Genomic DNA, 72,089 nt, shown 5'->3' with positions numbered 1-72,089 from the left:
CAGGCCCAGATCGAAATGTTCTGAAGCGATCTTCGTGTGTGGCTGAATCATTCTGGCTCTCACAAAGAAAACTCGGAGAGGTAATTGGTACCGAAGGCAGCAGGAGGAAAGATGAACTTCGGAAGGCCGTGTACGTGGTCAGAGTTCAAATCATACATGGAATCAATAGCTGGACAATATTGTGGTAGAATTTAAGGCCTTAAAGAGAAATGTTTTAAAAAAATTGACTCCGGTTGATGAATTTCAAAGAGAAATAACAGAAGCTCAATCTCTGATCATATTTTCCCTGCAGCTCTAACATCCTGAGCTTTAACGAGTCTGTCTTTTTAGTATCATCACCGGGGTTCCATGAATGTGCAAGTAAAATGAGCTCAGGCCCCTCACAGCTCAAACACATTTCTCACAGCTCAGACAATGTGTATATTATTATTGATGGGCAGAAGCTTTATGGAGTATTTGTGCTAACCCCATCTGTGATGCTCCAGCAAACGTTCTGTAGGGAAGTTGATTCCTCTGCACTATTAGATTGACTCCCAAACGGGGAGAGAGTGGCTCCCAACAGGTCTATTGTAATGGGTGGAAACGGTCCACTCACTTGCTAAACGAATCACAAAAGGTCATCCAGCAGAACTGAAGAGGCAATCTGTATTATTCTATTTCTATTCTTCTATTAGATGCAAAATAGGTTGATGCGTAGTTGGTCAATAAGTAAGTTCTAAGACATGAAATGCTATCACTGAAATCATTGTGCAAGCAGAAATATTTAACTAGTTTCTCATCCTCAAAGTTCTGAAAATGAATATTCTGTTTTGCTTTAATCAAATTTACACACACGATCAGATCAGAGTGAAATTCTCGGAGGAGAAAAAGGCTGTTCACATCAATGTCAGCAAAATGAGACAGGCAGCATTCCTTGATTGATTTCTACTATAAATGGAATATAAACATGAAAAAGTAAAGCGGAGACGGAGAAGGCTCGACAATGCAGACGACGGCTACGTTTCAATTCAACGGCTGCATCCTTTAAGGGATGCTCTGAGTTCTAACTGCGGTAACACGTAACGTAAGCACTAGTAACACCCCACGCTTGCTAATTCTATTAAAAATACTACACTAATAATAATGATAACGCAGTCGCACAAGCTCAGTGCAGCTTATAACGCATCTTTTGACAGCCATTACATGAAATATGGACTTTCAGGGCAGCATTACAGAAATCCCTTGAATTCAGACACTTTTTAAACATTCAAACTATTAAAGATAGAAAAGCTACATTTATTCATATATTATCTCTTTAGACAAATTAAATAGCACATACTGATGGGGTTTCCTTTTTAAAACTGGGAATACTCATGCTTTCAAGTTATTAACAATGTTTCTAGTTCCATTCAGTCAACTTTATTAAACGAAGCCCACTGAGACAAACCATAAAACGGAAACTGTAACGTATTATGGGGAATGAAAAAAAACAAACTGGCAGCATTGCTTATTAAAGCCCCTGCACACATGGTTGATGCGACCAATTCTCAGGTGGAGATCTGCTGGGAATAAATCCTTTTTGTGTAACAGCAGCTAATGCACAAATGTAAAAAACGATAATGGTGGCTGGAACGCTGCTTTGCTCTCGACCCTCTTTTCAACCGTGGAGAAGAACCGACAAGTGACAAATAACATACATCCATCCATCCATTTTCTTCCACTTTGCGAGTCACGGCAGTGGAGCCTAATCCAGTTTGCTACCGATGAGAGGCAGAGTACACCGAAGTCACCAGGGCATCGCGGGCCACACAGAGACAACCATTCACGCACACACAAACACACACGCGCACACACTATGGACAGTTTGGAATAATAATTCTACCTAAGTTGCATGTTTTTGGAGTTGGGAGGAAACCAGACAACCTGGAGAAAACCCACATGGACACGAGGAGAACATACAAACTCCACACAGATAGGATTCAAACCCGGTACCTTCTTGCTGTGAGGAGACGGCGCTAACCACTACACCACCAGTTATTTTTAGTAATAGTAATCTGTGCTTTCCCAGGTCTGAGTCAAAAAGCTTTAGCCTACAGTATGGAGTGTACGGGGTGCACGGATGGAGACCGCTCCAGGGTCATCCAGCTTTGAATCGCAAAGTCCCACCTGGTTTAACTTTCAGTCTAAGAAAATGCAGCTTCATCTAACAGCACTTAAATATGTACGGTAGATGCACAACATCCTTTTTATCCAGAATGACTTCATTATGTATTGTTGTTTCCAACCAAGCTACTGTCAAAATTAAGCAACCAATATCTTGTAAAATCAGTCAAAGATGCTTTAAATTATAACTGAGTATCAGAAGTAAAAGGTGTATCCATCAATTTTGAATAGATTTGTAAAAAAAAGGAGACCATTTTCTGCTCGACCACTGAGGATGAAGGGGAGAGAGAGAAAATTGTCACAAAGTTAAAATCTCCAATGTATAAGTAAAGATTTAACAGGCAAAATGAAGATGAGCGAAGGTTCAGACAGGAAGCTCTTTAGAATATAAGCATGTCCTGAAATGTTCGGCTCAAGTACCTCATTATCCATTCATCCAACCACAGCCTGCCACAATCTCCTGTTAGCCAATCACTTGCAGGCTGTCAAAGAGTAAATATCATCTCCGTCTCTCTGCCATCATCAGCTGTTGTTGCTGTATGGAAAGATCTGCAACCCCCCTTCACCACTTCAACCCAGGACACCTGGCCCCGCCAACCAAATCCCAAATTCAATGGACGGCGTTCCTTAGTGGTGTACTTCCTGCTGGAGTCTAAGCACAAACGTCCGTGTCATGGAATTTATCCTTTATGCCACTACAATTTCTATCCTTACAAGTACTTAGTGAGGCTGAGCTGGGGACTGAAACCAGTATCCAATTTTAGCAAATAGTATCGACTGAGAGGAATAAGTTGACATCCATTCTCATCAATGAATAAATTGGATTGCTAGAAAAAGTATAACAAAAAAAGTAATTGAGCACAAACCTAAAACAAACAAACAAATGTTTTCAAAGATGATTTGAGCAGATGCAGATAATGGTGTGCTCAATTATCCGTATTAAGCGGAATGTAATGCAGTTTCCTATTTCACCCCAATGGGAGAGAAGTTGAATGGATTTTCTGAATGACTCTCTGGAGATGAACTTCCTCAGGACAGGAGACAGACGGTCTTTTTGCAGCCTAACCACCCTCCTGACCAAATATTCAGTTGGCATGTAGGCAAACCATCGTTCTGCATTCCTGCAATCCCCTGAGGTTTGCAGAAAGACGAGTTTCATTTAGATCACATGAGGACTGTGAAAGAAGACTTTCTGAAGGCGCGGGCTGATTTGCAAGAAAAAAAATCACAGCTAACCATCGCATGTTGAAAGACACTAACTATGAAAAAATGCATTAAGGAAAACTACACACATTTTTTTCCCTTTGTTTCATGTCACTCTCACTTTGCTGCAAAAAACCCCCCAAATCATCAGTTCCAAGATGCATCAGTTCAAAATTCACCTAGTGATTATCAGCTGGAAACAATAACTGACAACAGAATTGTTGCGTGGTTGAAGATATTCTGCTTGACTTGAGGTTGATGTGCATTTTCCTTCAAAGAGAGAAAACACATTCATTATGTGTTTGTTTTTTATGCACATTCTTCATCTGTACAGCGAGAACTACATCAGCTCCTCTTACCAGCACGACACTATCACCAATGGTTGCCATGAAACCTGGATTGAGGATAAGACTGTGGGCTTCTTGTGCCCATTCTGTTTGGTTGAGTCAGACCAGACAACATGCATACCTGTCCTTACCTTGCACAGACTGTTCATCATGGAGCTTAATGTTCATGTCGAGTGTGGAACTAACCATGACAATTTCAACTAAATCAAGAAAAACAACAATATTTTATTCACACACACACACAATTGTGAGTAATCGGTTCCTTTAAAGGGGCGATCTTGTGAAAAAAAAAAAAACTTTCCTGTGTTTCTACACTCATATTTTTATTACCATCCCCAAAACAGCTAAATTAAACCATCCAGTCAATAGTTCTGTAATCAAGTATTGAAAAATGGTAACGTGTATGGTATGCACGCTATGAATTTAGTTTCGGTTTAATTTTCAGAGGCGTCTCTGACAGAGCTGTTTGAGACAGAGAAGAGGGACGCTGTCCTGCAGCATCTGTTTGCTATTTTGACCAAAGACTGTCATGAAATATCTGTAAGTGTTTGGGAACTGTGTTAACTTGTAGAAAAAAAGGGTATAATTTATGACCTTTAATTGTTAGAAAGCAAATATCTATTTTGGAGGTATCTTTATAATTTGGTCTGAGGTAGTGTATCACATTGCCTCTTGAAGAGACAGGCTTAATACGGCCCCATTACACACAGCGTGTAACCCTAAAACAGTGTGTACCTGCATCAAAGAATGGCATTAGGTGGTGACAGTTCTGAAGTGAGGACCAAAGTGTTCTCCTTTTAAAGGTCTGAAATGAAACACCTGGAACGTGGGATGGATTAGTTACAGACCACAGATCGCAGGGTTAGGACCCACAAAGTGGTGAGCCAGTTTGTGCGTTTCCACACGAATCGGGTGGCAAGTCTTGCATCATTAACCACATCCTCTTTACTGTGCTATAAGAAGGATGATGCTGATGATGCTCTGCCACCCCTCATAGTGAGTGGCGCTCAGGAGGAACATCTGGATCTGTGTGGATTTGCATCAACACTAATGACTGTGAGGCTCTGTCTTATGTGATACAGTCTCTGAGCAACGGTTTATTAATTAAAACATTTATTAAAAATTATATGGCGGGAGAGTAGAATGGATCAGAGCTTGCAGAGTGGAGACAAAATCCAATAAAGGTGTGAGGTATATTGCTTTGTGTCGCTCACGTCATTTAGAACGACGCCCAGTGTCTTGGTTCCACCTCCGTATCTGCTCACTGATGGGAGGCGAGTTTTCTGTGTGAGTCACCCTTACTTTTGTTCATTCCTTGCTTGCTTTCGCCTTGAAAGTTGAAGCAGCAAGAGTTTAGATGTATATATTGGTGGTTGTGGTGAATACATGCTAAATAATGCTTGTAGTCATTGAGTTGCCCTTTAATTTGACAAATAGGTGTGTGTTAGGAAACTCCGAACATCCTCCACACAAGAACATTTATTTTGTTTGCCAGGCATATGTTTTTTTTACTGAACACGTGATTTTTGCCCTAATAATAATACATATTTAATCAAAGCAACAAATATTAGTAGTTTAATTAAATATCATAGACATCTGTTTTAAATCATTGGAAATAATTGACTGCTTGACCACTCATTTAATCAAGCGGCATTAACAGATATATATATACTGTATATTCAATCTACAATCTACACATCAAAGAACACAGACTCTCCACATCATACATCCTACAGCTGCCTCTATGTAGACGTGTCACACAGTAGCAGAGAAAACACACAGAACAGCAGCTTGAGGAAATGAGTAATGCTTGGTTGGCAGTCTTTTTAATGTTCCTTTTACAAGGCGACCAATAAACGATCAGACAAGGCAACGTGGCCTAGTTGTAACTCCATATGGGGGCCATACGTTCTCCTATTTCACAGTTTGGGCACAATTTATAGCTGTTGCTGCTTGGATTTGTCCCTTGGGGGGGCAGCCAACTCTCTCCTTATGCACCTTTGGTTTATACTGACATTAACTAACTAAAATAACAATACACTGCAGGTATTTTCTCACTAAGGTTAGAAAATTAAAACAAAATTGTGGTGGGAAAAACATAAACTGAGAAAAAAATGAACATAGAACAAACAGACTCAATCAATCTGTCCCAGATTTAATTTATTCCAACTCACCTCTAACGCGTTCAAGTGGTTCTTCTTGATGATTTTTTTATTTCTCCATTGTAAATGTGAAAGTCTAGTAAAGGATGTTAATGAGATGGATTTCAACCATGCGTGTTTGCCCTTGTTATATGAATGCATGTCATGAACATGTGCCTTCCAGTTAGGCTACACATAAAGACCGCAGTGCATAGCAAAGCACATATTTTGGTGGAATCAGAACATGATTCAGTCGTCATTATTTAATCATTAATCATTAATTTACATAACTAAAAGCCCAAGTGAAGAGACCGTATGTTATCCCAGTTGGGTAGGAGGCTCCAGCTGGAAGTGCTGGCTCAGTGGTTCCCAGCTGGAAACATCACACTGTGAGCTGGAGTCAGACTGGCTGACTCTGTGTGTTAGGCAGCCCAATCAGTAATACTTGTAGTCTTAGAATACACAATTACAGCTATTCAGATTAAAAGTAAAAGCAACACCTTCATTCACTTTTCAAACATTGCCTGAAATTGAACGTGCTGAATCTTTTAGATAATGTTAGCTGCCTATAATTAGTGCTGGCTAGTGCTGGGACTTGGGCCAGCCTTTCTGGCCTCACGCCAATCCTTGAGGTCATTGTCTGTCTTAGGGGCACATTAACGTCATTCTGGAACTAATTTGAACCAAACTTCCTCCAGGGAAACCACACACCTCCCTCATTCATCTCTATTGAGCTTGGCAAACACTGTTCAGTGTAGTGCATTGAGACAGACAGAACACAGTGAGTGTAGGAGCTCTTTCTGAGCCACACTTAGTAATATTAACAGAATGTCCTGACCAGCCAGTCTTATTGGGAGCTGACGTCTGTACTCGGGTTGCATTTTACCCCATGTTGCTCAGGGTTATTGAAATTCAGTCAGAAGCTCTGCTGGTTCTGTCTTCCTACAAACAGGGGGATGCATAGGACCAGTATTGACTGCTGAGAAATGCATTAATTCCTCCATTTAATTAGAAAAACACAATTATTCAATCAAATGCTATTGCTGTGGCTTTGACTCAGTTAACGGCATTCTTCTAAGTAATTGGTTTGACATTAGCTGAGAAAAATGAGAAGGGAAAGCTATCATGAGAACAAAATGGACACAAAGTAAACTTCTAAAAAAAAAAATGAAAGTTTGGATTTAAGAGCAAGATCAATGTGTTGTCAAAGCCAGAGTTCAACAGACGGAACAAGAAAATGGAAGAGAAAGTGGAAAAGAAAAAGTAAAAAACACAATTATTTTGTGTGTTTATTTTCTTGTATAGTTGTATTATTTTGAAGAGATAAATGTAGGCTGGCACAGTTGAACGTGCAGGATTTATTTTGCAACCTTGTGTGGTAGATTTTAGTCTTTGCTATATGTGCTCGTTATATTTTATTTTATAGCCCAGTGTATTTGCCTGTTGGGGGGGCTTCTGCCTGTTGCTCCACCACCTTTCTTTTGGGAGTAACCACGTTAAAGCTGAGAAAATACCACCTGCACCATATGGGGCCTTTTTATTTTAGAGCTTTTAATTAAGCTCTTGATTTTTCTTAGGACCGCTACCTGCTGAGGTTCAGTTTCCAATTTCAGAATCAGCAAGCTCGTAAATGGTCTCACAAGGTCCAATAATAATGGATGCCCTACATCTTTTTAATACATCATATGGTTTGTCTGAAAGTCTGCGTAGTCATCGATATTTTAATTGGTCATCACATTAATCTCCCTCTAAAACAGGCAGATTTATACCCAGCATTTTACTATTGCTGTTCAAGACAAATAAATGCATGAAACAGCAACCTTGGGATCATCTGTAGATAATAAATTTGCCCGGCATGAAACCGGTCCGTAGCAGGAAAAAGGTTTGAGCTACCAGTGTCCTGAGCCACCATCACTTACAGCAGGTGCAAAAACAATCATTCTCACATTAAAAATAGTGCAGCTCACATTTATTTCCAGGTGCTCTAAGTCTCATAGCGGATATTAAGTGAAGGCACTGCGAGTGATTACGATCATGCAGTGATTGCATTGTTTCTAGTTTTGTTCCTGGATCAGAGTTAATCAGGAGATGCAAGGAAGTCGTCAGTATATTAGAGGCTATTGAACAGAAGAACTTCTTGAAGCTGAAAATGTTGGGGGAAAAAGTTCTCTTCATCACAAACATCTGCTGAAAACGGTGGTTCTGATTAAAATTGATTCTGATTACTTTGTCTCCATGTGCATGTGTATAAACAGAGTTGTAAGCCTTCTGCCCTCATCAGTTCATGAGCCAACCCATTTTAAAGTGCTTGTGCTTATGTAACAAAACGATGAACAAAAAGGCGTTCAGTTGGGAGGAGTAGCTGGAGATGTAGGCCATTCAGAATATGACAACCATACTTTAAATTATGTCAAATCCTGGCTCCACTCTCTTTGCCAGAACGTCTCTCTTAGTACAGAGGAATTTTATTGGTAGACCTTCGCCCCTGTTGTGGTGATACTGGGGGGGCAAAATCCAGCTCTGACCCAATGGGGACACCTGATAGGCTAACCACCCAGACGCACATTGTGACTCCGGCATAACTTTCCTGTTAGACGTCACAAGTCATTGTCTCGAGCTGTTTTTGTGTCTCGGGACAAAGCGTGAAGGAGAGAAAAGAATACAACCCAGATGCCTTCACTGAAATGGCCCAGCTTGCCCCCTTTTTATAATGCAAGTCGGGGGTCAACTTTGTTTTAAACACACTGATGGTTGTCGTTTGAGAAAAAAAACACTTTCAAATCACATACCTACATCCTGTAATTAGGTTAACCGTTCCCCTTGCTGATAGCTCAGACCTCTAGCGGGGATTCATTTCTTGTGACAATGCTATTTGAGTCAGGGCTACGAACATGTATTCATTTGGTTTGAATGAATACCCACCACCCAAGCGCCAAAGGCTTCCACTGGTGATGATTAAAGATGTGTGAAACAATGGTTTCCGAGCAAGAACATAATTTTTATTTTCTTCTCTTCATGATAGTATGTAATTGTACTGAATCCAATTGAGAACCCAAAGAAGACTCATTGCCTCACAGTCTGATTTATTTAGATGGATTATAGGAGATAAAATGGCGGTAAACCTATGGAATTACTTATATTTATATACTTTTTTACATTTAGTTCAGCCTGTTATGATGAAATGAATGAGCAATTTAATAAAGTAGAGTTTCAAAGTAGCATAAAATACAAATATTGTAATGCTTGTACTGACGATATGAGTGATGTTGATAAAGCATAAAAACATCTGTTCTCTCAAGTGATATCCACAAAGATTCTACCCAAATTCCTCCGTTAAAAAAAAAAATCATATTAACGCTCTCCCTGTAGAACTCAGACAAAATGTTTTATCTGTGTCTGCATAGAAACCCAACTTTGCCACAGACCTCTGCTTTCAATTTGCCTCATATTGTTCACTGCCAATTGTAACAGCAACTTATTTGTCTGAGTCTATGGTTGTGAGGAAGACCAGATGTTAGATTCTGGGGCCAGATGAAGGAAGTCAGAGGGTTTCTGTCTCTGCAGTGGGTCAAGTATGAGGATGTCTGTAAACCTGGCGATAAATCATGAAAGAAATCATTCTTGGTCTTCTCCCAGCTGTCCCATTTCTTTTCTTCCTTTATTTGTAATATCTTATTCTAAAACCTTATCTTGCCCCTACATATTCCCATTTCCTCACATCTCTCATATTTCTCAGCTTGCCCATCTATTAGCTCCTCTGTGAAATCCAGGAGCTGTGATGATGTGCCGGTCAATTAGATTTTCTCATCTGCATGCAGCTCACTTTGTGTCGAGTGAAGCCAGGAAGGCCATGGAGAATCAAGCACACTCTCACACACACACACACACACACACACACACACACACACACACACACACACACACACCACATAAAACATTAAAGCCTGTAATATCTTCTCTTCTTCCCAGATCATTTAATTTAACTTTCAGCATTTGGATGGGGAAGACTTCATGCCATCACTGCAGACAGGCAAAGGTGTGAAAAATAGAAAATGAGCAAAAGGTCTAGACTCGGATTTGTGACGGCCCCGCATTGTGCCCAATTATAATTGTGGTAAGTTATTGTATTGTATTCCCTCCCTGTGTGATGCAGCCACAGAGCAGATTCACAGTGTGTGAGGCTGATAGTTCATTCTCTTGGTTTAAATCACAGCATGGAGTCTGCAGGAAACTTGGAAATGAATTTGACGGATTGTTTTGTTTTCGTTTGTTTACAGTGGACAGATAAATTGATCTGTGACTCATGACCTATATTATGTTAAGAAAAACATGCACTTATATATATCTTTTAATTGATATAAGCCTTGTCTGAATGTATGATTTTGGAAACCTTTCACTGTCATTTTTCCAAACGCACGTAAGAACTTTCCATGACGTACACATCTTTTCATTATCAATATATGGGCTGCATCTTTCTGTAGTTGATGATTGATCATAAAAAGACCTCCTACGGTGTTATCTCTGGCTTCGGACTCTGGGCTTTGGGCTTCGGACCCTTTGCCAAGTGATGACAGCATAAAGTACTATGATAATTCTGTAAAAACTGCAGAATCATCATAGAAATCATTTGACAGAAATCAGATGAACTACATCATAGGCATTTTACTGACACCACGTTTCTGCTTAAATTTCCACGTACAGTCATACCTCAACATACGAGCACATGACTGTATCAAATCGGTCAGCAATCAACCGAGATATTGAGGAACTAATTTTGAGGATTCATTATCTGCAATGTCACCGAAAATTTCAAAGTGATCCGGAATCCGGGATCTGTTGTGGATCATCATCAAAATGTAATAATCTATTCTTGGTAACATTCCCAACATTTCCTGAAAATTTCATTCAGATCCGTCCAAAATGTTTTGAGCTATCATGCTAACGGACGGACAGACAGATAAACGGCGGCACTTGCATAACCTCCACCTCACCTCTGCAAAAAGGTACCGGGTTCAAATCCCATCTGTTCAGCGTTTGTATGTTCTCTCCGTGTCTGCATGGGTTTTCTCCGGGTTCTCCGGTTTTCTCTCACCGCCAAAAACATGCAATTTAGGTGAATTGATTACTCAAAATTGTACGTAGTGTGTGAGTGTGTGCTTGAGTGGTTGTGTGGCTCTGCGATGTGCTGGCGACGCATTCGGGGTGTACCCCGCCTCTCACTTATGGCAAGCTGGGATAGGCTCATCAACTCCTGTGACCCGCAAAGCAGGAAAACTGAGGAAAAAATGGATGGATGGATACTTTTAGAGCAGGTCCTCACCTCCTCGTGTGGCCCTCGCGGGTAACAGGTCGCCCGCGGGCGCCATGTTGGTGTCCTCTGCTCCACACCTTCCTGCTGCCATTTCAGTCTCAGTTTTCAGGTTTGACGTTTGATAAAATAGGACCTGTTCATCTATCTATATTTATGAATGGCCTTGCTATTTAATTTAAGGTGTACCCTTAATTTAGTGATCTCTCTGCTGCTCTGGCTGGTTGTGACCCATTAATTATGTATTATGACCCTCTCAACTCTGAATTCCTTCAATATATCGTCCCTTAAGAAGAGCCGTGACAGAAGAAGACACGATGACAGGGGGTGAGAGAGAGGGGGGAGTACATGATGTGATACAGACTTCAGGCCACATTACTGTAAAATATTCTGACTCCCCTAACCTGGATTTACATGCAGCTCTTGAGATTTTCAATGAGCTGTGAGGAGAAATACTCTTCTCTCATAAATGATTCATCTAGTAGTGCATTCAGTTCCTGGAATATTTTAGGATTTGTGAGAAGTAGACTCGAAGAGAGAAAAGAAGTGAAGAACAATTGTTGGCAAGAGCAATTTCTGCCAAAATAAAAAATAGAACTACCTTTAAAAGTCTTGATATTTAATGTTAATTAAATATCAACTATTAACCTTTGATTAATAAAGGTCTATTGAACTATAATTACTGTTACTACCATTTTTAGTATTTGTTTTTCTTTCATTTACTTCATCAGTGAAGTCTTTTCGTGTCCTCCTGTCCCACCATGTGTTCAAACGTGGAAGGGCAAACCATTGTGCTGTATGCTTTGTTTGTTTCTTTTGTTTGTTTAGCCTTTGAAATAATGACTATTGCCACCTGCTCTGGACTGTACAGACCTGTCAAATAATGAAAGAGATTTGTATGAAATAAAACTGCTTTAACTTGTCAGTCACACAGAAACAGCCAATCACAACAACACATTTATTTGGAATGTGTAATTTGCCGGACTGAGAGCGTCCAAATTCTTGGCCAAAGAAGCTTATTGTGTTTCTGAAAGTTTCTGTACTCAGGATTTCAACGGAAACAAGACTGCAAGGGCTTTTTTGAAATGCTCCTCTTAGACAGGATGTTTGACTGTACTTGTACTGCTCTAGCATTCTATCTAATACATATATTCATTATCATCATCATCAGTGACTTATATAATGCATTATATTATATTGAAGTATTATTAGCTTTTTTAATTCACTTTGTAACATGTTCTTCATCAACATAGGTGGAAGAAAGAAAGATAGCGGTTCTAAAAGGAGAGTGTATAAATGTACTTTGTAATGACCTCATGAAATATGAAGCTTAGCTGTAGATTTAATCATTAAATTACCACTAATATGAATTAAAAATACCACATACAGTGCTGTAATGACAAGACACCAGCACAGATAGAAAGTATCAGTACATTTAGTCGCTATTACACGACTGATGCTTCTAGAGTAAAGATTCTGGCTCCTTCCTGCAGGCTCTCATCTCCAATCCTCGGCATTAACCTTGTGCGCCTCCGCCTGTCCTGGGATGAAGCGTGGGGGGGGGGGGGGGGGGGGGGGAGGTTCAGGCCCTCCATGTGTTCGGGCTCGACGTGCGGTGACGTCACGCAGGGCTGGTCTTACCGTTTATTAGCCACGGGAGCGCAGCGCCAGGTTGCAAGGAGTCCACAGACACACTGCAGCTCTGTCCGGCCAGCGGCGGCCGGGACGTCCTACCGACTCCTCCGGAAACTTTCTTAGTCAAACAGACAAAACACTGAACTGACAGAAGTGTCGCGTCTCGTCTCCAATGACACTGAAACGCACTTGATTGAAGTTTTTCTTTGGAACCAGACAGGAGCGCATGTCTTCACGTCTGCTTTGATGACTTTTTGAATGAGCCGGGAGGTGCCTTCGATTTATTGCTCGCTTTAGTTGATTATCTGTTTTTAAACGTTGAGATAAAGTTGTTCTTTATCGTACCGGACTCGTGATGACTGTCCCGTCACTAGCGTTGCTACTTTTAGGGTTTGTTTTGACCTCAGCTGACAAGGTAAGTGTTTAAATACCGCTTCATCTTCTCTTCAATATAATTTGCGAACTCGATGTGCGCGTAACGTGAACTCTGACGGCTCCCGTTAATGCTGCGTTCACGACGCTCCGTTAAAGCGCGCACTGAGTCCTCTGTGAAATACACGTTGGCCCGCCACACGCATGTCTTTAGCCTCTTACGCAAGACGCGTCAAGTAAAGGCACTTTTTGTTGTTGCAATTTGACAAGCGGCTCAGTCCGCGTTGCTTTCTGCCTTGTGCCGCATGTAACGAGCCCCTTTCTCTCCCCTTACAGGCTGGTGGAGCAGATAGAGAGGGTAAGTTCTGTTTACCCCCCCCCCCCCCTGCATATTGATTGATGAAAGATGTGAGAAAGTGGAAGTGATTTGCCTCCAGACACTGACAGAAAACGCAGGGCAACCTTGGTGCACTGAGATCACAGTGGGGGGGGGGGGAGTTTGTGTGTGAGGACCCCCCCCCCCCCATTCGCCCCTAAGCACACACAGTCCTCCAATACTCACTTACATTACACAAGCAAACTGCTTGAAGGGCTTTGTTAAACAGGAAAGAGAATTCCACTTCTAAATGCTACACATCTGTTATCCATTCTGGGGTTAAGCCACAAGTGAGCTGCAACAGTGTCCACGCTGGATCCTTTTGCACCAGCCGCTGTCGACCCGGGGGACCTCAAACGGCGAGATGGCAGCAACCATTTGGTTTTGTGATCTGTAATTTGCCACTTGTTTTGCTTTGCTTGGACCATTATCAGAATTGTAAAACCGTAAAATCTCCCATTTAATGTGGCTTCTCGTTTCACCTTTGACTTTTCTTCTGCTCATCCAAGAACCACTTGTATGCACTCGTTTTACATTTTCACTGTTGCATGATCCCCGAGAATGACACTGCGGTGAAAGTAATGGTAAGATTAACGAATCTTAAATCACTATGCTACTATTTGCACTGTAATTATATTATTCGCAGGGTGAAGGCGCTCAACATCTCCCGCAACAGGTCTTCTATAAGCCGTCTTTTATTCTAATAGGCTCTCTTCATTGTTTAATGTTCAGTTTTAATACGTCAGTGACTGCAGAAGTCACTGGTGTAACGCTTCCCTTTAAACTTTTCTCTTCTTGTGGTTTTACCTTGACAGAAAGTGTCATTTGCGTAATAGATTTTTAAAATAAAAATGAGAGAGAGATTTTGAAAGGAGCTTTGAAAGTGTGCAGGCCTTTTCTTTCTTTCTAAGGCACACTGAAATATGTGCCTTCAATTGGATGACCTTTTAGAATAACCAAAAGTCTCGACTCTAAATGCTGCCAGATCTCACCCCTTGCAGATTAACATGAATCAGCTTTTGCTCTAAATGACGAGGAACATGGCTCCAACTGATATCATCATATGATAACATGATATTGAACAGTGAAGGGGGGGATTCCAGCTCTTTCAGCCAATTGTTTCCTCGGAAAGTCGACTTTTCCTTTTCATTCATTTCATTCTACTCATTGTTCACTATTTGGGGCTTAAGTTAAACTTGCATATCCCTTCAGGAGCATACCTCCCACATGGCATCACAATTCTAAGCCTACAGAAGACTGTTCAAAGTAAATATTCCTTTCACTTGTCTAAATCTGTTTGTGTTGGTGGATGACATAACATATTCAGTCTTCTACTCACAATCAGGTCCTGCATGAACACAACGTTAAGTCACATCTAGTTATTTCCAATGAGAGGCTGCCGGACCTTTGGGTTTGTCTGTATTGCTGTCCTTGGTGTCGTGTTGGAGGGTCAGCACGCCTAACACGCACGTGTGTTTCTGCGTGTGTGTTTTGGCATTTGCCAAAACCTGGTTACCATGCCAACAGCATGTGTGGCTTAATGCCACATCCACTCATTGAGCATGCAGTTACTTAATCTGAGCGACACCAGAAGTACAGCTTTAGCTTTTAGTCCAGCTTTAATGGAAGTTTGCGAAACAAAATTGGAACTGGGACAGGATTTGAGCGATGCAAGCGATTGAAATCCAACATGGGAATGAATTACTCTGCTACTACCAAAAATACTTTAGAGACATAATGGCGAGATGAACAATCATTAATTAGCTATTGTATTGAAAGTGTTACTCACCAGTATCAAAGTGAGGTTTTATCCCTAAAGGATTATAACTAAAATGACAAGTAATTATGTTATATGCTTGAGAAAAGCTCAAAATGCACCTGAGTTTAAGGCTGAATAAACTACAATAGAGAAATCCCTGAACAAGTCGCCAGCTCATTGCAGGTCCACACATAGACACACGCACACACACACACACCTGGACAATTTAGTGAATCCATTTCACCAAAGCTGCGTGCTTTTGGTGGTGGAAGGAATCTGGAGATCCACCGCTCACCCATAGACTGTTGGGAAAGGCTCAAGCAACACCTGCGACCTGGATTTCGGATAAAGCGGTCAAGAAAATGAATGAAAGAGACATATTTTTCTTCCTTTCATCAGAGTGACTCTTATTCTTATTCTACCCTGTACTTCCTGCAGATTAAGCAGTGAGGCTCACTCTTTAAATACTCCTTATGTGTCTTCCTAAGTGGACTCCCTTTAGATTCTATACTTTTGTTTTTCCCCCTTGAATGTTTTTCACAGCACTATTATTGCAAAAAAAAAAATCAAACAGGGGAGAGGTATGTGATCAGTCCTGCACATGTTTGACAGCCTTTTCACGTATCGGTATCAAACCACTGTGTGTCATTCATGTTTACAGAAAGGGTAAACGTGTTACCCATGAGGTATTCACCTAGTAAAGAAATCCTTTGGTGTGTTGTGTGTTGGTACTGGACACATGCCTGCGGTTTCTCATTTTGAAGGTCAGACAGAAGCACCGGCTGTTTCCTTTTCTGCGTTACAAAAGTCAACGTGATCAAGGGACTCGGGGTTGGATGAATGATCTCTGCATGCTTTACGTTTTATCAGCGTGAGCACACTGTGGTTTGTAGCCATTTGACATTTCCTCAGACGTGTAATTAGTTTAACCAGAGCCACCAGTTTAAATGTTTTTTTGGTCAAAACCTACAAGATAATTACAAGGTTTTGTTATTCCGAGATGATGCTTATTCTTCTCTGTTGTCCTCTTTATTCCTTTCAATGACCAACTGATTGACAGAACATATAACACTGATTCTAAAAAGATGCGATGCGGAGTAGAGCTTAAATAAATGTCAAACGCTAATAATATTACACACTCATATAAAAATAAAATACCTTGCAGGCTGTACTTGTGTGTACAGTTGCACTAAATTTCTGGTTTAGCTTTTATGACGGAGAAACAAACCTTTGTAGCTTTACAACTACAGTATGCCTCCAAGGAAAATTAAATCTTTTGAATACTTTAAATGATGACTGTGATTTGATGTTACCTTTTTACCCTGAAATGATTTCTCAGTTAATCTGTTTACAAAAATGGGTAAGTAAATATTATGCATTAGCAATATTAGTTTATTCACACCAAACAGCAATTATCCCCTCACTCCAGTTTTGTGATTGTAAATTCAATTACATTGGGTGTGGAACTGTTGTTCAGACAGATATTTAAAGACATTTTTTCTCACTCTAGATGCTTGTGATGGACATTTACATATTTATTCAAAATACAAGCACAGACCTGTGGTGCTTTGGTGCATAGAGCTACAGGGTTCAGAGGATTACATCCACACCACTTTAAATTTGGAATAAAATGGGACTGAAAAAATGTGTAGTATTGCATTTGTATTTATTTTATTTTTTTATTACTGCTTCTTGTTGTCCGGAAAGAAAAAAAGCTCTCATCCTCATTGTTGTTTTTCAGACCACCTGAGGAGCCGACTGAAGGAATATGGATTAGTGACTCCATTCAGCACAGACGCTCATGGTCACTACCTGTCACACCTGATCTCTGCCAATCACAAACGACGCGTTAAGAGGGAGGCGCTTCCGTCTGAAGACCCCGAACATAAACTTTTTTTCAACATCACTGCCTTTGGGAAAGAGTTCCACCTCCGCTTGCGCCCAAACAACAGGCTGGTGGCGCCAAGTGCGATAGTGGAGTGGCACGATGACATTGAAGGCTTCAGGAATGTCAGTGTTGATGCCGGTGCAGGCGTCAACTGGACTGAACCCAATACTGGGATGGAGACGACACTGCGCCGTGAGCTTTTAACGACAGATTGCACCTTTGTTGGTGACATTACTGATGTCCCTGGGGCCACGGTTGCCATAAACAACTGCGATGGACTGGTAAGTCTTCCTCAACCATAAAGCTCCTTACTCTCCTAACCTCTCTGGCATCGCATTTGTCATTACAAACGTTTCATGACCTTATTGTCTGACATGAGTGGACACAAGATGTCTATAACTCCCGAGCTGATCCTTTCTTCGCGTCAGCATTCAGCATTTTTACAACACGTTGTTCATGCAGATATTCTTTAGGCAGGCAGACAGACAAACATAAAACACAAGTTCCCTTTGTGCTCAACCAAAGTTTGCAGTCCCATGTTCCCCATCGCCACCCGTAAAACACTTGAGCAGCAATTGGGGAATGACCTGCTCCAGAAATTCCCAGGAGTTGACGGAACATCCTTGCAATCAAGGGATAGGCTAAAATGAAGCCGAAGACCTTCTGAACTTCTTTGGCGTTCACTTTGAAGGCATCACAACACAAACGATGTGCTGTATTTCATACCTCATGATAGACATTCAGATTCAAGACATTAATGGAAAAGAAGTTTACAGGCTGAGGGAACAGAATAAAGTACGTCAGTGTAGATTCTCAGTCATGCAGGTCAAGAAGATAAAAAAAAGCATCAACTGGATTGTTCATGTTTGGTTGAAGATGTTTCACCTCATCCCAGAGACTTCTTCAGTTCTAAATGACAGGTAGAGATTTTAGATGCTTATGCATCTGTTGGACCAGAAAACAAACAAAGGACAGAAACAACCAGGACAATAAGTGTCGATTAGAGTCATTGACATTCATAAAGTAGTCATTGTCCCGCCCACCCTCAGGTGAGCTGTTTTGTTGAGCTGCACCCAAGTGTCGCTGGGGGTTGTGGATTTTGGGGGCAGAAGTCAATATGGCATTGTATGTTGCTGTTAGATGGTGTCTTAATCCTCCTCTTCTGTTCAGGGACGGTTCAGGGACGGTTTCTCCAGTTTGACAAAAATGACTTGTAGCAATGACAAAAATTATCTGGTACATAGTGTAGGGATGCATGTGCAAAGAAAAGGAATGAAATTAAGAAACAGGTGAAACTTGGGTTTGACAGGAAGTAGTCTGTAATGAGCAACAAAGTAAAACAGGAAATGCTGAACTGAAATGTGAAAACACAAGCACGTGACACAACAGACGACAACCCTCATCAGCAAGTTGAAAGTCATGGTTGATTTTAATTTCTTCTGAGTAATGTTTGTGAATTATAAAAACATAAAATAACACCAGCCTTTAATCAAATATCTTCAATGTCATTCATTTGATATCGACTCTTTCATTGCCGCTGTGCTAGACCAGTGGGCTTTCAGATTGCATTGGTTGTGGATTTGTAAATGTATAATTTTTTTTTATAACTTTATGCAAAATCAAATTCAGCCAGGCCTTCATCACATGAAAAGGAAGAATTTCTCTTCAGGATGACTTGAAAAAAGTGTCAAGGATGTGCTTTATTTTCTCTGTGCTAGAAAGTGCATGTAGAGAAGGATCCTTTGTTGGGTTTTGATTGTGCTGTTGGTCAGTGGAGGGTTACACAAATGTATAATATTAACTCATTAATGTTTGCAGGTGCTTGAATATGATCTGAAAAGATAAATCAGTAGTCAGATGTTTTTGCTACTGTAATGTAATGGCATTGATAAAAATATAAAAAGAAAACAAATAAGTATTACATAATCATTTTCTAAATGTATCTAAAGAATAATAAGTCATTTCAATTAAAATGTACATTTTCTGTCCATAAAATTGAGACTAAATGCATCTAGCCCCTCTGGAGACAGAATTAAAATGATTTTACAAATGAATTGCTATTTCGAGGCAGCACAGTGGCGCAGTGATAGCGCTGTTCCCTCACAGCATGAAGGTCACAGGTTCGAATCTGACTTGGGGTTTTCCTGTGGGGAGTTTGCACGTTCTCCCAGTTTCTGTGCGGGTTCTCTCCGGGTTCTCCAGCTTCCCCCCACCACCAAAAACATGGAAATTAGGTGAATTGGTTACACTAAATTGTCCATGAGTGTGTGTGTGAATGATTGTCTGTCTGATAGAGTGTACCCCGCCTCTCGCCTGTAGACTGCTGTGATAGGCTCCAGCACAACCCGCGAACCGGTAGCAGACTAAACGGTTCAGAAGATGAATTAAGGAAGTTCTTAACGAAGCTCATATCATAATTTACATTGAAAGTGTTTAATAAGATCCAGACAAAAATAAAGTGACCCTTTTCTTCTTCCTCAATCTTAACAAGAATGATATCTTCTGAATCTAAATCCCCCCAAAAAAGTCAATATTTTTTTCCCAGGCACGAGTACCTTTGGACTGAGGGAGGCATGAGAAACGTGGCATCGCTCCAAATGATTCACGAAGTAGTAAACAAGCCTTTTCCTGTCTTTAAATATCCCATGAAACAGGCTCTGGAACTTCCTGGTAAACCGCTCATCTTGAATCGTCATCCCACATTATTCCTCCAGCAGATGAATAACTAAAAAAAGTAAAAAAAACAACAATATATTTGTATTTTGTGACCTAGCCAGAGCTCCATAGAGGACGTCTTACAAAACATTTCAATGTTTATGGTTCTTTTAATTAAGTTTCCTGAGTGTTTTGCCTTCAATTGAATTTTTCTGCCATTCCAGTCACACGTTAATTGTCTGCACTCCAGACCACAGTCATTGCATCATGGTGCTCATGTGACACCAAAGTACGTTCTCAGTCATTTCATAGTGTAGCCAGCAAAGAAGCAGCTAAGTTGTATGCAGTTGTCCTTAATATTGTGTGGGTTTCTGGTCTATCTTACCAGTCACGGTAGGTTAAGAAAAAGAACCCCCCCCCCCCCCCCACCCCACCCCACTCCCCACCCCACCCCACTCCCCAGTGAATGGACCAAAGGGAAAGTTTCAGGTACATTTTAAGTATACCTACGACTAAACACTGCAGCTCCTCAATATTCACAACGTTCCTGTGTATTGCTTTCCAGTCTTTGGCCAAATCCCCGGGAATTCTTTGGGGTCCTTCTGCTCTAGATTTATAAAATGTTGATAAATACATCTATTTTTTGCAGCTTTATTGTGCATCAACCATGCATTTATGTTTTGTATTGTCAAAAATGCACTAGACGTCTTAAAAAAATGCTTTATATAAGTGAGACATGGCTGACGCGTGAGCGTGGGTGGAGGAGGTGCTTAAATCCAGTCTTTCCAAAGAGCGAGCCAGCTATCCACACAGCAAAAGCTCATGAAGGCTGGATCCCACCAGAAAGTGACAAAGCAAAATTAATTGGAATGTCATGCTGACACGGTGACTACTGGCGGGGCGAGTGGCCAAGCTGCTCAGAAGCTAGCAGCTGTGCATGTCTTTTCCCTCTTTCCCTGTAGTCCACTGCTTTTATGGTTTTGGAAATGAATGTTATTTAATTCAGTAGTTGTGCTTCGAAAACACGTGAAACATGCAGGCCAAGAGGGTCTGTAGGACAGGATTGAGAAACCGAATTGGAGACGTATGATCAAACATCATTTATAGTTCAGGATGTTCTGCTCGATAGTTGATAGTTGTGTCCGGGTCCGGATCGGTCAACATCATCATGGGTCACCTTTTGATGGTAAGAGTCGTGTGTTCAGGATCTAGATAATGTGGAATGAACATCTAATCCGCATTCAGTCCCTTGTGTTTGTACTTTATTCTTGCTGAATTGAGCAATGAACTCTTCAATGTGATTAAAAATAAGGGGACAGTAATACATTGGCATTTTAAACCAATTTTGGGAAAAAAAAAGATAATGACCTTGAAGTCACTCCTCTGCTCTGGAGGTTTTACCTGTAGCCATTTCCTTTAGTTGGAGTAGGAAGCAGTTCATCACTTGGACAGATTCAGTCTTTCCAAGACATTTATAGTTGCAGCTCACAGGAGACTGAGAGGGGGCCGCACAGGATGTTGGAGTCCTTCTTATAAATACTGTTGTGGCCGGATGTCACTTTGAAGACGCCAACAGCCATCAAAGGGTCCGTCACTGCCCGTTTGGAGGGTGGATTTGAAAAGACGGCTGCATACAACACTGTGTGATATCACACTGCAGCCTGAGCTCCTCTCAGAAGTTGTTCCTTTAAATTGTTCCTTTAAACCTTGCAAAAACTGTTTTGTTTTTTGCTTTTACGTCGCATACGAAATCAGAATCTCATGGCCATTTTTTCTCTGCACCGTCTACTGCCGGAAGCATTTGTTTAAGCTGTCAACATCCCAACAGGACAACAGGAAATGATCTGTTGGATTGTAAAAAGATATAAAAAGAAAGCTCTGAAATAAAATCTCGGTCAGTGTAACCTGACCTGCTTGTTATTGTGCTAAAACAAATGCTAATCTAGTGTTAAATTTAGCACAATTGCTTCAGATAATTACTTGATTTAATATTAAAAATAATTATACATTTTATGTTTATCCGTGTGCAGATTGACTGTGCACATAGTCAAAAGCTTTTTGTTATTCTCTGTTCATTTTCACTTTCTATCAATGGAAGCATGTTTGTTCTGAAAGGTCAACATCACAACAGGAAGTCTTTTACGGTGAGGCATTAGTGCCCCATTTAATGATAAGCTACACATTTTGGATAAGAAAGCATAAAATGAGAATGTAACAAGACAAGACAACTTAATTTAATGTTAAGACACAGTGCTTTGGGACATAAAATAAATTGAAGTCGTGCAAAGTAATAAATAAATAATAATAAAAAAAAAAAAAAACTGGGGCATGAAATTGGAGCTAGAATAACAATCTCCTCCTTCAGGGGTATTTTGGGTGCAAAATTCAATGAGTACCAATAAGTAAATAACTAAATAATCAAACATGATAACATGAATTATTCTATCATTTCTGCCTGTGCTGTTCGGTCTTCTGGTTGATCTACTACAGAACATGGTTATATTTTCTAATATTCTCAGAGCACGCATGATTATATGACTCAAGATCAAAAGCTCACCAAACTAGTGGTTGCTGGTATTTATTTATTTATTTATTTTAAAGCCTGCTGTTGGGAGCCAGCGGTCTTTGATCTGAAGTGGTAGCCTTAGCCCTGCTAGGTGTGTGTTTAACTGTCTCTTAATTATAGCCAGGCTGTTGCCTACAAGAATTTGCTGGAGCAGGCAGCATGACTGCAAAATGTTTAATGAGGCAGGTACGTCCTTTTCTGCAGCAACAGCAGCATCACTGTGGGGGGTGAAGTTAGGGCGCTTTACTGGCCTGAGTGGGAGACGGCCTCCATGTTACAGGGGGTTTTATTTTTGAGAAAACTGGATCAATAAATGATGAAACTTATCAGTGCTCAGCTCTGTTTTCTGTCTGCTTGTAAATGAGGCAGAGATGCATTTGTCAGGGTCACATGACATTCAGACTTGTTTGCAAGCAGATACTTGAGTAAATCAAGCAGATACTTCAGTAATTCCCGACGTTCTTGTTTTGTTTTTGTTTTTTGTCATATTGGTTAAGACTTCAAATTATTCTGAACATTTTAATTAGACAGTATTTAAAGCCATATTTTTTGAGTGTTTCCATTGCACAAAGTCAGATGCATGAGGATACTTATTTACGTAATGCATAATGCCTTTATTTGATTTATGGCCTTTGCTCACATGAAGGTTATGTCCTCAGTGATCTTTCACAGAAGCAGTCTTTTGAGTAATATAGAATCCCTTTGGAGAATTACGAAGATGGTTTTGACTGAAAACAATCTAAGTACCTGTAATACTCTAGTCATTTATTCGAGCTGTGCCCGTGCCTGAACCGGGAATCGAACCGCCAACCTCTCGATCATAGGACCACCCTCTCAACCACTGCACCACCATCGCCCTACCGCAGTGAAAAAGATAAGAATATCTTTATATCTCTTATTGCCATTCCATTACTATCCAATATTAGCATGGACATTAGTTTGACTTGCTGCCCTCCAACCATTTTGATCATGGAACATTTGCCCTCAAGCACACTGTCAGCTGTAAAGTGAAGTACAAGCAACTCTGTGCCATGAAGTACCTGCTTTTACCTTATTGAACAGAAGAAGAAGAAGAAAGTTCCCTTTATTTATCCTGAAGGGGAAATTCTTATTCATCCTTGACTTGCAATTTTATAGAGAGATGATCAAGTGGAGGGAAAGCCACATAGCAGCACCAAGAGAGCAACCTCTGGGGTTCAGTGCCTTGCTCAAGGGCACCTCAGCAATGCTCAGGAGGCAAACCTGCATCTCTCCAACCACCAGCGCACACTTCAGGCTTCTTGGTCCATGCTGGTCCTGAACCCTCCACTCACCTGAAGCTGGTCTCGCACTCACGCTCTGGTTCCCAAGCCAAGTCCTTTTGGACTGAGCTCCTGCCGCCACAAAGACCTCTCAGCCCAAGCTGCATGATGGAGAGTTTCCGAGGAGAGGTCCAGAGCAGATAGACCATTGAATCAACTGACCGATGCGGCCAGAACTGACATCAGAACCGCATCGACATCCAGCTGTTGATACTAACCTGTACTTGGTCAGCAGCTGTGCTAAACTTTTCTTTTTTTTTTTTTTACAACATGTCTCATGTTGCATAATCAGCTCTGTCAGCCAAAAAGGGTGAGGCACTACAGTGTCTGCAGCGTGTGGGACACTCAAGTGTAAACAGAGAAAAAGGGCTTCCTGTTGAAAGAACCGAAACACTCCCGTTCGCTGTCAGTCCAACACCTCCTCCTTGCAACTCCTACGAGCAAGGCTCCCTTTGGAAATATTTACAAAGCTGAGATTCATGAAGGTTTCAAAATGAGCAAATACGATATGCTAATGTTTCGCTAAAAGCTATGCATGATCCCTGGCCTACACTTATGGCCTTTGAGACATAACAGAGCATTCTGGACATGCACAGCTCCTGAGATATTTGGAGCTGCTGCAGAGGGGAAAATGCATGATTTAAAAAAAGAAAGCAGGCCAGTTCCTCTTTGCACTGAAGTGTGGTGAGGCACAAGAGTTTTATTCACTAATAGTTCTTAATGTTCCTTGTTTACTTAGCAGGACTTGTTGCAGAGACTTGACCCCAGAGCTGTTTGGGAATATGGTTTGAGGTGGGGGCCCATACCAAGATATGCAAAGCCAAGCTATTTCTTCAGGTTTTCTCCCCAGCAGTCGAGTTCATTTCAGTATGCACTTCAGGGGTGCTTTCATTTATATTTATTGCGTTGAATTTTTTTTAATCATGACCTATATAAACATAAGAGGAGGCCACATTTTCTGTTGTCGTTAGAGGCAGACATTGAGAGCCATTCACTGGCATGGGGTTTTATTTTAAGTCTAAATCCTCGCCACCTCCTCAAAGCCATCAGTAAATGTTTGCTCTGTTTGGCACAAAAAGATTGAAAGTGAAATCTCAGATTGTTTCTCAAAGTATAGCCTGTTTCACACTTCTGTGCTCTGCGCGTTCACCGAAATTGTACTTTGTACTTTGCTTTAAAAAAGCAGCAAGATCGATGTAAATTTCGTACACTCTACTTTATAATATAGATAAAAGAATAAAGGGGAAAAAAAGATGAATGAAATGCTATTAAATCATAAATGAGAGAAGATTTTTTTGTGCGATGCAGAAATCTGTTTTAAGAGTCTACATGTTATTGTCAGGCATCCACAAAGAGGGTTTGCAGTTCTCCCCATGGAGGAATGCCACCACCTCCACTGTAAATAACAAGAAATTAACTTGTGTGTTTTTTCCACGTTAAAGTTCCTTGAATGGCTGGGGATGAAAATGGCAGGTAATGATGACGAAGGTTTGCTCACATTTTTGAAAGCAAACACACCTTTGAACAACACCGAGGGTGAAAGGTGGCAGTGTCCTGGCTGAATTCAGACCCTTTTTCAACTTTGCAGCATGCGACCTCAACTTTTTTTTTTTTTTTTTTTTTATAAATGAATGCACGTACATACCTACCTCCTTAAGAGGTTTAAACTGAGAGACTGTTTTTGAAAAACTGGAGCCCTTCAGCTGAATCCCATATGTGTTTTTTGGCAGAAGAGTGCTGTCTGCCTGGCCACTGCTGATGTTGGGGATATTAAATTGATGAAACACAGTACTGTTGATCCATTTTCAGATGGTTGTGTTTAGATTCTCTGTCAGACACTTGCCATTATCTCTTTACTGGATGACACTGAATACTGGTAGATATTTGGGGTGTAACAGTACGACTTTGGTAAGCGATGAAGCCGCACCGCTAGATGGACTGTCGGAGTGTTACGGCTGCCGTAGTCAGGAGCCTCGCTGAGTGATACGTACCGATGCTGTCCTTCAACATAGTATTATGGTCAGGAGCCTCGCGGAGTGATACGTACCGGTGCTGTCCTTCAACATAGTATTATAGTCAGGAGTCTCACGGAGGGATACGTACCGGTGCTGCGCTTCAACATAGTATTATAGTCAGGAGCCTCGCTGAGTGATACGTACCGGTGCTGCCCTTCAACATAGTATTATAGTCAGGAGCCTCACGGAGTGATACGTACCGGTGTTAAGAGACATGCTGACGAAGCGGATTCCCAACTCGAGGCTGTCGGTCCCGCAGCAGAACACGGGAATAGAGCAGCCGCGAGAGAATCCAGCATTAATGAATCAATGGAGGAAGTGGAGGAAGCAAGAAGACCTGCAGCAACTCATCTCCTGCGATCTGCGACTGTGCGCGCCGATCTCATCGATACTGTCTAAACCCAAGTGAAGCAAACTAACTCGGAGTTCATCATCATCATCATCCCGGGTGGATTAACCCGGGATGATGATGATGATAAACTCCGAGTTAACCAAAGAACTCCAACCGTTCAGCGTCAAACTGTGAGCTGCTTGGGAGCTTTGGATGACAGAAGGCGAACACACATTCACCAAGACAGGGAGGCGACGCCGGGCGAGTTTCATCTTGAGAATAAGTTGAATAAAGTTTGACTTATCTGACCGTTTTGTTTCACTTAATGCACCTTAAAACCCGGTGCGCCTTTTGTATGAAAATAGACGCGTTCATTGATGTTGCGCGAAGTTGCGCCTTATAATAAGGTGCGCGCCATGGTCGTGAAAATACGGTAGTTGAATCTCGGTAGCCATGTTGCTCCCAAAAGTTACCTCACCGGTTACTATGGTAGCGTGCAGCAGTGCGCTATGAACTTATTTTCGGTTTCATTTTCAGAGGAGTTTCTGACGGAGCTGTTTGAGACAAGAGAGGGACGCTATCCTGCATCCATTTGCTATTTTCACCAAAGACGGTCGCAGAGATTTTGGGAACTGCGTTAACTTGTGGAAAAAGGGTTTTAATGTGTGACCTTTAAGCAATCAGTGCTATGTGAGCTTTTTCACTGTCTTCAATCACTGGCTGAAGCATGTGTTTGATTTTATTTGGGTTTGTGACCTTTTAGAAGAAAGTTAATTCTGCTCAGACATCTCAGTTAGAACTGGCTTGGGTGGGTGCGTTTGATTTCTGCTTCCTGTTATTTGTAAAATATTGCAGTTTATTTACCATTTTAAATGACGCCACTTCCTTCTACTGGGTTGGTTTCATTGAAATACTGTCTGTAGCCGTTAATGGAGGAAACTACAGCAGCGAGACACAAGAAAAGTCGATTTTATTTTGTTAAAAGTGAAATAAAGGTGCTATGAATACATCATAACATTTGTCTAGATCAGTGTTAATTGTTCCTGTTGCTATCCAGAACAGATGCTACCTAAATATTAAAACCCATTTAAGAAATAAATACAGTTGAACACTAGTAGCTGGATCTTTTGCAAGGTTTCTGTAATCAAATTCTTTAGTTTTCCTTTATTTTGAAATTATGTCTTCCAGTTACCTTTTTTTTTGTCACTTGTAAGAAACTTTCAAACGGTGTGATGGACCAGCTCACTAGCCTTTGTGATCCTATGAGGAATTATGCAGCTGTGAGAGTCATTAAATTATCTAAAGGCCCAGAAATGTGCTTGCAGGAGATTTTGACTCATGGCCGAAGAGCAGTGGCTGTTTTTACAGTTTCAAGCTTTCAATTTTATTTCACAAACATATTAAAAAAAATATTTAGCCTTTTTTGTACAAACTTTGTTATTGGTGGATTTTCTGGGACGCATTTAACCAGAATCAGAATTATGTGGAATCAATCAGAGATCTCAGGAATGTGTTTCAAAATCAGAACGCATGAATCTTGGGAAGCAGGAGTGGCCCATTCCTAGCAATAATCCACAGAGGGTAGATCAAGGTCAGATGCTGGGTTGATGAAGACCTCAATCATCTTGTCTACAGCACCCATCTTGTGGGTCACAGGGAAACTTTACCAGGCTCCGCAGTTCACGGCCTGAACAATTTGGTCCTTTACACATTTTGAAATTGAAAGTACAGTAAAAAAAAAAAAAAAGCAAGGCAAAATGTTGCTTGGGTGTGTCCCTTGGAAAGAGATTTATGGCCTATTTAGCAGCAATCATGGGAGTCAAAATGTGACTTCCATCTTATCAAATTGATCTTCATTACTGGGTCGTGCTGGAGCCCATCCCAGCAGTCAATGGGCGAGAGGCGGGGCACACCCTGGACGAGCCACCAGTTCATTGCAGGGCCACACAAATACAGTCAATTATTTCACACACACATTCACACCTATGGGCAATTTAGCGTAACCAATTCACCTAATTTTATATACTTTTGGTGGCGGGAGGAAGCCGGAGAACCCGGAAAGAACCCAAGCAGACACGCGGGGTGGGAACATACAAGCTCCTCACAGAAAGGCCGCAAGTCTGATTCAAACCTGTGACCTTCTTGCTGTGGGGCAATAGCGCTATCCACTGGGCCACCGGCTCCATATTCACATATAACACAATGGGAACCTTTTTTTTTTTGTGCTAACAGAAAGCAAACTACTGTTATAACGAGCTGTGCTCTCAGGCTGAGATGAAAAGGCTTAAAGATTGCTGGAACAACCAATGTTGACTGAATAAAATAAAACTTTGCTGTGCTGGCCTAATTTTCATTCCCAAAAGTTTCAGCCTTCATGGTTTTTTTTTTTTTTTTATGTAAAAGCATCATTCACTGAAAATGGTGGGATCAAATGGTCTCCTGCATGGAGAGATTCTCCCAGTGGGTATAAGTGGGCATTATTATTTTATCATAATCTTATTTCTTTATAAGTGGACACTTGCAGGGCATTGTTGATCACAGTTAGACCATTACTCCTCACATTGTTTGCCTCCACTTCATCCTGATTACATCTTATGCTCCTCAATCAGCCAAACAGACAGTATTTCTGTCTGGACAACCTGACAGAAATACTTCCTTTGTCCATTAATCATTTTGCCTGCACAGCCTTGAAATCCAATATTCACCTCCAGAGGAGCTTTGATATGTCAGCTGCTATATTTGCAATGTGTGGTTTTTTTATTCTCTAAGAAATGCCTCATGGTAAGAAGCCATTGCTAAAAACAGATTATTTTCTGATCATTATAATTAGTGTCACTCCCAGATTAGCAGTCCAAAATGTGTACTTCCAGTATCGCTCACTAGAGCTTTCCTGCTAAACTGAAAAATGCTCTATTCAAGTTTGCTAAATAGAAACAATTAATATTAATAAATTATCTCAGAAATTAATCATCTACTAATTCATATGTTTTCCTTTTGTCTTGACTTGCATACATGATGTGGAAAAAAACACCTTTGAATTTACACAATAAGAAAACATTCTGTTTCACCACCAGAAGCAGAAGTGATACTGCTATTCAGTGTTATGGTACGTGGTCCATAATGTCTTTTTTTAGGTTCAGAGGGCTGTCGTATAGCAATATAACATGAGGAAATTATGATTAATACTGTATAATAAAACTAAATACATGAATTACCACATAGCAGTGTATTGGAAATAGAAAATAATTGCACAGAAGGCAAAGAGAAAATCCCTGCTGCGCATGTCTTTACCTTAAAAAGACAAGGTAACCAATAAATGGTGAATTTGTAATATTTTCTCATATCCACTTTTGCTCTTCTCTTTGGAACAACCTTTCTTGTTTTGCGATCTTTCACTGTACAAGATTTTTTCCGACTCTGACAACCTTTAGCTCATAGTTATCAGTTACTGATTTATTTAGAATGTGAATCAAATTTCTCACTATTAAATGTCCCTTATCAATATTCACTTTTCTGTTTGTTGGCAGCTTGCCACAAACGATCAAAGATTTATTGGGATTCAACTGCCTGAGTAATGTCTGGCTTGTCTTATACACCTCTATTATCTGTTTGGGAACAGAAGGACAAATGTCAGATTGTTGTTTATGACCCGTGTGAGCCGCAAACCAACATCCCATGTTCATGCACTCAAAACAAAATATTAATTTAAAATATACTGTCTGATTTGGCTTACTAAATTAGAAAGAGACTTTGTAGTTGCAAAACACTGACCGTAAAGCCTTCTTTTGGAGTGTGTGATAATTTTCACATCAGGAACTAATATTGTGGTGAAAGAAATGCGGGCCTTTTATTATTTTTTGCAACTAGTGCTAAACAACAACATCTAAGAGGATTCAGATGTTTGTGTGTGACCGTCTGGGCGTTTTGATTCACATTCAGCCCAGCAGTAGAGCTTTGATGCCAATATGAAGTGCAATTTAAATCAGAGTATTTTTTACACCATTTATTTCCGTTTGAATGATATTGCTCTTGTTTTCTTTTGTGTTGTCACAAACACTTTACGTGTTTCTTTCTTGTAGCCGTGCGAAGCACATTTTTTTGTTTCACTTTGTGTATTTGAAGATGGGGCTGGAATAAATGATAAATAAGTAACATGAAACAACAAATCAGATTTCATAGAATAGTGTTTTGAATACAGGTTTTGTATGTTTTGACGAGTTTTATTCAAAGTGTGTGAAGATCCTGCAACATCTACACAGTTTGTTTTAATGAATAAAGAGGGTACATGTGTAAGCTTCCTCAGCAGGGTGTATCCAGTGTGTGTCAGTCACATTATCATGTTTTTTGTTTTTTGGAAGGTACACACCAAAAGATTTAAGGTCTACAAAGTATGTGGAGCAGTGCAATATGGCAGAGTCCATGAAGCAGAGCTCCTTTACATATAAAAGGATTATCCATAGGCTACAAAACACACCAATTGCAGGTACAGGTGGGGATATACTAAGGAAAACATTTTAATGAATTATTATTATGAGGGTGAAGTTGTTATTATTATGCATCATATGTTCCATTAGTATTGAATTTTCTCAAAATTCCTCAGATTGAGCCCTTAAAACAGAGGTTTTACATTTTAGCCATTAGGAAAATTAATCCAGAATTTATGAGACCATCTGTCAGCACCATGACCAGATTGGCATACTTTCCCCAAGACATTCTGGTCCCTCTCAAATATAACAACCCAAATTGACACAACACTGTAACCACAATTTGTCAGAAAGTTGCACTACAATGTAATAACTTTAGTTTTTTCAAAGTTGAAGCCATGTGGACGCTTCTGATTTGATTTTACAGGCAGACTTGGACATGACTGGCCTGCTAATGTGCTTATTGTTGCCAACAGGGAGACATCCACACCTTGTCAAACTGCCATGAATGCTTGAACAAGATTTTCAATTGGATTCCAGCCAGGAGTTCATGTAAAAGAAGGCAGGGGAACGTGTTAAAGTGATTGGGGACTGTGGGAGCTGGAATTGAGTTCAGTGTGCATTTTGATATTAACGCGCCATATGTGCAGAACCCAGCAGAGTGTGAGTGAAGAGGCCGGAGCGAGATAAGGCCTGTGAGGTGACTGGAGCTGGATTGGCTGAGAGCTGGGACGGTTCCTGTGGAGTGCTGTGATAATGCCGTATGTACACAGGCACATATTGACAGCATTTTCTGACCATGGGAACGTGCTCTCTAATAAATGACTGTTTAAAATTAAAGTTCTGCCAGTCTCATCTGATACCCATGTGTTTTTTTCACTTATTCAGGCATGATGGGAGTTGCTGCTAGCGCTTGGTTGTATTTCCACAATTCGGTGGTCTTGTAACAGCAACTACATTTAAGTTTTAGCAAAAAAGCAATTCAATGTGGTGCACACTTCAGTTAACTCCGTGCGTGTGAAACCTGCTGCAGGGAATACTTTGCTTTTGATGGCCTTTCAATTCAGATTGTTTTACACCGTTGTGTTAACTGGACAGTGCCGCACCTCATATCCACTCTACACCTTGGGCATGACTTGCTTCTTATTACAGGAAATGTTGTGGTGGCAGGTAGCAAAAACAAAGCAATTTTGATTCAATGTCCCTCTAATGATGTGGAGTGTTCTGATCACCATCTGCAGCTGTCGGATGGCCTGGGGAGCTCTTATTTGGTGTAAGGAATAGTCGGGAGAGCATGTCACGGTAGCACTCTGAAAGGGCCTAATAGACTGTATATTGCAGGCCATGTAAGGTAAAGAACAAATATTATATGAGCCTTACCTTCTTTTAATCATCACATATTTTATGCAGCTTGTTATGGAGGACTTTATGGTGTCCTTTTGTTGATATAAACGTATAAACGCAAGTAATGTGAGTTAAGTGCATTCACTTTGAGCACGGGTTCTTCCATAGTGTATATTATTTTCTTGATCAGACTGTCACAGCATTATGAAATTATTGTCTTGACCCCTTTTCTTCAGGTATTTGACCAGTAATTTTCCCACAGCTATCGATTTAGACTCTGCTGTGTCAGCACTGGTGCATGGTCCACTATTGTGTGAGCGCACTGGTAACCCGGCATTGTCTTGCAGGCTGGGATGATCCGTACTGACTCAGAAGAATATTTTATCGAGCCACTGGAGAGAGGCATTCAAGAGCTGGAGGAGCACGGGAGAGTCCACGTGGTTTACCGTCGGTCGGCTCTGCTGCAGCCCGCCTCACACATCTCTGTGGACTACCAGCTGAGAGGTAGGAAGCACAGCCGCCATGTTCACCGCCACAGTGATGGCACTAATTTCTACATCATTCATGGCAATGCTGTTGAGGTACTCTTGATATCCTCTGAAATTTTGTGGCTCTATTTGGGTTCAGCTATTTGTCCACCGGCCCACAATGACCTCTTTCACTCTTTGTCCTCCGTTCACCAGCAAAGGGGTGCCTCCAGAAAAGATACTCGAGAATCACACCTGAAGAGCGGGAGTGAACTGTTCTCTGGCTGATTATTCTCACACTGGTTTTGAGTTTGTTAGAACAAAGACACAATTTGAAAATGGACTTGATGTCACATTATAGATTAAATTATTAGTCAGTTGATTGTGAGGTTGATGCAGATGCACTGAAACAAAGCTTTATACCAGTAAATGGTTACATGAAACTTTCAGTGTTCCACTTTTACAGCTTCTGTGTCGACTGAAATGGTCAGCTGCACTTCTAATTCACTAAATAGTCATGGAGAAAGTACTATATTACAACAGTTTTACTGAAGGGTCGTGTACGACTACAATGCCACCACAGTGTTAACTACAGACTTGGCAGTGATATGTGTCACAAAAGATCTGAACTCAAGGTCTTATTAGCTGTTAGCTAATTACAGTCATTGCTAGGCAATAAGGCTGACTCAGATTTTCTCAAACCTAGATTTTATGTTTAAAGCCGACCCAGTTCCATTACTGTGTGAAGGCAATGAGATGCAGCAGGAAAACAGAAAACTCAAGTGATATTTTGTGATATGATGACTGCTTTTACTACGCCTTCCGCTCCTGTTACTGGTAATTCTGAGGGCTGTTGTGTAAATGCCCTACTTGCCCTATATTTATACCAAACAAATGTCCCTGCTGTTGCTGTTCTCAGACGAGCTCCTAACAGTTCCTGCAATTGATTTTTGGCAATCAGCTAATGACACAGGCTGTTTGAACACCACGTGTGTCATGGGACCGCGTGCTTTTTTGTTATAAACTCAGTTGTTAACAGGTTAAAGCAGCCACACTGCCAACACAAGCAGGGTGGCTGCTTGCACGGATTGACGGGGACTAGGAGTCCCTCCCGTTTTTCCGGCATCATGCACACCGCTATAAGACAAATTGCTCAAAATTATTTTCTTTGGATCCTTATTTCAATGTCATATTAGGTTGCACTGCAGTTCCAGTTTCACTTCGAAAGCGGCAAAATATCTCGCAGACTGAAAAAAAGGAAAAAGATAAATGATATTCATCTGCTGCAGAAGCCCAAAATCTTATTGGCACTCAAGCAACTCCAAGAGCTGAGTCACTCCACATCCAAAATATATCAGAACAAGTTAAACTTTTTTATTACCGTTGCTTCATGCAGGATCTGGGTCTCATATCTCTTCCTCCATGCAGCCATATCTATTTCCTGTCTTTTCCTAAGGCATACATTTCTGTTCGAAGTGATTTCAAAATGAGAAGCATAGAGTACCGGTATATGTTTTGCTCTCAATTCCCCTGCAATATTGGTCCCGTGGCCGGCCGGCCTGGTGGCGCAGTGATAAGCGCTGTTGCCTCACAGCGAGGAGGTTGTAGGTTCGAATCCGACTTGTGGCCTTTCTGTGAGGAGTTTTCATGTACTCCCCGTGCCTGCGTGGGTTATCTCCGGGTTCTCCAGCTTCCTCCCACCTCCAAAAACATGCAGATTGGTGACACTAGATTGACCGTGTGTGTGGCTGGTTGTCTGTCTCTGTGTTGCCCTGCGGCGAACTGGCGGCTTGTCCAGGGTGTACCCTGCCTCTCATCCTTTCACTACACCCGATAATGGACAAAGCGGTTGGAAAATGAATATGAATGAATATTAGTCCCGCCCAAACAGGGCATGATTTGCCTTAGAATTAGCCACGTGATGCTGTATGGTGATATGAAACAGATGCCATCCTGCTCCACCTGCTATAATAACTAATACTTTTCTGTGTGAAAATTAAAAGCGTTATATGTTTATTACTTTACTTCAGATAACAATAAATAATCATGTTTTATATGCTACATGTGAGGTCACTTCTTGAGGCCATCCGGCTGTACCCCAGTAGAATATAGATAAATGATGACATTAGCATGATCCATGTGTGGCAGACTGTGTGACCACATCATTTATTTACCACAAATCTCCATGAAAAGAGATTAAGATTTAAGGGTACTCTACATCGCTGTAGGTCTCATAATCACAAAAGATTAAAAATGAATGGATCAGCTTCTGAATTTTATTATCAGTAAAGTTATTGAGGAAAAGGGGCTGAGTTTAATTTTTATTCCATAAGGGCATTTTTTAATCTTAGTTGACATGTTAGGACCTTCTCATGTGGGATGAAAATTCTATCTATTACCAACAGGAATGAGGAAAGTCCCGGTATACGTAAATGCAGCAAGGCTGTCAGCAGCAGCAACAGTCCTGTGGTGTACCGGAATATTGATTTGCATGTGACTAAAAGAAACAGAGGCAAGACGACAACTCAAGGACATTCATTGGTGCTTGCATCAGTGTACTGTAAATAAATGGAAAAGCACACGCTTTATTAACCACAATAATGAAAATACAGCATAGAGAAGCCTTTAATCTTCCCAAATGATGGTTAGAAGACTAGATCCCTGGTCTGATTTTGATGATTAAACCAACATTGGTCCTTCATCCATTCACTCCACTTAATGTAATCGGAACATCCCGCTGTTATCCCATTTTCTTCTCGCATGACCCTGGCGTGGTCGACGGTGGTAAATAGCAGGCTCACCTATTGATATGAGCCTTAGAGAGATGTTAGTATTAGTGTTTCACGCTACAGAACAAAGCTACAGAACAAAGCACTGTTTGGGGTATATCTGAGTCCATCAGAACAATGCTGCAAGATTTCAACTCCTGATATGTTGAACACCATTAGATTAAAAAAAATTGTTTAATGAACTGCCGCTAGGCTGCAGATCAAAGGATATGACTGTTAGAAGACTTCACCGGGCCACTCTGACACGGTGGCTGCTGATGACACGCCAACCGTTACATTGCAACAAGAGACCTCCAGTTGAGATGCAACACAGTTAACATATTACGAGGTGGCAGGCACATCATTAACCAACAGTAGATGGCGTGATTTGTGTCAAGCCGTCACGCATGATGATGCGGGTTTAGCCGTTTGATGATACATGTGATATTTTGTACTTTTCCCACATCCCATTCAGAGAAGCACCAAACTGAACATGTGATATAATGAGCAACATTTCTTTCACATTGCTTATTCGGAATGTATTGCTTGCACAAAGTTAAATGTACAAGGGGAAGTTCCCAACTAATGAGAGACTCACCGTATCCGGAAAGCAACGGAAAGGAATAAGAGATCCAATCAAATAATGAGAAACGGCAGGAAATAAGGACTGTGGAAGGGAGATTAATTCCATCCCCGTTTTTCTTTCGAAATAAAAATGAATAGGCTCTATTTTAGAGTTGACATCTGCAGAGATTTTCTTGCTCACCTTCCAGACTTTAGTTGCTGAGGTGGATGTTTTCCTTTCTCTACCTTGCGGATAATCTGTTCACTTTTGCAGCAACTGGGGAAACAGCCGATTAAACTTTTTGGTCTCCAGAAGCTGCAGTATTTATTACCTGACACAAATACTGAACATCTAATTTACTGCCAAAAAGGAAAAATTATGGCAAAAAAATTCCACTTGCGCTATTCTCAGGTACACAGTTATATTCAATTTAGATGAAGACAAAGATAATTTTTGTAAACATCAGAGCAATTAACAGCAAATATTTGTATTTATTTATTTTTCAAAAAAAAAGCTCTACACAATAATTGCAAACATTAACGAGCATTAGCATGGCTAGAACATGGCGTTGGCCTCCTCGCGAATCAGTAAGGTAGTGCAAATGTTAAAAGACAAACGCAGTTTCAAAATGCTTGACTATAATAGGTATTACATTAGCTACAATTGCCATTTTAAAATCTATTAAAACAAATAAATAACGCCTCCTTTGTTGTTTATATTGGCTTATATAATTCTATCTTGCTCTCCTTGCGACGTTCAGGTGTTGAAGAAGTATTCCTCACTCTTCTTGACAAACACTGTGGCGTGTCTGTGTACGAATCAAGTATCAAGTGCCTCCTTTGAGTAACAGCTCAGAAAGTCATATCGCCTGAGCAGATGCTCTCGGCTGTCTTCAGGTGTGTTATTTTGTGAGCTTTGAGCTCACTGCACTTGTATCTTTCTTCCATGTAAACATTTTCAAAGAACAGCATTGCCTCGGGATAGCCACGTGGTGATTGTTAATTCATGCAGTCCGTGAAGCTGCAGGCGGGGCTGAATAAGCCAGGATCCACTGCCAATGGGCTTAACAGGAACGGAGAGGTGGGAAGGTCGCTGTTGTTGAATCTTAATCTTTGCAATCCTTCACATCTCAAATGTGTTTATGGTTAAGATTCTGTGGTGTGTTTTTTTCTCTCTCCCTGCTTCCTTTTCCCTATTGAGGCCTTCAGAGGCTGATTAAGGTGTGTGTTGTTGAGGTGTGTTAAAGCAAAGATTCAGAGGAAGCTGCAGCTCAGCGGAAATTGGCTTCCCAAGGATGAAGAACAACAAAGTTTTTCAGAGTTTTACTCAGAGTTTAATTTATTTTTCTTTAAAATTCTCATAAGTGCCGCTCAATGTGCCCTAGAGCCTGGGCTCAAATCCACCTGAGGACCTGGGCCTTCTTTGTGGAGTTTATATGTCCCACCCTTGTCTGCCTGGTTTCCCAGGTCCCTGGCTTTATCCCAACAGTCCAGAAACATGCAGTCAAGGTGAATTGGTGAATTTCCCGTAGGAGTGAATGCTTGTTTGTCTTTCCATATGGCCCTGTGATCAACTGCCGGCTTCTCCAGGGTGAACCCCACCTCCCGCCCAGTGTCAGCTGGGATAGGCCCCAGACCCCCTGCGATCGGATAAGCAGTTCCAGAAATTGGGTGGATGGAGTTCTCATACATGGAAAGCTGTGGCCAAAAAATAGAAACATTTAAAGTGTGTGACTGAGGTGCCTAACCTTTTAAATAATGTCATGTTTACCAGAACTTTTGCAAAAGAAACATCTTTGTCCAGCATTGCCTTCCTCCGAAAAGTTAGAGAAAAAGAAAGCACTTGAATCTAATCGAATCAGATCAATTCATAAATGGCTCAAAACCCTGAGGAGACTCTACTGCCCTGGTTTCACTCCGACCAGGAGATGTAACCTGGCTGGAGGATTTTGCTCCTGTTCAAAAGCACTGGTAAGGTCTGTCACTGGGTTCGGCCACAAATGTTGTTTTCAGACTGATATAATCACCGTGAGGCAGAAAATCCTTCCTTAATTATATTGAGGCAGGGAAGGCTGTTCCCCAAATTGTCAACAAATGCTACTGTGGGAGGATCCAACACCGAGGTCTCAGCTGAGTATGTGATGCATCATCATCCAGCAGAGACAACAGATTTTAGAACATGTGCATTAAGTGTTTCCAGGTTAACCAGTAGATTCACAGAAGTCTGCCTATGAAATTGGCCCCACAGAATCATTAATTATTATTTTAATTCCATAGTTGTCATTTGGTGTAGGGCTCCATGCAGGTGCGTCTAGTGTCTTCACAACAAGATAAGAGATATTGATTCATGATCCTGGCTTTGAGCACTGTCATGTTAAAACATGGGGAGTCTTTTACTTTCAGCTGAGAGTGATGTGAGAGTTTTCTCAAGTGCTGTAAAAATCGTCTTTACGGTGGGAGTTGCTTCTGATGCAGCTTCGCCTGTAACAAGATTTTCTTGCTGTTTGTGTATCAAGATTCTGAGTAAATAAATCTCAACTTCATGACAGCTCAGTTGTTAAAGCACGGGATTGTTCTGACACTCTTACGAGTAAAGCAGCCTGAAGCTTTTTCTGCTTTCCTATAAAATAAAGATCTGTGATATGAGATGCCAAATAACACAAACAAGAGTCAGGGGATTAACTGTGGAAAGGTGCTAATAATTACACAGAATGTTGTTTCTTTTCAGAGCTCGACTGCATCAACAGTTTGATTCATGGAAGAGTTTTATCTCGGGATTCTCACACTATGTTGTTGTCAGGTTTGTGAGAGAAATCGATCGTAAAAGGTTGTTTCAGCATTAAGAAGCTGAGAAGCACTGCATAGCTTGTAGCATACATGACATAATGAAACAAACATAACCAAAATACATATAAATTAATGAACTAAAAACTATTTGCCATTTTTTGTTGATGCTAACAGATTATTTCAGTACGAATAAGCAGAGGAGAGTGTCATTGTTTTGGGGATAGGATGCATTATGAAGAGCAAAAACAAAGAATCAACTGGACTTGTTCAAGATTGATTCTTCGTTTTTGCTCTTTGCAATTTACCTCGACCCAGATGACTGAGAACCTACACAGACACGATAGGAAGCATGTTGATGGAAAACACTGAGCTTCAGTAAAGTGGGGAAAAAAATCAATTAAACAGGAATGGGATTTTAGTTGATCCTTTCTTGAACTATTGACTGTTTTACTTGGATTTGGAACTTTGTGTTGGTTTAGGGCCTAAACCAAACTTTAGGCTAAGACATTTTTGTACATATAGAAATTTAGTATTTGAAAAGTCAAACTTCAATACTGAATACTACATCACGTATCTTGGTTCTAAATACTAAATACTTTTTATTGATTTGTCCCTCGGAGGGTAATTTGGTTACAGCAGTTACAGTCTAACTGTAGTCTGCTGCTGGTCGCCGCGTGCACATGCGCCCAGGCAATGCGGGTGAAGTGTCTTGCCTAAGGACACAACGACATGTGCCTGAGCCGGGAATCGAACCGCCAACCTCTCGATCATAGGACACTCTCAACCACTGCGCCACCATCGCCCCTTTGTATTGGATATGTAGATAAAAACGAATTAATCGCTGAAGAGAATGATGATTCTTTGGCAAAGTCATGTCAGCCATGGTCCAAGATATTTCTGTTTAACAATGTTCATTTTCATTGTTAATGAGTAAAATGGGCAATTGTATGTAAAAATGCATGTACAATGTATATGATTGTGTTATCCAGACTATAAAACTATTACTTAAAATGCATTTGATGAGGCATTTGCCGAAATATTTAAAAGATTTCTTCAAATTATGGAAACAAATATGAAATCTTCTTTTGAAGCTCATGTGACTTGGAGGATCACAAAATAACCTTTTGCAAAATTAATTTAAATTGTTATTTTTTCAATAATTTAAAAATCACATTGCATACTTTATGTCTCAAATGAATCTGAAACAACACGAGACCCGTGCTGGCCACACATTAGTTTCTGACCTTTAAATGTTCTCTCATGAAGAATCCTCCTGGTCTTTTTTTTTAACAGGGATCAAAGAAAGGGCAAAACAAGTGTGGAAATGCTCATTGTGAGCATGACCCCAAATGGCTGGGGCTCACACAAAAGGAAAATGGGTCTGCAATCACAAAAAGAATGGCCTGTTTTCCTTCCACATGTGAAACGATTCCCCATGGGCATACCTACTAAGGGAGTCGTTAAATTCTCACACTTTTATACTGGTTTTCATTTCTTAATTTCCCACGAACTCCAGTCTGAATGAAAGCTCTGTCTCCAGACAATGTTGGTAATTAAAAAACAAGCATGCTAATACTGATATCAGTATTCTAGCGAGCCATCCGGCGCCTCAGGGGGGGAACGCCGTGCACCGCCAACACTGATTTTAGAGAGGAGGCGGAGAGCTGCTGACCTCGACTGGGGATATTGTCAGACGGTCGAACAAATACTTTGAGGATCTCCTCAATCCCGTTACCATGTCTTCTACGGGAGCAGAGGCTTAGGTCTTAGAGGTGGACTCGTCCATCACCCGGGCTGAAGTCACTGAGGTGGTTGTCAAGTTCCTCGTGGCAGGACACCAGGGGTGGACAGGACCCCCCCGGAGGGGGTCCAGATTGGGGGGGGGGGGGGGGGGTTGCAGCTGAGTGTGAAGCAAATGGTTCTTGATTGGGAAAAAGGTGGTCTGCCCTCTTATTTGCCTCAAGTGGAGAAGTTGAAGTATCTTGGTGTCTTGTTCACGAGCGAGGGAAGGATGGAGCGTGAGATTGACAAACTGATCATTGCAGCGGCTGCATGATGCCTTCGATGTAGCGGTCTGTCATGATGAAGTCGGAGTCAATCTCTGCAGGGTGGCTGGACTTTCCTTAGAGATGGGGCGAGGAGCTCAGTCACCAGGGAGGAACTCTGAGTAGAGTAAAAGGCCTGATGTCAGGGGATGTATTGATGACTTTATTTGGAAAATAAACTGAGATCCAAGACAGACAGACTCGGTCTATACGTTTAAGGAAAATGCTGGTTTATATTTGTCACACATATGTGTTAAGCAGAGCAGCGGCTGGCTGGCTGTGGAGGGATTTGGTGGGCTGGCAGGAATGGAAATCATTCAAAGGAGGAAGAGACAAGCTGCTTACCACTGTAATTATTAAGCTATTCACTTCTGCAGCAGACAGCTGGAGCAGAGTAATCTCTCGGTACCTATTTACTGTAAAAGCATCCCATTTCCATCCCATTAGACATACAGCGCAGGTTATTGAAAAGCTGTAAGGAAGGTTGGAAAATGCATGCATAAGTCAATTCATCGGCCCATCACAGCTGTTAAGGAAGAGATTATACATTCTTCTGGACTTGCCTTTGTCTGCGGGAAATGAATGACTTGCAGTGCTTCATGCGAGCATCGAAGAAAGCTTTCTTGCAAGGCGGCCACATGCTTGACTCAGTTGTGTGTGCATTCTGATTGTACACCACCTAGCCACTTTTTGCCCCGCTTCACTACAAATGCAGATGCTCTAATCTCATCCCTGGGCCCAGGATTTACAAAAGAAAAGGTGTCACAAAAGCTTCTGGAGATTTGCATGGACCCAGTTTCTTGTCTGTGGCAACTGAAGGCTGATTTTATAATCTGCTCCACATGAAGCAGACGGTGGTTTGACTCTTTCTGCAGTATATTTTATGACTGCCAAGAGCTTGTGACAGAAGGAGAACTGAGAACCTCCTGTCACTCGTTGGCTGCTTTCAAAGATGATAGAATGCAACTGCAAAACGAGTCACAGCGGAGATGAATCTAAGATAATGGTTGTTTGAACTTTGGAGGCTTCACAAATTATATTTCTGGAGCCAGTTGGTGAAATCTGCATGATGGTTATAGCTCTCTTTTTTTTTTCTCTGAGGAAGGCTTGTCACCGCCGGCTGCTTCAGCTGATGTCTAGATTCAAGCCACCAATGCTCAGCTGAAGTTTTTGCCTGGACCTCCTGTGATAATAGAAAAGTAATCTTCAGATGCTAATGGCTTTTCTCGTTCAGTAATGTGACTTGATCCGCCAGGTACTTTCTCATTTAAACATTAAAACACATAGCTTCTTCACTTTCCTTTACCCCCTCCAACACGATCGAGCTTCACAAGAAATAAGAGACAGAGGAATAGGCATCCATTTCTAATTGCGCCATGTGCATAGGAAGTGTTTTTGTTGGCAGGGAAATCAACTTGCCTCCCTAAAGAAACACCAAAGGTTATCACGTTTGCTTTCTGTTGCTGGGAATGAGGGATTTTCGAATGTGTTGTAACCAGAAGTAATTTTAACAATGTCAGAGGTGAGTGAAAACACAGCCCCTCCCTCAGGAGTGTCTCTGTGTGTGTGTGTGTGTGTGTGTGTGTGTGAGGATGCAAGCTTTGAAGTCTGTAGATTTTCCACTCACAAATGTAAACCAAAGATAAAACAAATGTTTGGTACAAAAGGAAGACCCCCTCTATTTTATTCAGAGATAGCAGCACTTCCTCAGTGAAGCCGATCATGCTCCAGCTAGTATTTACGCAGCTACCCTAATCATCGCATTCAGAGCCTGGATGTTTTAAAGAATGTCTTCCATTAAGAACCACGATAACAATTAAAGCAATCAGACCAAGTAAAATCTGTAGCTGTGGTTCATCGAGCTGCAATCTGAAAGTCAAGTGTCAACTGAAGAGGCTCATGAGGATGTCATTGCTCTTTCTGTGAAGTCTTTCTGCTTGTTGGAGCCAAATGCTTCCATTTTTTACTGCTTCTTATTAAACCGGCTCGGAGATGGAGGAGATGAGATTACAGCTGTCTTTACGCTCTTGGGCCTTGCAATGGGTTGGTTTTGATTGCCTGGCTGAAATGTCTTTGCATTGAGCCTGAGTTGGAATAACGTGGTGCTGCCGCCTCACATCAGCAGGTGCTCCTAATCTGCTCATTGAATCTGTTCAACGAAAGCAGGGGTGCCGAACCTGTCCGGTGGAGGGCCGAGAGGCTCCAACCATCTCTCCAGCAGCTGATCTCACTAATGAGTTCCTTCTCTCAAATTGGAGGAGGTGTTGATAATTAAAATCGCTTGCTTTAGTAACCAGCTGGAAGGAAAACCTGCAGCCTCTCGGTCCTCCACCGGACAGGTTCGACACCCCTGAACAAAAGCCTTCAGACAAAACACCTCTTTCCCTGTCTGTAGCTGTTAGACCACCGAACCAATATTCTTTATCTCACAAACACGAATAACCAGTGCATACATCATATTAAATGTCATATCCCTTTAATATTTCATATTTTCATAAGCAAGTTTTAGAGAAGTGGCGTAACACCTGGGTGACTATGAGACGCTTTGTGTCATCTGGCCATTTGTAAAGCAGCAGCAACAATATATATATATATATATATATATTGTTTCTGCTTTGCCCATATTTTGGTAAAACATGCAATCTATTTAACCTGTACTTTAGCTACAGATAAAAAGGACCCCACTTCCAATTCCAGTCTGAGAAAGTGTTCAATGTTTTAAAAAGTAGGTTTCTTTAAAACCGTGTACCGTATTTTTCTTACCATAAAGCACACCTGATTATAAGGCGCAACATCGCACAACATCAATGAATGGGTTTATTTTCATACAAACACATGCACCGGGTTATAAGGCACATTAAGCAGAACAAAGTCAGATTGTGTGTGACTTTGAACGCTTGGAGTTGGAGTTCTTTGGCTAATCCACTAATGATGGCAAACTCCGAATTAGTTTGCTTCACTTGGGTTTTGACAGCATCGATGAGTCGCAGATTGCTTGGCGCAGGTAATCTTCTTGCTTCCTCCACTCCCGTCCCGTTGATTCATTAATGTTGAATTCTCTCGCAGCTGCTCTGCTGCAGGACTGATAGTTTGAAATCCACTTCATAAGCATGTCGCCTTCTGTCTTTCTTTTTTTTTAAGCATGGCATTTTGGGGTCCTCACACAAACACCATAATATTTTGTTGAAGCACAGTACCGGTACGTATCACTCCCATGGGCTGGATGACAAATAATTTTCAGACATCTCACTTACAGTAATTTCACTAATGTTGGTGACTGGAATGACTATCTAATCCAACCTATGACTGTCTGTCTGTGTCACTTGCATTCATATTGAGGCTTTTGCATCTAGTCTGGTACTTTTTGGCCTCAGAAAAATATCACTAGCAACACTGTAAACTTCAGTTCAGTTGCGAAAACATTCTTCATATTGATATTTCTCTACTTCCTTTTTTTACTCCTCCAGTTTTGGCTGAGCTCTTGTGAATTTCCAGTTCTCAGTATCCCATTGAATTGCAAAGTTGCTTCTTTTGGAGCAGACACATTGGGAATTTATCAGACACTTTCTCGGTTGTGTTGCCCACAGTATATATTTAATGAGGTGTTAGAGGTTTCATGCTATTGGTTTACTTGTTGACCTCCTCTGGAGATTTTCAGACTTGGATAAAAAAAAAAAAAAAACAATGCACGCCTGCAAAGATTTGCTTTCACCAGCTTTAGTGGAAACTCATCTAGCAGGCAGTACAAAGAAAACTTTAAAGATAGATTGACATTTTAAATTAATGCTGCAGGATTTATATTTAACTTTCACTCATATTATAGCTTCATAAAGTAGAATAATGAGTGTCAGGAACCCGGCCGGAGCTTCCTGCTCCACGTAGCTCCACCCTCCTGCTCTCCTCTCTCTGCTCTGCCTGCCACACCCGCCATCAGCTCATCCACGTCACCTGTGCTGCTCAGGACACCTGCTGCTTGTCTCCTCATCAGCCCCACTGCATTTATATTCTGCTCAGGCCTGTGCGCTCTGCCAGATTGTGACTTGTTTCTACTCTCCAGCACCCTGATGTTATGCTTTTGGGCTCGCCCTATCAGCATTCTGACAGTTGTGTTTATGTTTATATATTATTCTATAATAAACTTTTATTTCTGCACTGAAATATTCTTGAGTTTAGTTTCTCAAACAAAGCTGCAGACACTTCAAAGTCATTGGAAATGTAAAAGGCCCAGTGGGAGCAGGAGTGCTGACTTCAATTTTATGCATAATACTTCACACAAGCCCCTTAATAGTGCTGCAGAAGCTTCGGGTGGGCCACAGTGAATGCACAAGGACACACACACACACACACACTTTTTATAATTTCCACCACAGAATCACAAGTCTGCCGGTATCCACCGTGTGAAATGCCTTGGCCAGCATCCTTCCTCCTGTTGCTACGTGCTGCTAATAATGAGGCTGCTGTTATCACTCACCTTTCTACTCAATTGAGGCAAAGGGAAGAAAAAGGCGATGACAATGTTGCCTCTTTGTCCAGTGTTATTGTCCAAAATATTTTGTGCCCCTGAAAGTCAGAAATCCCCTTCCATGACAAAATGTTAATTGCCAGCACTGGTCTGCATCTTTCACCTTGCTGCAGGAACCACCATGCTGCCCATATAAAGGAGTAGGACATGTTTAAAGGGGTGTCTGGTCTTGTGCATGTCTGGAATGAGGACATCTGATTTTCAGGCCAATATTCTCTGACATATATATATATATATCTTTAATACAGCATAACACATATTGTTCAGTGCCTCAGTTCGGAGATACACTATATTGCCAAAGACATTTGCTCAGCAATAAATTCAGGTGTTCCAATTGTTAAGTGAACCCTTCAAATGCTAGTCCAGATTCTTCAGTTGAACTGACCTTTCGGACAATATATGTTATTTTACTGAAATCATCGTTTACACCACCTGACAGTCAGTCATCAATCTGAGCTGGACCGACACCAAGGTTTCTGAGTGAAATGCTGAGTCTCGCTGCTACAGTGAATCCACAGAAGGTGAACCGCGATATTGCGAGGGACGGCTGTACTTTCTGCCACCTTGCTATGCAGTACCGCATTGGTACTCCCATCTCCTGTGCTCCTACCATTGCTGCCACATGGAGGGGCTCCCGTGGGACTGGGCTCTGGGCCCGGTTTGGGGTGAGGCCGAGGAGGCTAGGGGTTGGGGTCTTGCCACTGACTGAAGCACACTAGTGGTCTTAAGGAGCACTGCTGAGGGGAAGTCATGTGCGTTTGAAGTAGGGACCTCAGAGAGCCTGTTTACCCAGGACAGGGAGGGGTAGCTGGCCCGCTGCACAAGAATGCCTGTGTCATAACTGCAGCAGCAGAGAGGAGGAATGAACTCCACAATCCCAACAGTGTCGGAGCTGGGCCAGGGCTGAGGTGGCAGCCATTTCTTCCTATTTATTTTAGCTCTCTTGCTACTGAATCGCTGGCCCTGTCTTTGACTCGAAGCATCCCCGGAAAAGTGAAAAATGACCTGCACTTTATGATTTGAGATGTCAAGCGAATGAAAGAACTAGATAAAACATTGGAACTGTTAATTGCTTTGCTTTCATCAGAGGAAGGATACAGTGCACAGAAGCCTTTTATCTCCAAACACACACTTTGCCTTTCTTCATGTAAATACGTTCACAGTGGGATCATTACAATGGTGTCGTAGTTCAATGTTACACACTAAATCTACTTGACAGGAACACTGTGCTGTGGGTGAATGCATGCTTGTATGAGTCGTGTAATTATAACTAGTTTAAAGGCTGAATGAGGTAAAAAATAAATAAAAAAATTACATTATAAAAAAACAGATGTCCATCAGATTGGGCTTAATTCACACTGCTGGAATGAGGTCTGTTTTTTCATAGCACACACAAGCTACTTGTGAGTCCATGTGACCTTTGTTTACCAACCCAGGTTTGTTTGTGAATGGGCAGCATGAACCCACATGAACCTGAATGTTAGCTCAGTGTCTCTGGCAGAGCTGTCTGGGCATACCCACATCGCCAAATGAAAAAAAAATGCAAGCTTGATATTTAAAGCAAACTCATTCATCACTTCTGAAAACGCTGCTGGGATTACACATTGCCACCATGTGCTTTTAAGATCAAATTTTTAGTCCACAGAATTTCAGAATCCTTTAAATGCTTATAGTAAACATTCAGATTTAAAATTGGGCGTGCAAATAAAATACCAACCAACCCTAACTCTAACTAACAACCTAAAAACTTTCTTTATGACAAACCAAACGGCTGATTTTATAGCGGAAAGTCTGACCTGCAGTGCTTCCATCTGTAAAGCAGAGGATATCTGTGGCCGCTTGATCGTTTTCCTGAGTGACTCACTGGCGTTAAGATTACCGCCTGAACAAGAAGAAGGATTTCACAGCGGTGCTGCTCTAGGGGTTTGACAGAGACTATCTCAGCATTCAGAGGATAAAGCTTCACAGTATTAAGTACTGAGAGGCCGTTCCATCAGCACTGGAAGTATAAATACGTTCTCAGTCTGATTCAGCAAGTTCACGGGGGGACAGAGAACTGTCAAAGATGGCTCAGATCATTTTCACAACAGGCGAAGAACGGAGCATACTTTGATGTTAAATCAGATTTTCTATTACCGGTATATAACTCTAATGGATTATCTCTGAATTGTTAAAATGTCTTAAGGTTGAATAAATGTGTTTTTATATTTCTATCTCTGGCTACTAAAGGAAAGATTGTGATCTCAAGGTCACGTGGGTTAGGCAGCATGGCGGTGAATTTAGCTGATGGAGATGCTTTAAAAAGGCCGGAGATTTTTCACAGCACTGTATATAACCTGATGCACAACAAGCATGCAAACAGTTACTGACACAAATCCAATCCTGTGAGCGCTTCAGTACTGCATTCCTGAACATAAGGGTAATTATTTATGTAGAAAAAATACTTGTTAAGGGTGTTAATATAAGCATTTTTATAAAGTTTTAAGGAAGCTGAATCTTTGACTCAACCAGCATCAGACTAACCTTTCACTTGTCCTTGATCCCGGCGCAGGTCCAGAGCTCAACGTACCTGAAACTCTCGACTCTATAGTGCAGCAGGTCACTGAGGCTGCTCGCCGCCGCCGCCGAGATGCCGGAGATACTGCTTACAACATTGAAGTCCTGCTTGGAGTTGATGACTCGGTTGTCCGTTTTCATGGCAAGGAGCATGTGCAGAATTACCTTCTCACACTCATGAATATTGTAAGTTACCAATGCTTGTTTGAGTACCTGCACTTGTCTATGTGCTGATTGTTGGGCTGTCCAGAATTTAACAGGCGTGGGTGTTACGGTGATCATGGAGAGATATTGTAATGCATGGTCGACTGTATTGGATAAATACTGTGGGAATTACCTCACTTCCTGTTAATCACCTCCAATATCTGCTGTCAAGATGTAAAGTTTCTACTTGTATTCCAGGTGATTCCATTTCTGTGAGAAATTATTTATAAGGAGCTGTTCTGACAGAGAAAACAATGACTGTGTATTGTTTGCATATGAACAAGTTCAGCTCACATATTTAATAAAAGATAATATCATTATTTCTATAGCGCTTTCTAAATCAACTTACAAATAACTGAAAAAAATAATATTGTTTTTGCAATGTATGTAAATGCATAGTAGACTAAGTTATCACAGTTTTAGTCACAAAATCATTTCATTAAAGTGTTTACTGGGATTATTTTAAGAAAGCTGACTTTAGAATATCGTAAAATATTTTCCTAATCATTTCCTCATCAAATTCATGCATTCTGTTCGGTGACATCCCCAAGGATCAATAAGGTGAAAAAATGCTCCCAGGGAAATTAGCATATATTTGTGTCCCATTAGAATATATTTTCCACTTCCTCTGACCTGTGTGGAGAGCACTGACAGGTTGTCAGTGCAATGTGGTGGAAAGGCTCAGCAATAAATCAGTGGCCCAAATCAAATGAAACCCCGGGTGCAAATTAAGCCTCCTCCTGTACACCGCCTGTGGCCTGAACCAGATGTGGATTGCTCACTGAGTCGATCAGTATTTATCGAACGTTCAATCGGTTGGTGGAAAAGTGGCAGGATAATGCCCGACATTTTGAGAAAATGTGTGAAACAATTATGAGACAACAAGAAAAAAAGATGGAGAAAATGCTTACAGATTTAGACTTGCTTGTATCTGTAGCTGAAAGTAGATATAACAGCAAATGTGTCTTTACCCTTAAACACAGCAAATGCAAATAAAATTGCAGGTTGTAAAATTGCAGGCTGTATTATTTAAAATGGTAATTAACAGATCTTTCTTTATATGCGTCCTGCCCGTGTTGTCTTGATGATGGTAGGACACGCCTCCTCTCTTCACTCGCTCTCCCATAAAGTTTCAATGTGGCAATTTGACTGCTCTGTGATTATAGTCCATCATGAAGGGAAAGACTATAGTTTGTCTTGCTCTCTCCTCGTGGGATGGGTTGAAAGTAGGAAGGAGAATTAAAGAAGAGAAAAGCTGTAATGTTATTTCTGTCAGTTTTTAATAAACTTTTTAACTTTCCTTCTCAGGTCAATGAGATTTACAATGACGAGTCCCTCGGCGTCAACGTCAAAGTTGTCCTGGTGAGGATGATCATGCTGGGGTATGCCAAGGTGATTTTCTCAGTCAATGATGTGGGAGACTGCAGTACTGCAGCCGGAAGATAGAAGAGCACTTTTCAATTAATGTTCTTTCAACTGATAAATTGAGTGACAATTTTAGCATACGCTATTAGAATTTTCAGAAAGGCTGTAGTTATGTCTTTATCACAGCCCTTTGCTTCAGTGTATATTTCTCCTATGAATTCAAGTCTATGGAAACCCAGAAATCCACAGCTTTGTGTTCTCATGCCATTAATGCAACATCTTGTGATGTATATGCATGTGTGTTTAGAGTAGAGTAAAAAAAAAAAATGTGTGTGCTGAGTGCAATATACAGTGACAATAAAATCTTTCTTTATCTTTCTTCTTAAGTGCGGTTGAAGATTATTGCAACATCACAGAGCACATCAGTGACAATTCCATAGCCATTTGTCATATAGGGCATAGAAACTGATCTTTATTTCAGGGCTCGGCCACCTGTGAATTCTTTCACACCTACATCAAAAACACGATGGCATCTCAGAAATATACAAAGTCTTGAATGCCTTATTTCCTGTAGCTATATTTTAATTTGTTGTCTGATTATGATTGTCTCATGCTCAATGACGGAACACTTATATGCTCCATTCCCTTTCTTCTCTTTCCCCTGTCAGTCTATCAGCCTCATTGAAAGGGGCAACCCATCACGGAGTCTTGAGAATGTGTGCCGTTGGGCCTTTGTGCAACAGAAAGGCGACCCTGAGCACGCAGAGCACCATGACCATGCGATTTTCCTCACTCGCCAAGGCTTCGGCCCCACAGGGATGCAGGGTAAGGTGCCAGAGGTTCCACTGGGTCAAATGAGAATACGTTTTTGATCTGCCTGGTGGTGATTAACCTGAAAATAGATACAGGAAGAGATTAATCGTGCTACATATCAGTACTCTGTGTTTGTTATTCAGGAATGTATGCGTGATGTCACTGGTCATGAAAGACAGAAAACCTTCACTTAATTTCAAAGTGTTACAGCTTCTTCTGATGTCCTCAAAAGTTGAAAGTTCACGCAGGACATTCAACAAGCTCAAGCTTCTAATTTATACAAAAGTTGCAAATTGCAGTATTTTTTATATGTCTAAAACAAAAAATATATACAGTAAATGGTTCCTTTTTTTGTAGAAATTAGTAATTACTATAAATTGTATATTACTGGTAAGAGAAGTGTAACCTTGTAGTGCCACAGGGAATTGCTGTTCTGCAGTCAGCTCAGTGAAACAATCTCGGACTTGGGTGGGTTCTGTATTTGATCATCCTTTGGTTGCTGTGCAGGCAGCTCACCTCCTGAATACCGCCACTCATCCTAGCATGAATAATGCCCTGGGCAGTTTATATAATTCGCTGCAGAGTCCTCCCATCCAAGGCTGTGAATACACTTTTTTGGTTTGTGATGTTTACGTATGTTATGAGGTACAGTACTACTTTGACATACGAGTATGATTCGTTCCAGGACCAAGCTCGTAACTCAAATTGCTCGTGTGTCAAATCATTTTTCCCAATATAAAATAACGGGGGGACGGGCTGGAACGTCCCAAAATCCAAAAAACACAGCCGAAGCAAAATCTAACGAGCAAGCAGTTCAATACAATATGCAGGTTAAGAATAAAAATGCACTGCCACAGGGGTAAAATCAAATATGTTCCAGCACATCTGCAGTGCTCTTTGTTCAAGAAGGCAGGATATCTTTGAGTCATTTACAAATAGGCTACCCTGAAAACACTGAAAAAGCAAAGCTATCATGTGCATGAAAGAAAGGGAGAGAGATATTTACAATCATCCAGAAAATGAATGCAAATTGGGGACTAAACGCTTACTAATTAAGTTCTAAACCCCACGCTCATTTACAGCAGCATTCATGATTCACATCTTTCACTAATTTAAATTAAAAGGTCTTTGATCACTGTGTTCTGAAAACCTGCATTCTGTCAAGCACCAACTAAAGTTAGCAACAAACTCGGGCAGCAAAGGCAGCGTGGGCTTGACTTGACAGTGAAAACATGTTGGTAAAGCACCAACAGCCTTCCACAGATGTTCTTCTGTCCAACAGTATGTTCACACCACAGGGCTTAATGCTCAATTCTGATTTTATGTTTTTTCTTATTTTTATTTTTTTTTGGGGGGGGGGGGGGGGGTGTTTTTTTGTGCGAATTCATTCACATTTCAATTGAATGCGACATGTATGCAATCTCCTGTTTGAACGCCATGTGACACAAAAGTGTCCCGCATGCACAGAAGAGGAGGCAATGATTGTCTCAGTTTTACACTTCTCCCTCATCTATTTGTCACACCAAGACAAATATCTGACAGATCTGAACTAATAGAGCGTGTGGTTTCAGCTCGATCTGAATAAATGGACCCCACTTGACACTTCTGCAGCACAGCAACTACCGCTCCCTGTCAGACAGACAGACAAATGAGCATGGTTTGACGTAGCATCGTTGTTGAAGACAATTTAAAATATATATATAATTTATATTTATTTTTCAATGATAATTTGACAGAATTTTATGATTATTTTACCGGGTCACAGACATACATTTATATCTAATTATTTTGTATTAGGAGCCAATTAAACCTTTAAAGCCCACACCATGAAGTAATCATGTCAGAATAGTCAAAACACTCTATTTATTTTAGAAAATAAGGTCTTAATGTAACTTTCTGACAAATCTGTCAAAACAAACTCAAACAGTGCTCTAATTTATGTAACATTTTCAAAATCTGGATTTTTTTCATGGGAAATGCAGATGCATTTGTTGGCTTGTATCTATCAGCTTTTCCGGGGGGGGGAAACAAATCAAGCTTCTGAAGTAGAAGTCTCAAAATCCTGAAAGGCCATGTGTGATACGTTTGGCAATAAAGGGTTAACATGTCAATTTAATAATAACTTAAATATGCCATAATTAAATACTTTACTCATGTCACACGTCAGTGGCCCTCCGAAGAAATGGTGACTTGTCCAGTGTCTATACCCACTCTCTCACCCAATGCCAGCTGGGATAGGTGAACCCGTGACCCATGATTTGGATAAGCAGCTTTGTCTTCAAGAAGATAAATGAATGAATGAATATAACATGTCATTAGATTAGTCAGCTAACAAAACAACAAAACTAAATAATTACAGTGACACTTACTATATATCACAAATAGCCTTTATTTATATCTAGATGCTGTTTCTTTCTTAAAATTCTGCCAGCAGCATTTGGTTTGATTTGCAGGTGCACATTATGATTAAATAGATGATGATCCCGATGTGTCATATTTGTGTTTTTTTTAAGGCAGCTACCAGCTCTGTCATTTTGTGTCTCAAACAACCTGGGATTTTTTTCTCATCCAATAATTCCTGATTCTTCCTGATGTCCTACAGGTTATGCTCCAGTCACAGGCATGTGCCACCCAGTCCGTAGCTGCACCCTCAACCATGAAGATGGTTTCTCCTCAGCCTTTGTTGTGGCTCACGAGACGGGACACGTGTAGGTTTATTTTAATGTTCTCCCTTCACTGTTTGTGTTGGGGCATAAACTCCTCAGCACACATTTGCCTCCCACTAAAGTGACACTGTGTCGGTCTGAGTGTGAGCATCTTCTGGGGATTGTTATCCCTTGATTCCAATGTAAAGTGACACGAGGTGCCTTTAAGCAGCGTGGCCTTATAGCACTCTGACATGCTCGCGTTCATTGAATTGCAATGTTTGTCTATTGACCACATGTCCTTGCACATTTTATTTTTGCACATGTTTTCTGACCTTTGAAACTTAAACTATAGTCCACACTTGCTGCAATATATTTCTCTTCCATTTTGTTACGTGTGATGCACATAACAATGTGGACTAATGATGCTCTTAATCTGTTGTTGGTTTCAAAGCTTTGTAGCTACAGGCAAGATGAATGGGCACTTTAAGTGCAGGGAAGTGCAGTCTTATCATTGGTCTCCCAGCACACACACCATTATCTCAATTAAAGAGCCATTGTTCTCATGGCACCCACCTGAGCACATAACCCTCCCATCTGGCATCAGAAGAACGCTTACTGGAAATAAAAAGGCACTTTTAGCCAAAATCAAATCAAATTCTCTATACCACGGCAGTGCTCGTTATTTTTACCCCAAGGGGGCCATGTAGTGGAGTTTGTGCCCTATGCTTGTTCATAGCAAGTCATTCACTAGGTCTCCATTGTAGTATTTTCACCTGTTTGACACTCAGAAAGATGTTTCACAAAAATGTGCATGTGTTTAAAGTGGAAAAATGTTTTCCCATGTGGGAATAATGAAGTATTGTTTTTCTATTTCTCACCTGTCCTTGAGCAGGTTAGGCATGGAGCATGATGGCCAAGGCAATCGCTGTGGAGACGAGACGGCAATGGGAAGCGTGATGGCCCCTCTGGTGCAGGCGGCCTTCCATCGATACCACTGGTCAATGTGCAGCGGGCAGGAGCTGAAGAGATACATCCAGTGAGTTCATGTTTGCAGTTAGCGTTCAAATTGTGTGAGCATGAAACAGTTTGGACTGTTTTAATATGCAAAATAGCCAAAGTGCTGTTCTCCTGTTGACCATAGCTGACCTGAGGAAATGGACATTTAGTTAAAGTAGCTGAAGTACTAAAATAAATCCTGTTACGTTTGATTAAATTAGACAGTTTGAACAGCACGCTGGAGAAGCCTGTATGGATCTATGGCCTGTGCTCAGTTCATAGACATCGACTTTCTCACGCAATGGTAAAATAATCAATTTGTTTGGGAGACAACGTTCAGCAGAGCGTTGACACACAACAGCTGAAGGGCATTAAAGGGAATGACAAGGGCAATCTGCCATCAGCTTTCAAACAGTAAAGCCTTTATGAGACCTGGAACCACTACAGAGAAATAGTATGTATGATTTAGATTTAAAAGTCTGACTGCCTTGTGACAATGAATGGTCATAAATGTGAACACTTTGTTTCTGAAAGCAAAAGAGGGAGCTCATGTTTTTCATAATTTTACATGTAAAAAAAGTAATGCAAATCCTGGTTTGTCTGACACTGAGCCAAATGATACTCTTCACCGTGATTTACCACAGACAAATCATTTATCATGACCTGGCACTGAATGAAAAGGAAATATAAGGATGGTTAATGCTTTGTTGATTACCCATTATTGAATGCCCTTTTATTTCACCTGCTTTTGGTTTGCCCAATGAATTGGATGATAAATGAAAGTCAAAATGTCATTCAAGTATTTCCTGTAGGTTACATTGGATGTTCTCCCCGTGTCTGTGTGGGTTCTCTCCGGGTTTCTGGCTTCCTCCCACCACCAAAAACATGCAGCTTAGGTGAATTGTTCACTCTAAAATTTGACCGTAGGTGTAAATGTGTATGTGAATGGGTGTTTGTTCCTCTATTTGGCCCTGACGACTTATCCAGGGTTCTGCCGCCTGATATCAGCTGGAATAGGCTCCAGTGTAAACCTGCGTGCGAATCAGATTCGTGGCTGAAGACAAAACAATTACCGATTGTCTCGCCTTCAAGAAAACGAGTGAATAATCGAATTCAGTGCTTGGAATTAATGTCTCCTCTTTTTTTATTTTGTGAAAGAACATATGACTGTCTCTTGGATGACCCTTTCAAACATGACTGGCCGCAGCTTCCCGAACTTCCTGGCATCAACTACTCAATGGATGAGCAGTGTCGGTTTGATTTTGGAGTGGGCTACAAGATCTGCACTTCAGTGAGTGTAGCTTTTGGCTTAAAAATTATACTAATATTTTATATATATATATATATATTCATATATGTAATATACAATATATGTAATCATTACATGTAATTTTTACCACAGATGTGAAGGATTTACCAAAGTAAAGTTGTTTTCTAGTCATCACTGGAATAACGTGTCAGTGATTAAAAGATTTGCAAAACTAAGCATGGTGTGAAACTGTCAAGCAGCATAATGACTAACAGATACTGAATTAATTAATTAATGTATTTATTTATTTTTTGCATTAACATAAGCATCCAATGATTTCATGTTCTCTTCTTTCAATTCTCACGTGCCAAAAATGTTACCTTTTCTTTCAAACAAGCAAGATTAGTACCGGAGCCTAGTATCGGTAATTAATGGTTGACTCTGGTCATGTGGAGAACTCCAAACACATCATCCTTCCGTTCTTTTCTTTAATGATTGACTACAAAAAGCCACACACATACACGGGGGGGAGGGGGGGGGTTCAGAACAAGCAGCTATTTATTTATGTATTTATTTATTTTCATGGCCAACATATACCCCAACCACAAACCAAACAGGAATCCCCTTGGAATATGATATTTGCAGATGACGTTGTGATCTGCAGTGAGAGCAGGTAGAGGAGAATTTAGAGAAGTGGAGGTCTGCTCTGGAAAAAAGAGGAATTAAGGTGAACAAGAGTAAATGAGAAGGACCCAGGGTGAGCAGTGTAGTTGCAAGACGTAAAGAAGGTAGAGGACTTCAAGTACCTCGGGTCAACAAATGTTTCACAGTGTATTTAACACAATTTCAGCCATGAAGATTTTCACATTTTACTTTAATTTTTATCAAATATTATACCAGATCACATAAATTACCACATTGATTTTCCTCTTTTTCAGTTTCGCACATTTGACCCATGTAAACAGCTGTGGTGCAGTCACCCTGACAACCCTTATTTCTGCAAAACCAAGAAGGGCCCCCCACTCGATGGGACAGAATGTGCAAACGGAAAAGTAAGTTGGTCTTTTACTTGAATTGCTTGAATTACCAGAGATATGTGAACATCCCACAGAAGTGTCTGGACATTGAGATTATGTATAATCACATGATCCATTTTAGCGATGTCCAACATGTGTGTTGGACAATAAGACATGGCTTCACAATCTGTGTTCCTCTTCCTACCAAACCTCTTGTCTAGGGTTGAAATCACATTCGGTGTAGTCAAGTAGACATAGGTCCACAAACTGTTAGAATGTATTGTTTTGTATAATATTGACATTTTCCTTTGCTGGAACAAAGCATGTAGACTAAACCTTAAAAATGGCCTCAGACTTAACTGACTTAAGAGTCCAGAGCACATCAATATGACCTTTAAAGAGCCTTCACATTACTTTCTTAGTATCCTTTATTAGGTTTTCTAACCCTTTCTTCTGAATGCTGTCATCCACTTTAGTGGTGTTACAAAGGTCACTGCATGTGGAAAAACCCTAATCAGGTCAAGCACGATGGTGCCTGGGGCTCCTGGAGCAAGTATGGCTCCTGCTCTCGCTCCTGTGGAACTGGAGTTCGTTTCCGGACACGTCAGTGCAACAACCCAGCGTAAGAAGCAATTTTGCTTTGCTAATTTTGCCCTGTAATTGTCCACGTGTAAAATCTAATCTAAATTCATCAAAGAGATTTTAAAGAGGCTGTCCTTATTAGTATGCTGTTTTTTTACTCACTTGTTTTGGCTCTTCTTTACATCTTTGTTTTATATGCAGCCATGAGCGAGCAGACTATAGCATTAATCTATGCACAGCAGTCATCTATTAGCCATGTCCCCTCAACATGGATGGTTTGGGAGATACATTTATTTATTAATTTCATTTATTTAGTCTACTAGTGAGAGTCGTAGACGGTTGAGACCAATCACATCCGTCAAATAAGTAACGGTTCTGATTTTGTGTGATTATGGGCATTTGGTGAATTTCAATTTCTGTTATTGCATCAATGTGAGAAAACTCAAGTGCCTGATTAATTTGTGGACAGACTAGATAATGCAATGTGTGAAAAAGTGACTCTTTTTTTCAGATGCTAATATTGCACTCAGCCTTATTATAATCTCTGATGATCATTTGTTTTCTTCCGTCAGACCCTCAAACGGAGGTCAGGACTGCCCAGGAGTAAATTATGAGTATCAACTGTGCAACACTGATGGTTGCCCCAAACACTTTGAAGATTTCAGAGCTCAGCAGTGCCAGTTACGTAACGGCCATTTTGAGTTCCAAAACACCAAACACCACTGGCTGCCCTACGAGCACCCCGACGGTAAGGAGCCAAATGTCAGCCGAATGTTTTGTTTCTAGAATAACAAAGTAGCAATGAAAGCTGATGACCACAGAACAGCACAAAGGTACTGCATATCCTATAGAAAGATGTCCAGTACAGATTTATACAGTTTCAAAATATCAGCTATTCAGGATTTTGTATTTTCTCTTTTTATGCTTTTAAATTGTTTTCTTTTGTTGTTGTTCTCTTATCACTGCACCAATAACCCTTGTTCAAAACAATGCAAACTCAAAATGTGCCCTATGTGTGGAGGGAAAGTGCAATATGACTATAATATTAATATATTACTATTAGTGCAATATGACTATAATATTAATATATTACTATTATTTAGATGTACGGCACAAAATCTAAAAGTGCCTGGCAGCACGTTTAATATTGTACTTTTTGAAACGGGCAAATCCAAATAAATTCAAAGGATGCTGCAGACAGAATCAACAGTGTGGATAAGCATGTATGTTCTCAGGAGGTCCTAACCAGTTCCCAATGGAACAAGATAGCTGGTTTATTATGTTTCAGCAGAGGGTGAAGAGCCAAACACAGACGCAGGCCGGAGATAGGAAGATGCAGTAATGAAAGTACCAGAAGCATTGTAATTTAATGGACTACCTTTCATTGTGCTGTTAGCGAGTCTCTCAAATCACCTATTTATCTGTGTGACCTTCAACTGGCCAGTTGGTGGACGTTAATTTCAAGTCAGTTTTTTTCAATTCTTGCAGAAAAAAAAACATTGGCAGTGTGAATTATGGGCAGGAGTATGGAATGTTTTTGTTATCAGTAGTTGTCAATTAAAAACTTCTGCATAACTTCAGAAACATAAAGGAATTATCTATCTACATTCATAAAGTTGCATTTATTTATTTATGTATTTGTTTTCTGTTTTGTAGCGAACAAGAGATGCCACCTTTACTGCCAGTCTAAGGAAACGGGAGACGTGGCATACATGAAGCAGCTCGTGCATGATGGGACACGCTGCTCGTACAAAGATGCCTACAGTATCTGCGTTCGTGAAGAATGTGTGGTAAGAGTGACAATGCAACATGTTGGTATGATAAAGGCATTTAAATACATCATCTATCGGTACTCAAGTGCAGGCTAATTGAATCTTGAAAGCTTTGAGGGGTAAATTACCCAGTCAGATGTTGATAAGCTCCAAAGTTTGTATCAGCCTTGACTTTAAACATGCTGTAATGAATTCTGGAGTGCTGGTAATTTACTGTTTTGTAATCAGTGTTTCTACTATTTAAAGGGGGCATATTATGTTACTTTTACTGTGTTTCTAGTGGTTTCGGTTTATTACCAACCGAAAAACTGAAATTACGTCATCCAGTGAATCATGCGTAGTTTGTGTAGTTATATAATTAAGTATTGAAACATGTCTGGCAGCGTTGTGATGTCGCAACTGGAGCACGCTCACAAGATGTGCGTACACTCTCCCTGTGTCTGCGCTCCGCACGTCCACGCTCTACCTGTGGCTCATGCATGAGTCAAAGAAGAAGAACGGAGTGGATACAGTTTATTTTTGGTGATAATGTTCTGGCAAAAATGTTTTAGTGTGCATTAATAAAGTCACCTCACCGGTTACTATGGTAGCGTGTCCCACAGCTGAATTTAACAACTGCAGTAATACAGCAGGACAAGTGAAAAGCAGATGATTTTGACAAAAATGTCCGACTGACTCTTTATTCGAAATGACAGCTTGACAGTTAGTCCAATAACAATTTAATGAATTGATCTTACAAACAAATTATAAACATTTGTATCCAGTAAGCGCTAATAATTCAATAGCAGATGGGGCCTTGGTAAAAACACACAAATTGGCTTCGCATTTAAAACTTGTTATGAATTTTGAACTACAGTAATCCCTGTACAATAATCAAAGCATCTTTCTAATTGTTTTCTTGGTCTTCAGAAAGTTGGCTGCGACAGAGAGATTGGCTCTAATAAAGTTGAGGACAAATGTGGAGTTTGTGGTGGAGATAACTCCCATTGCCGCACAGTTAAAGGAACATTCACCCGAACGCCAAAGAAAGCAGGTGAGAACACATTAACCTGTATGAATAGTCGTTTTCACAGAATATATATATTTAATATTAATGATTTCTCCTAATTCTTCCCTGCATGTTTGCCAAGTTTCCGTTGCTGATTGTAGGTTGTTGCTATGATTATTTTGTGACTAATGATGTCCTATTTCAACAGGAATTACATCGCAAGAAAGTATGATGAGGTCATTAATATTGAACATTTTATTCACAATGCAAGCTACTGTCTTGTTAGTTTCATGATGTAGGCCATCCAGTAAGATTTGGATTCAGCAACAAATTTAACTTGTATATTCATGGTTTTATGCAGCACCTTTCCTGATTCCACATCTTCCACACATTCTTGTGGCAAACAGTTGAGGACAGACTTTAAGCTTGACAAATAAAAAAGGGATTTAAGCATCTATATTTTCCTGAAATGTGACATAGAGAGGGAGTCGGCAAGTGACTCATGCATTGCAATGCATTTATACAGCTGGGAGAAAAAACGAAAATAAGAGCTTGAACACATTCATCCTGACTATTACAAATGAGCTTAAGTAAAAATAAAAATGTAGAGAAGAGGATTATGATATTGTCACTCCTCTGCCTTTGCAGAATGTGCAGTTGAATGCAGCAGACACATTGCATAATGTCTGAATTCACTCTAAAACTTGGTAAACTGTGTGTACTGATACACACACATGAGGTGCAGTTTAACAGATGAACATTGTTATGTTTAACACCTCCTGTAAACAATTTAATTTCTATTTGCTTGTGCTTACAGCGAATACACTGAACAGTCAGTTATATTTGATTAGGCCCTTTATAGAGAACTAATTAATTCTTTCCTATTCATTTATTAATTAATTTGTTTGTTTTGTAATCATTTTTGCAAGATAATAATCAAATTTAGCCAAACTTATTAAAACCTCTTTATTACAGCTACTTATCTTTTTACACCGAGCAATAAAATTAGCACAATTTGTTTTGTTCAGGTTCATTTTGTAGATTAAAATGTTTGGTTTGTTGTGCTCCTGAGGTAATGGTGCTGATCAATTAATTATTATTTATAAATTTTATTTGTTTATTTTTCAGTATCAAATGGCACAATTAGTTGGTTGAATAGGTATTTTATGTGAATTTAAGGCAAATTCATGCTGTTAAATCTTTTCCGGTTTGGACAAGAAAACAAGGTTAATATTGTTATTCTTTGTTGTAAGTGGATTTATTATATCGTTATTTATTTTTTTAGTATTCCTTAATGTTAATAAGGACACAATGTTATCAGAGGTGTACTTGTAACAATTTTATAGACTAATTTGACTATAGCATTTGAGAAGTGTTGCTTTACTTGAACCTAAACTCAGTATGGAGGCGTGTCCCCATAATATTGTCAACACACACACATACACACACAATGGTCATGAAAATATGAAATGAAAATGACATAATAGCTTCATCAAACTATTCCATGGTGCATTTCTGTGATCATTCCTTTTGTTAACAACGCATTTAACTACTCACATTTTTTAACAGGAAAACAGTTAAGCAAGAGAGACCAAAAAGAAACATCTTTGTTGGAAAACACAATATGCAAGTATCCAGAATCTGTGAATTATTCACAACCACCTGTCCAGCTTGTAGAACAGAATGATGCCTAACACCATAGTCACTAAGATACAATAGTGTCATAAGCTGCTGTTGCTTCCGTTCCTTTTTGCTTCCTGTTTATTAGGTTCAACTGTCACAGGTTCTTTGTCCAGCTAAGTCTGTAAAACCCATGTCCATGTGGTTCATATACATGCTGTTATTTGCTTTACAGCCTAACAAACTAACTCTAAATTATGCAGCTGAAAAAAGTCACATTAAAGAATCCTGCAGATGTTTGGAATGAATCTGGTATTTGTTGGCCTTTTAATGATTGAACCCCAGCTGGTATGCTGATGCTTGGTTCAGCCGAATAATTTGCACGCAAGTACTTTTGGGATTTTCAGTTTCCTATAATTGGCTGCAGAGGATTTGCTCTCTCATGTGGATTAATTTATGTCTTGCCAATAAAGGGGGCAGTAGCTGCACCTCTGCTTCCATCTTTGTGTGAACCCTGCACCAGTGTGCCAGTTCGATTTATAGTCATCTATATAATCGGCCCAGTCCTGGGCCTACCTGTCAAATCTAAAGTCAAGTAATTACATAGCTGTAGTTCAGTCATGGTGATTGGCAAGCAACCCCCACCAAATGTTTTGCCTCTTCATATAATGTGATTTGTTCTTTTCCCTGCTATGCTAATTTAATAAGCCTTCAGGTGCTAGTTTTGCTGAGAAATCATATGATGGCGAAATGGAGACGCAAGGAGACACTGTGAGACTAACTGATTAATTTCATTCTGAAGGGAAGACCAGAGGAGCCTTTTCTTTCCCAAAAGGAGCTCGGAATGTGTTTGTAAATGAATCAGAAGACTCTAGAAATGTAATTGGTGAGTTGGAGCTGGTTTGTAAAGGGTGGACATCCGTGTCAGAAGAAGACTTTGCTACCCTAGTTTCCCACAATTCTGTGACTCATACCCCATTGAAACATGGCTAAAAGATCTTTTCATTCACATCTCTGCTCATAATCAATGTGAAAACACAGAGGCTTCCTGTCCTGATCATTAGTTGTTTCACAGCAGTATAATATATTGGTATTTCCCAAAAACATTTCGATGACTCAGCAAACAGATGTGAATGAACGCCTTGTTTCAATGAAACTTTTTCCTGCAGGTTTCCACACTGTGGAGGAAATCAAATATAGTTATTCTCCATTTTTCCCTTTCACAAAAATGTCTGATCATCTTCGTAAAGCAAAGTGAAATGAACTTCTGAAACAAGCGCGATGTCCATCCAGTGCTGAGACACGTCTGCTGAACTTACCCCTCTCTGTCTTATCTTTCCTAACCTTTCTGCTTCCGATGCCGCTGATACAAACGTGGCAAAGGTCACCTTAAGATGTTTCTCATTCCTCCTGGAGCGAGACATGTGATCATCCAAGAGCATGAGGCTTCCCCTCAAATTCTTGGTAAGTCTGACCCACTAACACAAATGCATAAATAAATAAGAGGATGCTAATAGCTCGCCACCATCCTCTTTGCTTAGAAAACAAATAGGATGATGAATGGCAAAATTAGAGATTAGAACATTTTCTTTACTATTACCCCAGGCAGATTGTACATTTCGGCCTTCATAATGTTTATTAATTATTCAAAAGTCTTGATTGCAAAATTGCTATGGATTTTTGTCTTTTGTTTTCATAATATTGTTGAAGTGAATTGACAGTTAGTTCATCCATCCATCCATCCATCCATGTCTTCCATTATCTGGCATCAAGCTAAGCAGGGTATTTGTGATGTCATTTTCCCCCCAACTTGTTTTTACTGTAGTTGATCATCGAACTAAAATGGTTATGTCTGGCACTACTAACACGACTGTGTCGTCAGTTTGCTTGATTTACCCCAATTAAGATGAACAGCAAGAAATTCCTGATTAAAAACAACTGCTCACTGACCTGGGAGCTTCTTCTCCCCCACATAGCTTTTTTTATTGGGAATATTCTGATTAATTTGCAGGGGTACACCCCAGAAGCATCGCCAGCCCATCGCGGGGAAAATGTTTTTTGACCACAGAAAATATTGGCCAAGTTGTCGATCAACGGGGGTTTCGTTCAACAACGAAATCGTTAAGCAACGCGGTCTTTGGAACGTAACGCCGTCCTTAAGGGACATATTGTGAATTTTTAATTGCAGTATAGGATGAGAAGGACGAGTCAAAGGATGAAATTGTCTTTATTATTAGTAGCAATTATGTTTCTTCCTTTTTAAATGCAATACATTAGGAATGCATGTACTGTAAAGTGTAGAAAAAAACTAAAACCAAGAATGTTTGACACCTTTTAGGAAGGCAGATTTATGAATGAAGCTTTCCCTCAGGCAAAGTAATATTAGCCATTTGGTAAAAAAATATTGATGACCTAATTCATAGTCTGACTTCTGAAATACCAGTACTCTGAATGCCCATCAGGCGAATTATTGTTGGTTCTTTAAGTATATGCAAGAAAAGTGTGATTATATTCACACCATTATCCATATAGAGTTTTTTTTAGAGTTGGCAATCTTTTAATCTTTCCCCCCAATCGTTCTTGTAAAAATTGCCTTTCCGATAAAAGCCTCTTTATAGAGCTCAGTCAAGGGTACATTAACTGAACTGCTGTATCCTTGTAATGGAGCATGCCTTAATTTCTTCTGGGGGGATGTTTCTGCTCTGGGGGGCGGAAGAAGCTGAAAAAAGACCAACAAAATCATGTCGAGTCTAATGTAGGTATATGACATTATCATTTCTGTAATTCCCACACAGAAACACGGATTACTGCCCAAATAAAACTATTATCTTCTTAATTAAATAGTTTTTTTTCTAACCTACTGGGTCATTGTTCTCTAAAGGACTTATATTTAAACAAGAGTGTTGTAATCACTTTAACAGGACAGACCCAGTCAATGGTCAGAGCGATATTTAGCAGCTACTTCTCTGTGCTTCAGGGAAGGACTGCAGTGCCAGAAGAAATACTGTCCATTATCAGAAAGTGACTGCTGCAGAGGAACATCTAGATTCTAGAAGATGTGATTTCCTTTATTTTAACAAATGACAGCCATGATGCTAGATTTGACTGTAAATGTAGCTTTTGATGATGCATAAACCTTATTTGGACATCACATGCTTGAAAATAAGTTGTTGATTCTAGCTGATAATTCTTCCTCCCAGTTTGGTGACCAGCATCCATCCTTCCTGTCGCTGTCACTACTCTGTGAAGTGCTTATGGATGTGATTTTTCTTTTTTCTTCCGTTCATTCTCACTTCTCTGAAGGCGTTAACATCTCCTGTACGGTTCTAGACTGTGATTCAGTTAATTATCATGACTCCACAGTCTATCATGAATGTAACTGTGAATCACGTCTTGAATCAAGCATTAAGTGTGAGTTATTTTTGCTTTTATACAGCGGATGCTTTGGTCCTTTCCGGTCAGGCTGCTTCCTTGAAATCACTCCGTATTGTGCAGGCAAAACTGTCGAACTTGAGAAAGTTGGCAAAGACATGGGTCATTATGTCAACTCATTTTTGTCATACATAGATCAATCAGGCATGTTGTCATTGCAGTCATTACACAAATTGTAGAAATTGTGTAATGACTGAAAATAGACGCCATCAATGTCCATCCATGTCGCATAATTATTTTGAATATTCTTAGGACTCCATGGATCACTTGAGCAGCATTCATAGTCAATCATTTAGGACATTTGTAAATGATGTATTAAATCCATTTCAGCTTTGTCAGAAGCTCACAATTAGTGCCTATTTTACAGCAATCAAGAACCAGGTGACAGGGCATTACATTCTAAATGGAAAAGGAGAGGAGGTTAAGTCCAGGAGCTTCATTGACTTGGGAGTGGAATGGCACTACATCATCGAGGAGGACGTGGAGACGCTGCACACTGACGGACCTCTGCATGACCCCGTGGTGGTTCTGGTAACATTTGACACATCTTCCTCTATCATATCTATTGTTGGAGTTAATCACATGTTTCCATCACAATAAGTGTTATTATTGTGATGCAATATAAAATAATCAGCAGTTTAAACGGTTACCCTCATTAATTTCCTGTCACGGTGAGATTTTAATTAAATCTGTCCTTTTATTTTATGTATATTTATCTTTTAATATTTTTATTAATGATTTAATTGCTTCCCCTCTCAACATCCAATCTGTGATTTTATTTGGTTCATATTTTGTTGACCTGCCTTTGCTTTGTCAAAGCACTTTGTAAACGCTTTTTAAGAGGTATTTTATGAATGAGGTTAACATTATTATTACTATTATAATTTACTGAATTAAAGTAATTAATTAACCTATCATCTCTAGATTGTTATTATAATTGCAGCACGCGTCCATGGTAACCCGTGAGGCGACGTTTTCAGCACACGATAAAACATTTTTGGCAATTTTTGCCGAAACATTACCACAAAAAATGGACTTTATCCACTCCGCTTTTCTTCTTCGACTCATGCAGGAGATGGGGAGAGCGTTGATGTGCCAAGCGCACACACACAGACACTCTTCCCCGCTTCAATAGATAATCAATTCCACCTCATAACATACAGCATAGAATCGATACCATAAAACATTCATTCATTTATTTACGCTAATTTGCAGCCCCTGTATTCAAATGCAGATATGCTACATGCTAGACAATCTTCTTTTTCTTCTTTGCGCTTGTCCCATGAGGGGTTGCCACAGCAAATCAGTGTTCTCCACTTCACCCTGTCCTTTGCATCGTCCTCCCCAACACCAGCCACTCTCATGTCCTCCCTCATTACGTCCATGTATCTTCTCCTGGGTCGACCTCTAGCCCTGTTCCCTGGTAGCTCCATCCTCAGCATCCTTCTACCGATATAACATATCGATAAGCAATGCTATGTTAATAAATCTGATTAAAGTTTTGTGGGGCTTTTCTTTCCTTCTGTGCAGATTATCCCCAAGAACAATGACACACGATCTACAATAATGTATAAGTACATCATCCATGAGGATTCAGTGCCAGTCAACAACAACAATGTCATTCAGGAGGACACATTTGAATGGGCTCTGAGGAGCTGGTCTCCATGTTCGAAACCGTGTGGTGGAGGTAAATGATTACCATCAAGATAGGCAAGAATGGGGAGGAATGATTTACGTCTCTTTCTACTTCGATATTTTCCGTGTCATTGCGCAGCATATTTTACTTAGGGTAATTTAAAATGGGCCGACTTACGACTCAGTCAGCATACGACAAAATCCTCAGAACCAATTGTGGTTGTAAGTCGATGACCCCCCCCCCCCTGCACTCACTTCTTCAGCCTTCACATTCTCAGCAGCGACCAGCGAAATCTAGTGGATGACTGTAGCGGCAATACGCTCTTTTGAAAAGCTTTATTTTCAAGAATAATTTGGATTTTTATCTTAAAATATGAATGAAAAAGAAAAATTGGTCTTCCTCAACCAAAAACATGCAACATAGATGCACTGATCACTCTAAATTGACCGTAGTTGTGAGTGAGAGTGGGAATAGGTGGTGACATGTACCCGTCCTCCACCTGAAGTCAGCTGGGACAGGCGCCAGAGTAAACTTGATCCGGATAAGCAGCTACGAGACAGATGTTGATTGTCTTGTCTTCAAGAAAATGAATAAATGAATAAAATTGATTTTATAAGATATAGCAAATCTACTTATCTTTATAATATAATGCATTGACTCCTTCAACAGGCTTTCAGTACACCAAGTATGGATGTCGCAAGAAAGGAGACACTAAGATGGTTCATCGAGGCTACTGTGATGCAAACAAGAAACCAAAGCCCATCCGCAGAATGTGTAATCTCCAGGACTGCACGCAGCCACAGTGAGTACACACTTCCCAGCCTCCTTCACGTGCACGGCCATTGCAGTGTGAACAGATGTTAAAGTGTCTGCTGCTGGCTGTTCTGTTCAGCTTTTCAAACAAATCGGTGAGGGATAGGTAGAGAGAATGTTTTCTTGGGCGAAAACTAAAATAACTTTTTCCTCAACACACAGATTACTAGATTGTGTTTGCCATCTTGTCCTATTGGCTCATGAATGGCTGCAGTTAATGGGACTTTACTGAAATTAAATTAAATTAAAGATTAAGATGATCTGAAGCTGCGGTTCAGGTATAATATGTCTGTGTGGTCAGTCTTTTTACATTTGATTTCAATTTGACATCATTTGATAACCGAGTCGTTTTGTCAGGAGCCAAACTTTCCAAAATAAGTGAATTCACACTCATTATCTGGCTGAATTATCTGACCCCCCGCCTTGCATCTTGATTTGACTTGTCATTCGTTGCTGTTCAAACAAACAAACACCAATTGGCAGTGAAGCAAAGCAAAGCCGGCTTGTTTAACTGAATATCAAATATAAACACATGTAATCCTCTCTAATAATTAAATACATAATAGTAATATAACAAGCTCTTGGATTCAACAGTGCAGCACTGGAAGCAAAAATATTAACCCTAATCCCATGTGAGAGAAAATTGTTTCTTTTTATAAGATGAAACTGTCGATTGACAAATTAATTAATTGAATGATAATTGCAGAAAACCCCCGAATGTGTCGCCAGGATATCGATGGAAATATCAGTTCCCTATATCATAATATGTGATATTGATAAATGGATCACTGTAATCAACAAACATTGTAGATCTTGCACTGTTCTTTAAACTAGTGTACGAAAAAATGTGATTTCTTTTTCAGTACATAGTCATCTGAATCTGAATATTATTATTTTTTATTTTTTCCCAGATGGATGTCCGAAGAATGGGAGCATTGTACTAAAACGTGCGGCAGTCTGGGCTTTCAGATCCGGATGGTTCGCTGTGTGCAGTACCTCCAAGACGGCACCAACCGCTCCATCCACACCAAGTACTGCAGCGGCGAGAAGCCGGAGAGCCGGAGGCCCTGCAACAGAGTCTCATGTCCTGCCCACTGGAGGATTGGAGCATGGTCCGAGGTTCTGTATCCGTCCATCCATCTGTTCAATAGACGCTGAGTAAATATATCACACTTGGAGCAGCTGATAAGAGATTTAGCCAGAAATACGTCTGGCTGATTTAAATTTTTAATATCGCCTCATTTTTTAATTACTGACGTCACTACCACCCTAATATTTACTGTAGATTTGACTCACTTAAAAGGCACAATGCCTTGTTGTATTTCTTAAGTTGAGAATTTTCTGTGTAAAGATAAAAAATTAGACATCAGACATTTCTTGTCATCACAGCATCTTATCTGAGAACACAGAAGTTGTTCCTGCGATGCGATCAAAACTCCAATAAATGAGACATCGAGCTGAATGTCGGAGAGCAGATAAGAATGCAACACAATCCGATTCGGTTCTTCGTGTCAGCTTTAAATTTATGTGAGCCGTAAATCAGATGTTTGATTGCATTGTTGTTACCAACCTACATTTTAAGAGTAGAACTCTTTAAATGCACGTTTGTGCTGTGCATGCATGTTTGATAGGGATGCAATTCACAACCAAAGTCATGATTTGAATCAGGTCTGCTCTAAAGGGAAAAGTCATTCTCATTTTATGAAGGCAAAATACCTCAGAATGAAGTTTCTTTTACTTTGGTCTATTTGGACACATTTGTTTTTTGTCATCAGTTTTACTTATAACCCTATAAATGATTATATGTATGCTAATTAAATATATGAAATAAATTTATCTCTGAGAAAATGCTGAAGTGAAGACATTTGTGATCCAAAGCTGATTTTCACTTGGACGTCATGATGTGCCACAACAGTTCCCTGGCCACTATTATATCATTATAACTCAGAAGGGGAGATTGTCGCCATGTTTTACGGTTGGATACGGAATCGCTGACACTTGTATTCGATTGTGTCAGTATTTCCCTCGAGGGATTCAGCTCTGCCTTTCAGAATCAAAAAGTTATTTGCTGATTGTGAGTGAGCCGCTGCTTCTATTCTGCGACAGTGCTCTGCAACCTGTGGAGAGGGCACGGAGAGGCGGCTTGTCACTTGCCGGATCGGGGATCAGTGTAATGGAGAAAAACCTGACAACGTGAGGCCATGTCGGCCGGGACCCTGCCATGGTAAGAGTTGCAATTACTATGAACTGAAGGAAAATGAATAGCCCGTGACAAATTAAAAACTCACGTGCAGTGTCTTCTTGATTCTATAGGGTCCAGCATTTCAGGTAAGGGTGGTTAACATTTAAAAAATGCTGTCATAGTATTCTTCCCTATTAAAGATGAACATGCGCAGCATTCTCTTCTTTGTGTGAAAGTGAGACAGAGTGGGGGTCGGGGTGAGGGGGTTTAGTGCCCTGTAAAGAATCGTCCTACACAGTCTCGCTGCTTCCCAGGCTACCTCACTGTGTGCTCCTTTACTTTCAGATGAACCATGCAATGGAGACAAATCCATCTTTTGCCAAATGGAGGTCCTCGCTCGATACTGCTCTATTCCTGGCTACAACAAACTGTGCTGCGAGTCCTGCAGCAAGCGAAGTGGAACCCTGTCTCTATTTGCAGAGGCGGCTGAGACGGAAGAGCACGTCCGCTTTGGATCGGCCACACAGCTGCTAGAGACATTAACGGCTTCTGCGGCGGTCAACAGCGCCCGCGGGGCTAAACAGATGACAGGCAAAGGAGCCGGAACAAAAGGCAAAGCCGGCAAACAAGTCACCACTCCTGGTCCTGTCAAGACAACCCAAGCAAAAGCCACAACTGCACCAAAGCGGGTTCCACGCCACGCTGGCAGGAAGCTGCCTGCTGTGGCGACAACAGATCCGACTGACAGTCAAAAGTGCAACAGCTCGGCAGATAGTCGGTGGCCTCAAGCTTATTCTGAAGCGGAGAGATGAAAGTGACAGCCTTCCCCTTCAGGACTCCTGGATCAGATAATCCAGCTTCAACCTTTTGCCTTCTCACACTAAAAACACCACAAAGAGGGAAACGCAAATACAAGTGCTGGTTCACTTTGATGTTGAGTATTTCCCCTCCCTTCCCATCCCTGATATTGACCCCCATACCTTGTTCTCATGAGTAGAAAGGAAATTATAAATCTTCAGCAACAGGTCCAGAGCAGTTTTTGGCCACGTGAAACAGAGCCTCGTACTAAATTATTTGAAGGTTGAAAAGAAGATTTATTGCAACTAACATATATCTTGCTACTTTGCTCCAAACCTTTAAGCATTCAATTTCTCCTCCGATTGGTTCTTTTCACTTATCTTGTGATTTAATGAATCCGGCCCGTGCTGTCTTCAGTGTTTCTGCAACCCCCCCAGCAAAAACACATCAAAAAAAAGATTGTGCGCAGGTCCAGTTCTTCATTGAAAAGTAATCCTTGGCAACAGAAATTAAAATGCCCTTTTTCTTGAATGGCACAAACTGCTTTTAACTTCTAACTGTTTTTGTGAATCTCGACTCACATAAAGTTAAACTATTCCACAGATGCAAGGTGGCCAGAATTAGGCCAGTGACGACAATGGAAATGGTTAGAGACGCACGGATTGTTTTATATCTGATCATGTCTATTTCGAGGTGCTATACAATTTCTATGGAAATAGGTATTTATAAAGGCTCCTGTAAATACTGTACATTAAAATATCAGTATTATTTTAATAAGCTGGTGATGCATGCAAACGTAAACTTCAATCAGATAGAATAACAAAGGTTATTCTGAATGTTTACCCTTTAAGCAGCAGTGTTAAACGGTCATGCCACTGTCACATGCTACATGAAGGCGCACGTTACGCTATGGAGAGCTGAAATATATTAGTCAAGTTTTAGAAATATGTTTATTTGCTTTCTTGTTGAGCGCTAACAACATTTTTATATCAGTATAGTAAGCTTCAGCAAGGAGACGGTTAGCTTTCAAGGACTGAACATATTTTATGTTTAAGGTGCGCAAAGCTATTTTGTTAACTTTGGACACAGAAGGGCCAGCTGTTATTTCTAGCTCCCACCATTAAGGAATTTAATCTGCCTGGTATTTCATGTCTGACATGCGGAAATGAGAGTGGCGTTAATGGTTAACTTTTTCGAGAAGGCGAATATTTTTCAACCTCGCCTCTTTGTATGGTCTTAATTGCCCTCCTTGTCACCATTAATGCTCTAAATCATTGAAGCTTTTTGGTCAAAGAAGGGAACAAAGTAGGTGAAGCTTGACATGTCATACGTTCTTTATCTTCAGCTGCCTTTTTAAGTTTGAACAAACCAGACAATGACCTCGTATTTTCAGCAAAGATCTGAAATACGTTCTTTGTTTTACTTCAATGTGACGAAGGAATCTTGGAATGCTGTTTAGTATTGTGTTGGCAGAATATGTTTTTATGTTGACCTACAGAATATCCTACTACTAATTTGAAACACCTAAAGCTTCATTGAGCATTTTTTTCTACCACTAGGGTGCCGAAAGACGAGAAATTGCCATAGTTACAACAGTCAAATGTGGTAATTCACCAACCAAATACTAATTACACATCCACAATCAGTGGCAGAACAAAAAGTGACCGTGCCCTTGAATCCTGTTTAAGGACACCTCCAGTAATTCCCTCTCTGTTTTGATCTTTACCAAATGTTTAGGGATAATATATTTCTCATTCTCTGCCAGATGTTCCGTTTTCTTGTAATTTGGCTCTCTAGTCTGTGTCGCAAAAAGACACAAGGCATGTCTATTGCTTTGTTCAGCGGTGAAGCCAGACTCGTTTGCAGTGTCGCGCTGCAGAGTTGGGAGTTATGTGTTAATTCACAATGTGTGAAATGTTCATATCCCACGCAGTACGTTAAACTCAATGAATGTCAAAGATCCCCCTTGATGGAGCTTTAGGTCATTACAAACCTTTGCATTTACTATGAACAATAATTTTTTTACATTCTGTGTTTACATGAACAAGGCTTCATTCTAAACACAAGCTTTCAAAAAATGCTTTTGATATTTCCGGGGATTTTTTTCACGTTGTATTTCCTGAATGGCTTTGATGCTGGAAGAAGATTCAGGAAAGAGGAAGCTATTTATTGAAAACACAAGTCTCCTCACAACCACCATGCATCTGACTGCAATAGCAAAGACACAGTTTTGTGTTTTCAGCGAAGAAAACGTTTGCAACTGTTCAGACTCACTCCTGTGTGTCAATGTGTCGTTCATGTATATAGCACTGCATACATTCATATTTATTGAAAGTTGAAAGGACCTGCTTTGTTATTACTAATTGTGCTTTACCAGCTAATCAACCGTTGAAAACTGATTTCATTCTTTACAACCTGTCATTTTCATTTGAAACATTTTTAAATCTAAACTCAATTTC

General features: G+C 40.5%; 1 protein-coding gene across 1 annotated transcript; it reads left to right on the top strand.

The window, feature by feature from the left end:
- The first annotated feature begins 13,131 nt into the window (after positions 1–13,131).
- On the top strand, positions 13,132–69,644 carry LOC137915210 (A disintegrin and metalloproteinase with thrombospondin motifs 3-like). The gene is made up of 24 exons (XM_068758650.1): positions 13,132–13,191; positions 13,485–13,506; positions 17,025–17,452; positions 32,155–32,311; positions 47,512–47,702; positions 49,029–49,112; positions 49,754–49,910; positions 52,501–52,606; positions 53,439–53,582; positions 54,701–54,833; positions 55,730–55,843; positions 56,284–56,429; positions 56,962–57,137; positions 58,046–58,179; positions 59,071–59,194; positions 61,572–61,655; positions 62,153–62,233; positions 64,569–64,732; positions 65,732–65,888; positions 66,507–66,639; positions 67,562–67,769; positions 68,757–68,874; positions 68,964–68,978; positions 69,178–69,644. Exons 1-24 carry the CDS (start codon positions 13,132–13,134, stop codon positions 69,642–69,644), a joined length of 3,603 nt encoding a protein of 1,200 aa, XP_068614751.1.
- Positions 69,645–72,089: the final 2,445 nt, after the last annotated feature.

The sequence above is a fragment of the Brachionichthys hirsutus genome, unplaced genomic scaffold (assembly GCF_040956055.1).
Source record: "Brachionichthys hirsutus isolate HB-005 unplaced genomic scaffold, CSIRO-AGI_Bhir_v1 contig_714, whole genome shotgun sequence".
NCBI lineage: Eukaryota > Metazoa > Chordata > Actinopteri > Lophiiformes > Brachionichthyidae > Brachionichthys > Brachionichthys hirsutus.
This window is presented reverse-complemented; position numbering and strand designations above follow the sequence as displayed.

What these genes read in the sequence shown, in the direction of transcription:
- LOC137915210 (XM_068758650.1), top strand. Translation starts at nt 13,132, where the DNA reads ATGACTGTCCCGTCACTAGCGTTGCTACTTTTAGGGTTTGTTTTGACC. An exon ending in TGGTGGAGCAGATAGAGAGG is followed by an intron (nt 13,507 to 17,024) that starts GTAAGTTCTGTT and finishes GTTGTTTTTCAG; the next exon opens with ACCACCTGAGGAGCCGACTG. An exon ending in GCTCACGAGACGGGACACGT is followed by an intron (nt 52,607 to 53,438) that starts GTAGGTTTATTT and finishes GTCCTTGAGCAG; the next exon opens with GTTAGGCATGGAGCATGATG.